Source organism: Setaria viridis, chromosome 5 (genome assembly GCF_005286985.2).
Source record: "Setaria viridis chromosome 5, Setaria_viridis_v4.0, whole genome shotgun sequence".
In the NCBI taxonomy this organism is placed as follows: domain Eukaryota; kingdom Viridiplantae; phylum Streptophyta; class Magnoliopsida; order Poales; family Poaceae; genus Setaria; species Setaria viridis.
Genome location: NC_048267.2, coordinates 11,117,901 through 11,186,379, shown reverse-complemented (window position 1 = coordinate 11,186,379; position 68,479 = coordinate 11,117,901). Strand labels below are relative to the sequence as shown.

Genomic DNA, 68,479 nt, shown 5'->3' with positions numbered 1-68,479 from the left:
ACGGCAGCGGAAGCGCTGTGGAGTGGTGCGTTGGGCTGTGCACTGCTAGCGGCTGGCGCCGCCGGCCGGCGGGGGGAGAAGACGCCGGGGCGGGGCGTGTCGGTGTCGGGATCTCGGGGGAGTGCTCCGGTCCAAGGCTCCGCAAGCAGTCAAGCAAAGCACGGCAGGCGCGGGGGCCCGCCCGTACGCGCGCCCGCCACATCTCGTGATCGCCCCCGCCGCGTGGAGCGCCGTCGTACGCCGGCCTGCCTCCCTGGCTCCCTCATCCCTCACCCCCGGCTTTTTATTGTGGTCGCCGTCATCGTAACCGACAGCTTCTTTTGCTGTTATCGCCGCCGCAACCGAGTGGCGACTGGCGACAAAGCGTAACGTATGCGAAGCGTGTGGTGGCGCCGCCGTCGCTGGCGCCAACGCTGGTGTTTATCAGCCATCCGATCGCAGGGCCGGCTGAAGAACGGCCGACGACTCCGAACCTAGGGCGCCTACTTGCTCCCGTCATCAAATTTTGGCGCTTATGCCACGGCCGTTCCGGACCTTTGCCGTTGGAGCACGTCGTGCCCTCGAGCACCCCATCAATGCTCGGCCGCGGTTTTGCTGCGGGGCTGTTTGGGCCGCGAAACCGCGCGCCAAGCTTGCATCGACAGTATGAAGTCTCCGGGGTATTCGTTCACACAGATCAGTCCCCTTTTTTGCTGCAGCTCGCTCGGTCGCAGCTGTCTTGGACCAGCTGCCTGGATCTATGGACGCCCATCCTACTTCAAACCACTACCTACATGAACGAAACAAACCCGTCGAATGTTTAAAAACCTCCAACTTGAGCATTGTGTGATAAAGTTTTCATGCTTCCAGACCAAATTTGGTGAGAAATGGATGGCACATGCCAGGACAGGATCAGGCACAAGCTTCGGTTTTGCTCGCGAGACCATGGGACTTCCCACGGGATGGAATGGATGCGGGGATGCCATACCATACGGGATCGGGGTTGGAGCCCCTTGGTCTTATCCCCCCGAAACTTTCCCAACACGACTACAGTAGTCGTGCTGCCGAAAGGAAAAGATCAGGGGCAGGTGGTCCGGCTCCGACGGCCCCGCTGGCCTGGCGCCCCCGCCCACGTAGCATCCGCGCGTGGCTGGCCATGCGCGGGGGCGTGGGTTCCGGCATGGGCGCCGCGCCGACGTGGCGCCTGCAACCCGGGGGACCAGCTCAGCTCTGGGTTGGGATGCATGTTTTGGAGCTTGCGGCCGCTGTCCGCTTCCTCCGGCCGCTACAGTGCGCCCAGCTGTTTGCTGATCCCAACCTAATCAGCACCAACAATCGTTTAGGAGTGTACTTACACGACATTAGCAGCTGATGAGTACACTCTTATTCCAGAAGCTTCCAGACCGAGCAAGGATAGTAAATAGGACTACTACTTACCTGTTTCGGTACGTGAGTGAATGGGAGGAATGAAACGAATATCGCGAGGCAAAGAATGATGGAGACCAAGATTATACCTAGCTAATCGCATTGTACAGCGATTCCTACTCCCAACCAAGCAAGGATATACTGGAAATAAAAAACCAAGATTATCCACAAGCGCTAGATCGCGGCCTGCTATTCGCCGCTTCCAGCGGGCCCGATTAACAACCGCTATTTATTTGGGAGTTGCACCGAACACGGCATTAGAAGCTGAGTACTATTGTTCTATAGGTTTCCATGGTAGCCTTCGTCTCGTGAATTAGACTCCATATGTGCAATTAGTTTGGTAATTAGACTAGATTTAATATGTGCAATTAGTTTTGTAATTAAACTATATTTAATACTTCTAATTAGTATCAAACATCCGATGTGACATGTGCTAAAGTTTAACGGGGTATCCATAACAAACACCCCTATGGCTCTGTTTGCACTTTATTTAGTGCGTCAAAGTTTCCATGGTAGGGAAAGAATGACTAAGAAGTAAATATATTGCAGTGCAATGAAAAATGAAAACGAGTGTTATAATCGGCACAATTTAGATCCTGTTTGGATATGAGGTGCTAAAATTTCAGCATCCCACTTTCATTGCTCTTTTAGCACTTGGGTATCCAAAGAGATGTGCTAAAGTTTAGCACACCTTTTTTCATTAGTATACCCCAAAGGGTGCTAATAATGCTAAAAGTGGTCACCTCTTCACTTTTTCCCACCATTGCCCCCTCACTCTTCTCCGTTGCAATTTAAGAGGAGTAAATGAGTGGCAATATTATCATTTCCCACTAAAGATGCTAAACTTTAACACAATATCTAAACAATGCAAAGTGCTTAACTTTAGCGTGCTAAACTTTAGCACCGTGCTAAATGCAAGTTTATCGCTTGCTGTCAAACATGACCTTAGTGATCACAACAACTACTCGCAACAAGAATACCCTGTTGAAAAGGCCAGCATTATCCACAAGTTGGATACGTTTTATTTACCGCATCCCAAAACGAGTATACCGCCAAAAAAAAAAAGCCAGCGACAGGACAGGCGTGCCTAGATTGGGGGGTGCCGAGCCCAACTCACAGTTCCCGTTCCGACGAACCCACAGCGCCGTGCAACGTGCATGCCTGCCTCTCCTCCCTCCGAGCCCAGCTGCCCTGCATGTGTCCAAAACAGGGGCGCCAAGCCCCTGCCCCAGGTTTCTAGAACCTACCCCGAATATCTGAGCCCCGCGGCTGCCCGCTGCCTGACGGACCCCCGACCCCGAGTCCCGGCACCCCTAGCCGGATGGGCCAGCCAGCGTCTTCATGCTGGGGGCACCCCCACCCAGCATCATCTTAGGGGCACCACGCCTCCCGACGTGTCCCGAAGCGGGCGCCCCCGGCCTCCACCTCGCCCTCCGCATGCCTGACACCTTCCCTCCCCGCCCACCACGCGTCCGCCCATCACGCGATCTTTTCGTCCCCCAACCGGGTCCAAGGGTTTCTCACTGACCGTGGGTCATACCCTATTTGGGTAACGGAACGGGGACGGCGTTACCTCGGAGGCTCCGCGCGTCGTGCTTAACCCTGGTTAGCTAACTGCGGGCAGCTCGCCTCCCGATGCCGCGACCGTGGTTAGCGGGCAGTTTATAAGCGCGCGCCGCGTTCGTTCTCCAACCCACGCACTGTCCGCGTCTCCCCTCCACCCACAGAGATAAGCCGAGTCCACGAGATCCCTCCATAGACCACACCCTGGTGAGCCTAGCGGCGGAGGGAAAGGAAGCAGAGCACCCACCCCCCGGCCCGATCCTAGCGAGAGAGCAGCAGCAGCAGCAGCAGCCATGATGATGATGGGCGAAGGCGTGAGCGTCCCGCCGTGGTCCCACCACCTCCCCGTGAGCGGCGGCGGCGGCGGCGGCGGCGGCGACGAGATGACGCCGTACCTGCTCGCCGCGCTGCGCCAGTACCTGCCGTACAACGACGCCGGCGCGGCGGCCGACGACGAGGAGGAGGCGGCCGCGGCGGCGATGGCGGCGGGCGTCGACGGCTACGGCAGCGACGAGTTCCGCATGTACGAGTTCAAGGTCCGGCGGTGCTCGCGCGCCCGGAGCCACGACTGGACCGAGTGCCCCTTCGCGCACCCGGGGGAGAAGGCGCGCCGCCGGGACCCGCGCAAGTACCACTACTCCGGCACCGCCTGCCCGGACTTCCGCAAGGGCGGGTGCAAGCGCGGGGACGCCTGCGAGTTCGCGCACGGAGTCTTCGAGTGCTGGCTCCACCCGGCGCGATACCGCACCCAGCCCTGCAAGGACGGCACCGCCTGCCGCCGTCGGGTGTGCTTCTTCGCCCACACACCGGACCAGCTCCGCGTCCTCCCGCCGCAGCAGTCCAGCCCGCGGGGGACGGCGGCCGCGGCCTCCCCGCTCGCCGAGTCCTACGACGGCTCCCCGCTCCGGCGCCAGGCGTTCGAGAGCTACCTCACCAAGAGCATCATGTCGTCCTCGCCCACCAGCACCCTCATGTCGCCGCCCAAGTCGCCGCCGTCGGAGTCCCCGCCATTGTCGCCGGACGGGGCCGCCGCCTACCGCCGCGGCTCCTGGCCCGGCGTCGGGTCCCCGGTGAACGAGGTCCTCGCCTCGCTCCGCCAGCTCCGCCTCAGCAAGGCCAACTCCTCCCCGTCCGGCGGGTGGGCTGGCTACCCGTCCTCCGCCGTCGCGTACGGGTCGCCCACGGCGGCCGGGCTCTACAGCCTGCCCTCCACCCCGACGACCATGGGCGGCGGCTTCATGGCCAACCTGGAGCCGCTTGATGTCTCCTTCGGCGGCGGCGAGGAGGAGCCCGTGCAGAGGGTGGAGTCCGGGCGTGCCCTTCGCGCCAAGGTGTTCGAGCATCTGAGCAGGGAAGGCGCCGTCTCTGTGGAACCAGCCACTGGTGGAATCGGAGGCCCCGACGTCGGGTGGGTCTCTGATCTCATCAACTGAGGCGGCAAGGTGGCATGGCAATGGCTTGGAGAAAGTTGGTGTGGTGGTAAGCCTTAACAGAGAAGGATGGCATCCAAAAAAAAATCAGTCTTCTTTTGTTGGTTCCAGTTTCTTCTGCTAATTCCCCTGTACATATCTATCACCTTGTGAATATTCTCGGTTGGTAGAGGGAGGATGCAAGGTGGTGGAAGGTGGGGTGGATTTGTTTTGGGGTTCTTGAGGTAGCAGAAAATATCCAGAAAAATAGAAAAAAAAGGAGTAGAAATGTAGTAGGAGGTGGTGGTGGTGGCAAGTCCTCTGTTGTGCATAGGGTGTCTGGAGGCAAGGCAAGCATGGTGGGCAGCTGATGGTGCATCAAGACGGACGGAAGACGGCCGGATTTCCAGCGGGCACCGCGGCGCGGGCAGTAGCTGCTTATTTCTACGATTCCGGAGCATGCTAGTTTGATGTTTGTTTAAAGTTCATCGTTTGTGCATTATGCATCGGCTAGTTGATCGATTTCAAACTTTGTTGATTACTACCCACATTTTGTTGATGTAATCCTTGTTTATTAAGACTCTCATTCCCTACAGCATATTTTGTACTATCTTGTTAAGTAGTAGCTGAAAATCTCATTCACCCGCTATTGGAGGTGAATTTCCCCATGTAATCTCTTGCTCGAGTAAATGGCAAATCCATGTTTATTACCCATATGATCTTGCTTTTTTTTTGTCGTATGCTCTCTTATGCCCGTCCAGTGCTTGTCTGCGTCATGCTGTCACTGTGTGCCTTGTGTGGTGACCTTGATCTGCCTCGGCCTGGAGGTATCCGGGGCGGAAGTGAATCTTGTGAAGAGTGCGAGTGCAGTGTTGATGGTTGGAACAGTGCCGGCGATGTGGCCGTGGAAACTTCCGCGAGCGCGACCCGCGGGCACGGGAGTCGCCGCCCGGTCACTTTCGTCTCCTCCCCGCGGCGGAGGAAGAAAGGCTCGCTCGCTGGTACGGCGGCGTGTCGTCGCTGTCGGTCGCCGCTGCACATGCGCCGCGCCACGCTGCCGCTTGCCGCTGGTTCTTGGTTGGGCCTTGGCCACACAGATGGCCTCCCCTAGGCGGCGCTCCGAGAACGCTGCGCGCCAAACAACGATGTGGTTCGTCGGTCTAAAATTTAGCAGAGTACAAACACATTGTTCTTTTTAACATTTTCTTGGCTAAAAGAAAGGAGTTTGGAGGTGTCCACGCGTAAAGCAGATCGTGTACATGCAGCCTGCGATCCCGTGTGCCCACCCTGCCGTGACGTCCGCGACCTGTAGAACAGCAGTGCGTGTACAGGAGTACGGCGATGGTGCGGGGCAGAGCTGTCGCCGTCGCCGGAGACGGGGAGGCGAGCGAGTGAGGGTGGGTCCTCCGGGCCGGCGATGGGGACGGAGCCGGGGTGATGGACGTCGCGTCGCCCAGATCTAACGAGGCAGCATTGGGCAAGATCGAAGGGAACAATAATGGCTAGTAACAACGAAGCGCAACGCTCCCCGGACCGGACGGACCAACTCCGATCGTCCGATTCGACGCGACGTCGTGATCGCGTCGACTTTTCTCCCTCCCGTTCTCCGGCACGCACGCCGGCCGCGCACAGCGCGTTCACTGTTGGGTGGCGTGGATGGCCATGAATCTTTGGCTCGGCCTGAGCAAGCAGTACGCGTAGGGAGGGGGCCTGGCCTGGTTGTTGCAGGCTATCAGGCTATTGCAAGGCCATGCGACCTGCTACCCGTTTCAGCTGGGGGCCTGTTTAGTTTCAAAGTTTCCAAATTGAGAGTGCCAAAGTTTGCATTTTACCATAAATGCGTAACTGTAGAATTTCATTTGTATTTGTAAATTATTATCCAAACATTGACTAATTAGGCTCAAAAATTCGTCTCGCAAAGTACAACAAAACTGTGCAATTAGTTTTTGATTGCGTCTACATTTAGTACTCCATGCATATGCCGCAAGTTTGATGTGATGAGGAATCTTCTTTTTGTATAGTGCCAAAGTTGAGAATTTGGGAGGAACTAAATAAAGCCTGGGACTGCTACCGGGTGAAATAGGAGTTCCTCTCACTCAATTTCTCAACCATTATTATCTAAAATCGGTGGCTTGATGGACTCCACTCTCTCTACATTATCTTCTTCTCCCCTCCTCCCACTCCCCACCAACCCCCTGACTCCCCTCGATCCCACCACCCCGTCGTGCCTCCACCCGTCCGGTGAGGGCGGGCGGCGCGCGGTGCGGAGCTGTGGCGGGACGCTAGCCCATCTACGCTGGCCACCTTTCATGCCCGTCCCGCCATCGTCCCCACCCCGACCCTGCCCAACCACCCTCCACCACTGGCCTACCGCCACAGGCCCTCCCTCTAGGTTTGCCGGTAAGTTCCCAACACTGAAAACCCCGAAACTCTAACCCTTGAACCCCTAAGCCCAAACCTCTAATCTTGCCGGAATTTGGTCAGAGAGCTGGAGAAGAAAGGGTGCACATGGGGGAAGAAAATTTTGCGTGAAGAGGGGCTCTATTTTACTGAGGTGAGCTATAGCTTCCCCTTTTATCAATTTCACTACAGCGGGGTTGTGGCTTTTGCTGTGCGTTGCCTGACTGGAGCGGGGAGCAGCCGAGCGCAGTAGGGTGGGGCTGCTTGGGTTGGGCTCGAGTGCCCCGCGTGTCCTTCTGTAGATTAGCCTGTCTGATTTTACAAGACGGTGGATGACGGACCTCTTCATTTATATTTTTTTCCTAGCTTTTTATCTACTCCAATTTTAATTTCCATCTCTTTCTTTCACTTTACTTTGGAAAAGGTAAAATAAGCATCTTGATCCTTTGAGGATCAAGTTCGTCCCTCAACTTCCAAATAGATCAATTAGGTCCCTTAATTTTGGTTTTTGTCAAATTCATCTTTGTACTGATACGGTGCACTTTGTTGGCATGAGACTAATGCGAAAATTCCTTTTTACCCTTGTTTCATGTTGGCTAAACATGATGTACTTATATTCTCTTGATATGTACACGAATTTTTTTTTTATTAACTAACACATAGTATGCTTTCTAAAAAATGTATGCACTAATACTCTTTAAAGTCATGCACGTGCTCGTACAAAATTAATATGAAAAATTTGTGTACTCAAACAAATATTTACTCGTACCAGTTCTTTTCTTTTGGTATATATACAACTCAATTTATGTACACATATTTTAAAATCAACATGTACTCACATACTTATAGTACAATATACATGCTCCATATATGTATTCATACTTTCTCAGTAAATATATATAAATATTTATATGCTCGTACTTGTTTGGATCATATATTATTATTGTACTTAACGAAAGGAATTGAGAATAGGAAAAAAGGGCTACAGGTAAAAATAACTTTTCGTATTAGTCTCGTGCCGAAATGAACCCACGTCAACAAGGATGAGGTTGACCAAAACAAATTCGAGGGACCAACACATTAATACCGGCGCTATCTTCCCTGGTCCTCCGATTTCGTGACCAGATGCAGACGGCAGCCATGCAAGGTGCAGAGGATATCATCCATCGCCACCAGTCCAGAGTCCAGAGCAGAAGGCGGCCTACCACTCTGCATCCCGATGCACCCGATCCACCGTTCCGTACGGCGAAAAAGCGAAGCCAAAGCCAAAGCGACCTTGGCGGTGGTGTGGATCAGTGGATGGATGGAGCAGAAAGCGATTCGAGGGGGAGAGGATAACCACGTACGTACTGTACGCCAGCAGCGCGTACGCGTGGAAGCGTCCGCGTCTTCCTTCCCTGCTGTATCGCGTTTACTGGGTCGCGTCCGCCTGTTGGCCGTAGTAAAAGAGCGCCGGCCGGTGACCGCTCTTGCTGCACCGACGTGACGCCGCCAATTGCGTTCGCGCGCGTTTTGGGCCTTGTTTAGGTACCCAACTCTGAACAATCAAAATTACTGTAGCCACACTTTAGCATTTCGTTTGTATTTATAAATTATTATCTAAATATTAACTAATTAGACTTAAAAGATTCGGCTCGCAAAGTACAACAAAACTGTACAATTAGTTTTTGATTTCGTCTACATTCAGTACTTCATGTACTGCAAGTTTGATGTGATGGGAAATCTTCTTTTTCATAGTGCCAAAGTTGGGATTTTGGGGGACTAAGCATGGCCTTGGTCGCCAGGGCTTTGCGCTCGCATCACGGGTTTTCCCCTCGGCCCGACGTGATTAGAGATGGAGACGGGCGCGTGATTGCCTGGCCTGGATCGTCCGGAGATTGAGCGGTGGAGCTCAACTGAACTGCACAAATAGGCAGATCTTCTTAGTACGTCGTCTAGAGATCGGCGGGCACTTTTTTTTTGAGGCCGTGCACGGCCTGCCGCTGGATATCCGACAAACTATACGGCCGGCGAAGAGAGATGGCGCGGCAGCGGATAGGCAGGACCGCGTCCAGGGGGAGGCGAGCCGGCGAGGCGTGCACCGGAATACCGGATCCGGTGAGTGAGTCACGGTGGTTATCGTTATCCGCATCGATCCACACAGATATTATCGCCCTGCAATGTGATATTATCGCCCACGTGCATTGCAGGGCGCACGTCGCCGTCACGTGAGAAAATCTCACCCCCCAGGTCCGCTGCTGGTGCTGGCCCCGCACCGCGACCTTTCCTTCTCGGGACAACAGGCCAAACCGGCAACCGCGCTTTTTCCGTGCCTCCCAGCGGTGCCTTGCCTCCTCCTCCGGCCGGGGAAAAAATTCGCAAAATCCTCTGCTCCCACCTGGCAATGGTGGTGGTTGCAGCATGCAGTGAATCGCTGCAGATGAAGAAAGACCCAAGAGCTCAAAGAACACGAGGTAAAACCAAAATCGGCGTCCAACTAGCAGTAATTTCTCCGGCAGGCTCCAGCATGCTTGAGTACACGTCCAGTTTCTTCATTTGCTCGTCGTTTTACTTTCCGCGCGCTGTTCGTTTCCTTCGGGAGTAAGATGGTAGACAATGCCAACAGAAGCAAAGCCGTAGCCTGTGGGAGGCTCGAGAGGTCGACGGCGACGGGGCGATGAGGCAAGCCTTGCTTCAGCAAAGGATTGAGTGGGTGGCGCCGGGCCGGCGGGTGGTTGGGGGAGTGTGAGAGCTCGGCCGGCGGTACCGCTCCGGCCTAGCGAAAGTGCTGGTACCTTCTCAAGCAGCAGAGCCCCAGGCGGTCGATCCGGCTCGCTAGCGGACAAACCAACCAACTAACAAACCCAACTTGCCGCGGCCGAACCGGGTTGGGCTGCCACGTAGGCGGCTGGAAATATCTCGCGCCAACGCTCCATGGATAGCCATGCGTAGGTGGCATGCAGGCCGAGCTCGGAGGATCACATCCACACACACATCCATCCATCCAGGCAGTGGTGGCTTGTCTTGTCCACTAGCGGGTGAACGTACGGAAAAGCGCCCTGTGTGTGTCGCTGTGGGTGCGTGCGTGTGTGGATAAGGCAGGCCTGGCCTGGTCTGCATGGGTTGGGACGTTTGATGGTGCTAGTGTTACTGCTCCCCGCTGAGTCACGTGACGCGGCCGCGTACGGCGTCCGTAACAGGGTGGGGGGGTGGTACCGTAGTGGACGCGGCCAGGTGCATGCATATGCATGGTGTGAAGCACCGAACACAGAAGGACAGGATACGCAGCGGCGGGCGACGCAAGAAGACGGGATATTAACGATGGGATATGTGGTCGTCGGAAGTGTAGATGTGGTCGTTAGCTTTAACGACCATAAAAATGTGGTCGTTGATGGTCGTTAAAGTTTCAGTCCGGTCGTTAACTTTTCGACGACTGGCCAATATGGGATCGTTATTACTAGCTTAGTAACAACCGCATTTTTAATAATAACGGCTGCATTTGTTTCGTTAATATTATAACAACACCTAGTATGAGATACTAACGACCAAACTTTTAGTAATAACAACCACATTTGTTGTCGTTAATAATATTTCACTACGGACTATAGAGCATTAACAACCAGTTTTACAATACGAATGATTACCTATACTATGTAAAAACATTACTGCTGCTTATACGGATGGGTGACCACGCATAACAACAATTACTTTTTATTTATTCAAACTCAATGTTTCATGACCTTCTTTAAGAAGCCAGTACACCAATTACAATGGCTTATTTTTACTAGCCAAACAACTTTTATTACATTACATATGGAAGCATCCAATGGCAAAAAAAATTTATTGACACCCACATATTGACGCCCTTTCCACAGAAACAGTTTCTAATTATGCTTCTACTGTTCTTCATCTTGAGCCCTGGAATACGCAAAGTTTGTGTACATAAGAAAATGAACTGACAGTCTTTTTTTTCGAACCCCACCTACAAGGCTCCAATTGTCCTTTTATTTGAAACAGTAAAACAGGATCACGTTCTAATCTGAGAATGATTATCATTCCAAGAATAATTGTAAATTTCCATTTCAACAGCAAGTTACAAGACCAGTAATGAGCTTTATTACGAAGAAACAGTGTTGCACTTCACCTTCCTGAAGCCTTAATTTGCATCCATAACTGAATAAGAAGTGACAGGCCTCCAATCTTGGAAAAAGCAGCACTACATCAAGGATAAGTTGCTCTGGAAAAATATATTTGAAGAAACATAACTAGTCTGCTTTTCTCTCCCTTGAAAGCTCACTGACATCCATAATATTGAAAAGGCAGAAGTTAATTTACATGTGAAGGTGAGCTGAAACTTTGCCGTCTCTTGTTGTTCTGTTTTATTTATCTTCTTAAACCTGAACAAAGATAGTACAAAGTGAGCAAAAGGAAGATAAGAATAAAAAAAACTGCTATGTAAACTTCCGCATACACACGTAAATGAGTAGACCAAATAACTTCAGACTGATACAATATATGAATCTTTATTAAGTATATTCAGGTACAATAATTCCAAAAAAATCAAAAATACCATCTAGATGTAGACGAGACAAAAGGTGCACACTTAATTCATTAATCCTCAAGATCAGGTGGGTCCACATGTTCGATCTACAGGAAAGTATATCAAATCTTCCGTTCAACTAATTTTCTATGTCAGTAAAATCCAAGAAAGTTGATATGGAAGAATACTGATTACCAGTGTACCGTCCCAAAAACAAAGTGTTGTGCCATCGATCAACATCGCAACTCCACATCCAGCGCAAGAGAGGTCATCGCCACCCCTCTTCTGATGTGCTTATGTTGCCGCATGCACGACACCGAGGCTGCTGATGTGCTTTGTGCCGTTGTGCTGCCAGCCGAAGTTGCCAATTTGTTCCCCGCAATGGGAGTGACAGCCAAATCGAGGTTGCAGCCTTTGCAAGTATATGGATCCTAGCGTAGCGGTGAGGAGGCTAGAAGAGTAGCTCCGGAACGGTGAACACAGCGAGCGGATCTACGAACGATGCTCTATTAGCCCGCGGTGGGATGGTGGCTACGGCGACATGCGCAGCGGCACAAGGATTAGCGGCAAGAGGGATATGGGAACCGCTATTGTTGTGTGGGACAATATGGATCAGGCAGCGATTGTGTAGAGGAGTTGATAGGATGGACAGGCTTACGAGAAAGGATCGGGAGAACATTGGAACCAGCGGCACACTACGGTGCTAATAAATGCGTTTTCTTGTTAGTCCAGGGCAACCAACCCAAAACAATGACGACTTATAGGCAAAATTAGCGACCGTCAGCTTTTTATCGTCGGTTCTAGCGATTTGCTACCGTGACAACTAAAAAATTGGATCGACGAACACAGTTTGTCTGTGGTCGTTAATGTCTGATCACTAAAGCTCAGTATTCTAGCAGTGGGAAAGCGTCAACCAACCAACGGATGCGCTCAGTATTCTATTAAGCCTAATTAATCCGTCATTAGCCAATATTTACTGTAGCACCATATTGTCAAATCATGGACTAATTAGGCTTAATAGATTCGTCTCACGATTTAGCCTAGAGGTTATGAAATTGGTTTTGTAATTAGCCTATGTTTAATACTCCTAATTAGTGTCCAAACATTCGATGTGACAGGAGCTAAAGTTTAGTCCGGGATTAGTCAGGTTGTAGCAGGCAGGAGTCAGCGATAATGTGCTCTCGAATTCTGGAGCTCATGTCCTGCTGTTGATGGTCAGATCTCGGATGAATGGCTGAACATCCCATGCTGTGGATGTGCATGTGCCGTCGATCGTGTTTGCTGTTCTGAAGACTGGAAAGAGCGCGATGTTAGGCAGCACAAGCCCCTTGATCGTGAGCCACGCCAAGTCATGTTTTATCTTTTACCTAGAGGGAGAGAATTAGAGAGTGTGGGCGAAAGAAGATGAACAAAGGGCCTGTTCGCTTCAGCTTATTCAGCCGACTTATCAGCTACGAAATAGTGTTTTCCTCTCACAACAAATCAGCCGTTTCAGCTTTTCAGCCGATTTATAAGCTGAAGCGAACAGGCCCAAAGTTATTTTGCGGAAGTTTAACACTGAATTTGTATCTGAGTATTGTAAAGCTGGCAACCTTTACCAAACTCTTTGCTTTCATACAAAGCTTTTTTTATCTCAAAAACTCTCAAGGGAGAACTTGTGCGATTTTTAATCATTTGCGCCTTTGCCCCACGGACGGTTCCAACCACATCGGTCAGCCAACTTCAGTTCATTGTGGGTTTGCCTTATCTTCTCTGCCCCTCCATCAAATCTCAATCTATGGTACGTCCCGTTCTTGGAACTACACCCGGCACCAAAAAGAGGTCGTCACATCGTCATCTTGTGGCGCCGCAATCGCACTACACCTGTGGAAGCAGACTTCTCCGCTAGCAGAGGAACGTCACATGTCGAGTACTCCAGCTTGTTACTACGGGAGGAGGGCTGTAGCCTGCTGCTAAGGGGGTGTTTGATCCATGGATTAATTTTTACTTTAGGTCACATCGAATGTTTGATACTAATTTAATTAGAAAGACTAATGTGAATTAATTATAAAATTAATTGCATAAGCCGTAGTTAATTCGCGAGAAAAATCTATTAAGCCTAATTAATCCATAATTAGCACATGATCCAATCATGAACTAATTAGGCTCAATAGATTCGTCTCGTGAATTAACCTTCATTTATACAATTGATTTTATAATTACCTTATATTTAATACCTCCATTTATACAATTAATTTTATAATTAACTTATATTTAATACTTCTCTAATTAGTATCTAAACATTCGATGTGACGGTACTTTCTTCAAACGCAGCCTAAAACAAGCAGGGGCGCGGCAGCGGCACTACGGCAGGCAATGAATTAGCATCTTGTATGCCTGTGTCGCACGACGAACACCGTGGATTTTCGGAATGGGCCTTCTTTTGTCTCCAGCCGAGCAAACCCAGGACAATTCTGGGAGGTCCCGGCTGGGCATAGGGAAGCCACATCAACTGGCTACTTCGGTCGGCGGCGCAACCTGGTGGGAGGCTAGGCCAGCAGGGTGGTCGGCTGCTCAGAAGGGACGGCGGCGGGAGCAAGGCGGCGGCACCAACACCGGCTACCTGATTCGGTGGTTCTGCGGCTTCCCGTGCCATCAACCCCCTCCTCTCTGCGCGCGTGCTTTTCTCAGCATCAACGAAAACTTTAGGTTGCGGTGGATGTTTTCGTTCCTACGTTTTGTAGAGGAAGCTGAAACTTTCCTCTGGAACGGGATAGTCCATTCCTTTGTTCCAAACGCTTATGGCGTCATCAAAACACAGGAAGAAGAATCCTTTGAAATTCCTTTGAAAATACTCCATTTCAAACGGGGCCTTATGCGCCAAAAACCACACGCTTATGGGCCCTATCGATGTCGCGGAATGGGCCATCTTGCTCCTACGGCCAGAAGCTCACGGGCTAAAATTGCACAAGGGCTGGAGGGGGCAGCCAAGTTTTCCTGGCCCAGGCCTTTACATGCAAAATTGCGGACGTGCCCGTAAGGAAGCAGAAGAAAGAGCCCGCCCAAATCTTGCAAAGAGAAATTTTTTATTTTTATATATTTATTTATGATTTTGCAGAAATAAATAGCGGAGGGAAAAACTAGCAAATATAGATGTAGGACGCCGATGAAACGGCTACCACCGTTGAACCGGCGGTAAGAAAGTTACCGCCGTTTCAACCGGCGGTATTTGGGCAGCGGCGCCATGTTAGCAGCCACATTAGCAAACGGGCGAGGAAACCGCTTACCGCTGTCTGAAACGGCGGGCGGCGCGCGGAATCCTGGCGGCCGTGGAGCCAACGGAGTTACCGCCGGATGAGACGGCCGTAGGGTGGAGGATCTTCAATCCAAAGTTAATGCAAATTCTTGGGCGGTTAACATCGCAGGTGACTTGATTTGTACCGAGCCATGGTGCAAGTACCCCTACCACCACAATAAAGATCGCCCACCATCACCGCCTTCCTATAGGGGTGGCTACTATGAGGCTAGGCCTTTCCAGCTCTCGCAAAGCCAGTTCTACTAGAAAGTAGAGATGGCTTTTTTTTTCCGGATATTTCAATTACGTAAGGTATGTTAGGTTTAGCAACGGCACATGTTTAGGATAGCATCCGTGCCGCACATGCCACTGCAATCTATAATTAATTGTTCAGTTTAGAGTCGTTGGTGTTCATATGTTGTGCACGAATTTTGTTTTTATATGTTGTAATTTCGCTGGAAACAGCTATGTATTCAATGGTCGGGAGTTAATTCAATTTCAATTATTTCCTCGAAGTGCTCTACCTCTCTCAAATTAGGAAGTTTTATATTGCAACTAATAGTGACATATTCGCATATTCGAATATTTAGTGCTTCCAATCTAACTTTATTTTTTTTAACTCAGAGAAAAAATTACACGAAATCAAAATAATAAAAAAATTGCTGGTTCAACCGGCTATAGGTGGCTCCACCTGCTGCCACCGGCGGAATGGTGGAAGGGGGAACCTACGGTAGCCATTTCAACTAGATACCGCGTTCAAACGGCGGTAAGTTGCCCCTCCGCTGCCACATCACCGCCACGTAACCAATCGCCATTTGAACTAGCAGTAATTCCTTTTAATTTTTTTAACCTACCGCCGTTTCAACTGGCAGTATAGGTCTAGTCTGCTAATTTTTTCTCAGATATTTATTTCTGCAAATTCGTAAAAGAAAAATAAAAAAATTCTTGCAAAGAGGATATTCGGGCCCGACCCATCAAAGCCCAGGTCATGTCACGATCAGGGCCGTCGGTTTGCGCGGGTCCACGATCCCTTTATCAGGGACTGGGTCCTTCCACCGATCCTCTGTCCTATCCTATCCTATCCTCCGTTCTTCATGCGCACAAAGTCGTAAACAATTCTACTGCCTTTTTGTCATCTTTGGATTTGGAGTTTTTTTTTAATAAGGCTTGGATTTGGAGTTTGGAGATCACAGACAGACAATGGCGATACTGATGGGCTCCAATCCACAGCAAAATCGAATGAGCGGGTGCCTGCAATGATGAGCACCAAAACCAAACAGTTACAAAAACTGCAGAACTACAGGGCTGTAGTCATTCGGGGTGCCGTAGCTGAAAGAATCACAATCACCCATAAAAAAAAGGTCTGTCTGTTAAAAAAAAATCACCCGCACCTCAGTAGCTGATTCTGGTGGTGATTTTGTGCTAAAAGTTGCTCTTTCTGTTGGGACCATCTCATGATTCCCTGGAACATGCAAAAAGATGCCTGAAGCCATGAACTCTCAGGAAAATAAATAAATGAATAAAGACTTCACCTATGCAGAAAGCCCGCTTTATGCAATGCAGTAGCATGGCTGCAGGGTAGAACGATGCAAATGGCAATCGATCGAATTGGAACCAGCAGTACCGTTTCTATCAAGTTGTGAAGCGGCGTGTGCGTGTTCATGTCTGAAGGAAAGGATATGCCCACGTCTTGGCGGTCAGAGTACGATGACGACAGTCGATAGAGTACCGGGTGCTCTCCGCCTTGGAGCAGCAGCGTCTGCCGCTCTGCCTAGCTGTGCCTGCGCCTGCCGGCCGGGCGAGGCGCAAAAACTGAAACCACAGGCACTTGGACCGTGCCACGGTCTCCCCAAACATGCATGCGCCACGCTGCCTTTAACCATATCTCCTCCCGAACAGTTTCATAGTACTATCTTCCCCTGATGACTGGTTTAGAGATCCTACCAGTTCCTCCTCCAACAAAAACAAAAGGGAATTGCAAAGGTTTGATTGATTGAATGCTAGTACTCTGTATCACTGTGTGATCATCATCTGTGAGTAAGACCTGAAAGTTGATCCACCGAGAGAGCCTGATTTTCTTTTGAACTAAAGCCGACCCTGAATTGTTGCTAGTAATTTGGTTACTGAACCGTTGTTGCTCTCGGCGTTCTGTTGAGTCCCTGTGGCTGTGTGCGTGATCGTGTGAGTGATACTCGTACGATCGACCAAAAGTTGATCCTGAACCTTATCGCGCTGCACCTGCGACTGCAAAAAAGGGTGCTGTGAAAGATGGCAGAAACTGCCCAGGCAGGCCGACAAGGGGGTAGAAAGCGGAATCATCTTCGAGATGGGAAACCACGCTGCAGGATCAGGTCAGTCCACACGTCTTTTCCCCGACACACCCTCTCTTCCCGAGGCTAAACGACGAGACCAATCTATTAAAGTGGTGTTTGGATAACCCGTGCTAAAGTTGAGCACATGTCACATCGGATATTTGGATGCTAATTAGGAGTATTAAACATAGGTTAATTACAAAACTAATTGCACAGATGGAGTCTAATTCGCGAGACGAATCTATTAAATCTAATTAATCCATGATTTGACAATGTAGTGCTACAGTAACCATTTGCTAATGATGGATTAATTAGGCTTAATAGATTCGTCTCGCGAAATAGCATAGGGGTTCTGCAATTAGTTTTATAATTAGCTCATGTTTAATCCTCCTAATTAGCATCCGAATATCCGATGTGACACTGCTAAAGTTTAGCACCTAGTATCCAAACACCCTCTAAGCCTAATTAGTTCATGATTTGATAATGTGTTGCTACAGTAAACATTTGTTAATGATGGATTAATTAGGCTTAATAGATTCGTCTCGCCGTTTAGCCTCCATCTATGTAATGGATTTTGTAAATAGTCTATGTTTAATACTCCTAATTAGTCTATGCTAAAAAGAAGAAAGGGAACCCAACACCCTCTCAGCTTCACTTTCACTGTCCCCCTGTCCGTCCCCCCTGTTTGTCCAAACACCACCATTTTTCAAAGACTCTGCTGCACTCCTGCAGTCTGCAGTAGAGAACGAGGGAGGCCAAACCCAATGCCAATGGATGGCTGCAACGAGACGAGCAAACGCAAGGACAGGTACAAGTACTACCTGCTCCCAGCACAACAGCCAGCCAGTCCTCTCCTAGTCTTGCTTGTCCTCTCTTCTTCCCTAGTCCTCTTCCTCTTGCTCCTGCGCATAGGGGCCTAGGAGGAGCACGCAGAGAGGGTTGGTGGAGGTGGGACGGGGTGGTGTGCCCATGGGGAGGACGCCGTGCTGCGACAGGGCGGCCGTGAAGCGGGGCCCCTGGTCGCCGGAGGAGGACGAGGCGCTGCGCAGCTACGTCCAGCGCCACGGCAGCGGCGGCAACTGGATCTCCATGCCTAAGAAAGCCGGTGAGAGCTTCTTCTGTTCCATCCCATCCTGTCGCGTATAGCGCCATGCACGCGGCGTCAACTGCTAATAATAATCTTGATTGGTGGATGCCGGCCGGCTTGCTGCAGGGCTCAAGAGGTGCGGCAAGAGCTGCAGGCTGCGCTGGCTCAACTACCTCCGCCCCGACATCCGCCACGGCGGCTTCACCGACGAGGAGGACGCCGTCATCGTCTCCCTCTACACCCAGCTCGGCAGCAAGTGAGTCGAACTAGCTCCTCCTCTCACCTCCCTCTCTCTCTATGCTTGATCGACGAGCAAGGCGCAAATGGAGCTTCTAGATCGTCTCTCGCCACGCTATGCCTTTGACCAACTCGCGCGCGCAAGCAGGTGGTCGCTGATCGCGTCGCAGCTGGAGGGGAGGACGGACAACGACGTCAAGAACTACTGGAACACCAAGCTCAAGAAGCGCCTCCTCGCAGCCGCCGCCACCGCCGACGTCGTCTCCACCCGCTCCCCGCCACCCGTCCTGCGGCTGGCCGCGGCGCCGGGCCCGACACCCGCGTCGTCGCTGTTCCCGTCGCTCGCCATCCCGACCGTGAAGACCGAGACGTACACCTGCGACGACTTCCTGGCGCCCACCGCGTTCCGGGACGACGACCCGTTCGCCGTGGCCGGCGGGAGCGCGGACGCCGCCGCCGCCGACGGCTCCACCTCGGCCTCCGCGGCGTCGTCGGCGTCCAACTGGTCGGCGGACAACGGCGCTGTGGGTGACGGCGAGGGGTCGTACTTGCTGGACTTCTGCACGGGCTCCGGCATCGGCGGCGCTGACGGCCACCTCCAGCTCCCCGGCGGCTACTACTACCCTCTCGACCCGACCTTGTCGCTGGTATAGCTTCGTCGGTTTCCAAACCACAGTAGCGGTAGGATCGGTAGCATGCGCATGTGATGTTCTTGGGATCACTGCTTCGATGATCAGACGCTGCGTGCATGCAAGTCGCGCCTTGTCGCCATGAGATCAACTCTAAAAATTTCAGTTGCCATCTGGAAACAGAAAACTGTTCATTGTGGTTCGAGATTTCAAACGCGGTCTAGCGAAATTGTGGAAATACATGTTCTCGTGATTACTAGCTTCTGTGCTCTGAACTATCGATCGCGTCAGTAAATTGTCCACATAACGAAGAGATAAGCTTCTGCAAAGTGTCCATCAAATGTAGTGCAGCTCGTCAGGTTTAGGATGCCTTGATGTATAATTGAAAAATCTTGCTCTTCCCTTGTGTCTGAATTGGTCTCTACTGTCTAGTTTGTGAATGATGGCTTGCAGAGATGTTCGGTTTCTTCCCAGCCAGGCATCATATGCATACCCAAATCTAGTGTTCTTTCTCCCAATCCCGGTGTTTGTGGAAATCTGGAAAGTGGAAACCGTGCTTACCAGAAGATTTTGTTCATACCTCGTGGTGGAGAAACCAAATGAACTGCACTACATTTGAATCTTTTTCTCGAAGAACCTCAATGCATCGAATCTTGTTCTACTACTCTTCTGTTCGATTGGGAACCGTGCTGCAAAAGGAATCATTGCTATCGCTGTGCTTGTTTAATTTTGTGATGCACATATAGCATCTTTGAATCGGTCGATGGCCGTGCCAGTTCTTTGCACGAAGTTTGCATGTTGGCCGGACGGTGCGACTAGGCTCCTGCCTAAAAGATCACGGTTCATCATCGGTATGAAGATTCGCTTTTCCTGCCTGATGATGAGATGATAAGATCACAAGGCGTCTCTCCCTCTGTCCTCTCCTTTTTTTTTTTTTTGAAAGGCTCTGTCCTCTCCTTGGGACGAAAAAGGTGGGAAACAGGAAATCAGGAGGGGAGGGGACAGGGATGGGCCCACCGGAGAACAAACCGGATGAATTGGGGTGGGGTCCGTGCAAAGGGACAGACGAACGAAGGCATGAAGCACATGAGGTTGATTACACAAGATCGAGACGAGGGGCTTATCCTAATTACCAGGCTTTGTCGTGATCGATCACGGAGTTATGTTTGCATCGATCAGCTGGCATCATAAGCAAATGGGAATTGTTACTCACGAAGGTCATGTTCTCATATTTGAGCTCTCGAGTTTTCCTACGGCAGGAATCCTGCCCCTGCATTACTGAATTCTTCACTCCATTGTTCAGAACAAGAACCTTCATTTTTTTTCCCAGCTTGTTCGGAGACTTCAAAACGGAGCCGGCAAAAAGAAAAGACGCAAAGTTCATCAATCATGAAACAAACTTTCATCGACTTGGCCAAATATCCATTCTGATCATATCCACTCGAACACATCACCCTGTTAAGCTAGACAGGTCACGTCGATCATGGATCACGCACGGCCCGGACGGGAAGGACAAAAACTGCCAAGAGAAGGAGGGAGGCGCCTCCTTTTGAATTACTACTAGCATAGTATTATTACTTAATTAAACTAGACTGCAACTCCGCAAGGGGCTGACCGGACTTGTTGTTGGGTCGACAGCGAGGTTCCACCGCCCGGGCTCTTGTCATGACGCCGGCTCTCTGAATATTCTAGCACGAGAAAGCGACGCGACATTTCTTTGGTAGAGAGCTGAGAGCCTTGTCCTTCGACTTATTGTACGTCGTCGACATGCATGTAGCTTTCGATCAAGTCAAAGAATCGCCGTACCAAGAGAAGAGGGATGATCATGGACGAGCCTGATTTGCAGCTTGGCGTTCTAGAGACTTGTCCTCCTAGTGTTCTACTTCTACCAGATCAAGGCCTTGCCTTGCTCGGTCCCAAACTGTAAGTTGTAACCGCCTGTGAACCTCTGCAGCAGAGTGTCGGAGCACGAATCACAAAGCAGATGAAAGAAGAGGATTAAAAAATTGATTGTACTCTAATAAGAGCTGTCCATAAATGTTGGAAGTTAGACTTCCTTCCTCTATACAATGTTGAACTGTTTGCACCCGCTATGTGTTAGTCGAAGTAAATCACGTCATGTGTTACTGTCAGTACCTTTTTATAAAACGTAGACATTTTCTTTTATTTTATTCGAACATTAGACTTCAGGCAACCTAGCTTTTCCCTATTCTTATGGTGCAGCTTAGGATAGACTTTGAGGGAATGTTTATAAATAAAAAAATAATAGTATGTGCGCCGTGTCTATCTCCCTAACTCCCTTCAACCATGCCGGCGGGGGATAAAAATGAAGGAAAAGAATCTGCCGCCCTCTTTCAGTCAATCTGAACATTCGGTGCGCAATACGTGCCCTACCGTTTCAACAATCAAACACAAGTAAATAGAAGGCAACAAGATAAATTCATCACGAAATTACAGCATTTTAATATAAAATTCTAAAGATAGAGCTCATTAACATATTAACATCTACTAATCTTGAGTTATTTCCAGAAGATCTAGGAAAACAAATAATTCAGAAGGTAGTACAATGAATGAAGGATCGGAATGGACGACTATAGGGGGTGAATGGGAGTCTTTAAAATTCTCTCCAAAAATAAGAGATATGTCCCAAATACAACCCAACACACATCTCTTTTAATCGCCAAGGCTACACATCTCAACTTGTGATATGCTAGCCTAGGAACGATTAAGGAAAACAATTTAAAGCGATGCGGAAGCAAAACACAAGTTAACAGCCGGGCACAAACTTGCACTAAGCTGCAACAGGAGATCAAAACAGTGAGAATTAAATTTCCTAGCTGCAGCTGAGAGCAAAAACCAACGCAAGAAGCAGTGGAGCAAATGGTTAAAAAATTAGAGTCTAGCAGACCAAGAACAAAAGCCCGAGCTCCCCTTTAGTTTCTCTGAATTCGACCTGCACAACTCCGATTCAAAAAAGCTTCCAACTGCAAGCTCCTCTCCACACAAAGGAACAGATCCAAAAAGAAGCCTCCTAAAAGATCAGAAACTCTGCATCGATTTGGGGAAAAACAAAGAACCCTAAGAAAAGAACCAATCTGAATAAAACATCAAATTCGAGAGATTTGAGGGACGAATTCGCTAGGGAATTACCACAGGCAAGCTCACTCATGCTCCAGCATGAATTCCCTGAAGGAAAATTTCCTCAACACGCACTTGAATCCGATGTATGGAAATTTCATCAAAATTCACCAAAAATGCAGAAAAAGAATAAAGTTTTTAAGAACAAGAAGGGAGACTAAGCAACCAGGATATGGATTAAGCAAATAAATCAAGATCTTGATACAAGGCTAGGAAGCCACCCTCATCCTCCCACTCTTGATTTCACATGAAGCCCGTGTCTAGCCTAACGAGAAGGAAAAACAAAAACTCCAAGAATTGACTCTCTCAAGCAGCCATCCTGTTACCTATATGGTCCATGGCTAAAGACTAAAATATCCCTATAACTACAACTAGGATACATACCCTCGTAGGGGCAAAATTATCCAGATTTTTGTAGACGCATTGGACAGACACGCCGCCTTCATGACTTTGCTTTGCCTCAACGCAAGGTTCGTGATGGCGCCACGTGCCCTCCTTCTCGAAGCTCCGGTGGCACCAGGCTCGCCCTCAGTTTTGAGGTCCAAACCGGGAAACCTGCCTGTACGGTGGTTTTGAGGCCCAAACCATCCAAACCGTCCATCTCCGCTTGCTGCCACGTGACCTCCTTGATGTCAACGCGTGTCCAGCCTCCGCCAAGCCTATGGCGCCTCTGTCCCGCTTGACTCGACCGACGTCGTCTCCATCTCGTCATGTTCTCTTGTTCTTCCGTGCACCATGTGGATCGCCCATGACTCCGCTCGGACTCCTCGGGACCCTCGGTCTAAGCCTACTTGTGTTCACCCTTCACCGTCCTTGGTCCAACAGCATGAACCTTTTGCTTGACCTTCACCGTACGCCGTCGGCCGCTATGTCGCATCCTACACCTTCACATCACAAGCTAAGAGCAACATCATTCCACACAACGTTGTCAATCACTCATCATCCAAGGGTGACCACCATTGGTCCTCAATTTCCCCCTTGATGAGTGCATTGACAACACCCAACATAAATTCATAGCTGAAAAGAAAAAAAGAAAGAGAAAAAAAAAGAAAGCTCATTCAAGTGATCCAAAAGCCAAGAGAAAAAGGCAAACACAAGATCACTCAAAATGAGAAGTCTCATTCCCCTAAGACAAGGGCGGCGGCTCGACACAACTAAGACAAAACCACATGATCCCTCAAGAAGAGGTAGAAAGGGCTCAACACCAATGATGTGAAGATCGAAAGCTCAAACCAAACACTGACTCCTCAAGAAGAGGTAAAAGCTCAACACGACCGACAAACGAGCACAAGAGCACATACAACTCACAAGCTCCTCCTGAGCACAAGCACTCCCCCCCTAAAAACATGCCACACAGAAATGCATGCACAAAAGAGAATGCAACCATCTTCTCCCCAAAATGAGTTTGTGTGAATCTCTCCCCCTTGTTGATAATGCAAACTCAAGTATAGCATGAGAGCACAAAATGCATGCCATGGTGTGCAGAATCTACCAAGCTTCTCAAATACATCACAAAGCACTCATAAAGGCAACAAGTAAGATAATGCATAAGCAGGTAGATCATAAAGGGCAATTGTATCGCCATCAAGAGATATTATGATATAAACAAAAGACGAAGCATTTGATCAAGTTTTAGTAGTTTGTAAAAGTATCACCACATGAGCAAGCACCTAGCCATGAATCACTCAAGCAAGAACAAACTAGGCCATCAGAGCTCATACAAGGAAGATATATTCTCAACAAAAGATCATTGCAAACACCCACATATGCATCACAAGTCATGTGAAAGCATGTTGAAACCAAGTGACTACTTCTTTTAGTTGACATCTTGTAACAACTAAGCAAGTAAGAATATCAACATTAAGCACAAAGACTTGGTGAATTACTAATTTTTTTTATTTTTCATCATTCACATTAAACAAGTTTCATGAAGTGCCTTTGCAGCACAAAGAAGCCATGCTCCCCCTTGGGTGCATCATGGGCTAAACATTTGCAACGATACCTGATCTTTGACCCAATTGAAAAGAACATGAATTCCAAGCAAAAGCTAAACATGAAACTAGCATTCAAGCAAGAACAATGCATAACCAAGCAACTACTCATGGGTGATAAGCATGTCAAGTTCATAACTTAAAATTAGCATGGGATTCAAAAATAATTATCTCATCATGTTTATTAGACAATGTCATCAAGAGCATAATTGCACATTGCTACATGATCACCAACCAAAGTAATAACTCGCAAGTAGCATAAGAGAGTACTCAGTGTATATAGGAGAAGCTCATCTAGTGCAATATGATACAAAAGCAACATGATACAGATGCTAAGGAACTAAGCTAAAATGATACCAAATGAACAACAAGCCATACCCAATGTGAAGTCTAAGGTAAAGCATGACATGATGTTCACGCGGATCATCCACCATGATTTATTACAAAGCTAGCATGACATGATATATATGAGAATCATATACGCTAATATGAAAAGATGGCTAGCCTACCATGGTATATACACAAGCATGATACAAGTATAATACAAGAGAACCTCCAAAACCCAACTTAGAACGGAAAACACACACCAATCTCCCCCCGCAAACGAGCAAAATTTGCTTGATCCAAGGGTTTGGTAAAAATATCAGCAAGTTGGTTTTGGGTAGCAACGTGACCAAGGTCAATGTCTCCTTTCTCAATCTGATCTCTCAGAAAATGGTATCTCACATCTATGTGTTTGGTTTTTGAGTGGAGAACAGGATTCTTGGCTACACTGATATCACTCGTACTATTACACAGGAGGGGTGCATGAGAAAAACTTAACCCAAAGTCTCTCAAAGTAGAGATCATCCACAACAGCTGGGAGCAGCAGCTAGTAGCGGCAACGTACTCGACTTCAGTGGTAGATTGGGCAACACTGGACTATTTGCGGGAAGACCAAGAAACCAAGGAAGAATAAAGAAACTGACAAGTATCAGAAGTAGACTTGCGATCCAACCGACACCCAACGAAATGCACATCGGAATAACTGTGAAGTGTAAGTGTGGAGGAGGCAGAGTACCAGAAACCATACTCAGGCATGAAACAAAGGTACCTTATGATCCTTGTCGGATTTGGTGACCGGCAATCCACCAGGGGGTTATCTAGGTGGTAGATTTGTAGGCGGGGGAGATCGTAAAATCAAGAACTCGAATAGTAACATAGGAGCACAAGATTTAGACAAGTTCGGGCATCCGGAGAGTAATACCCTACGTTCTTTGTTCTGGTGGGTTGTATTGTTGGTATGGTATGTGGAGAGTTGATGTACCCTCAGGGGGGGAGGGGGGAGGGGGGGGGGGGGCGTCCCCGGCCGCCTTATATAGGTCGACGACCTAGGGTTACAATCGGATGAGATGTAATCCTAGTCGGTTGTTACATGGAAAGCAATCTGAGTTGATTAACAACAAGTATTCCGTGATATCCTGGCAGAATCCGTGCGCCCGATCTTGGTTGGTGGGGACCCATGGGTACCCTTATCCCTCAAGCCCTTGAGCGATGTGGAGTCGAACAGGAACCTAATGGATGCACAATGAAGCTTGTAATGTACTTGGCTAAAGTTGTGGTGTCGTCATAATGATGGAGAGGCTGCGCAGTGCTCAAAAAAGGAAGAAAAATTGAAACTTCCACAGGCGTATGACCAAATCCGCATGGCTATGCGACTGTAGAGGTCCGAGATGTCTGGCATCCTGTAGATTGAAGGAAAGCACATGGAGGGCGTTGTAAGACGCACTCCATATGGAGTAGCCCCCGAGCATAGAAGCGATTAAAGTAATTGGTCTGATGGTCAAAACCTGATGTATTGTTTCCATCGTAAAAGGGGTCCAAATATAGCGTCCAGGCCCCGAGTGCGAGGACTGGAGAAGCCGTAGAGGCATGCTGACTTGTAATAGGCGCCCAGTTCCCGAGGGTGAGGACTGGCGGAGTCGTGGAGGTACGCCGACCTGAAGTAGGCATCCTAGCCACCGAGTGCAAGGACTGGCAGAGCCGAGGAGGCACGCCGACCTGAAGTAGGCCTCCAGCCCCCGAGCGCGAGGACTGGCGGAGCCGAGGAGGCACGCTGATCTAAAGTAGGCCTCCAGCCCTCGAGCGCGAGGACTAGCAGAGCCCAAGAAGCACGCCGACCTGAACTAGGCGTCCACACCCCGAGCGCGAGGACTGGCAGAGCCAAGGAGGCACGCCGACCTGAAGTAGGTGCTCAGCCCTCGAGTGCGAGGACTGGTGGAGCCAAGGAGGCACGCCGACCTGAAATAGGCACCCAGCCCCCAAGCGCAAGGACTGGAGGAGCCAAGGAGGCACGCCAAGTCGCCCTCCGCCCAACCTAGGTCGGCCGAACAGCGGGTGGCACGTCGAGTTGTCTGTGGTGCCCAGCCCCCGAGCCTGGGAGCCGGTGAGCCACAGAAGCACGCCAAGTTGTGCTCCGCTTGTTGGTGTTTAAACACGGTAACCTATCGAGGGGGGTGCCCGAGGTAGTGTTTTGGTTAGTGAGGCTCGTTGTGATTAGGAACTCGAAGGTAAATATAGACACACGATTTAGACAGGTTCTGACTGCTAGATTGCGTAATACCCTATGTCCTGTGTGTTGGTTGGATTGAATTTCTTTGGAGGGAGTCCCTATTGTTGGGATACGAGGTAGGCTACGCTAGCACAAAACAAAATTTTTCTACCGCGTAAACCAGGAAAACTGTCGTATATGGATCACGGGATTACCACTCGACGCACTAGTTCAAAAGATGTAGAATCGCGTCGGGGCAGCGAACTTGACCAGCGTAGTCGAACACGTAGTCGATCACGTCGATGTCGAGGAGCTCCTCAGCAGCTCGTCCACGTGCAGCAAGGTCGTCCTCGTGCCGCGGCTCGTCGTGGCTCATCGTGGCTCGTCGGTGGCTCGTCGACAGCTCGTCCAAGTGCTGCAGGTGCAACACCCCCAAGGTATCCACACGTGCAGGGAGGAAGCGTCGCAAGCCGGACTGCTAGGTCTGCGAGTTGCAACAGGGCGAGGGCATGGGAGGCGCGACAGATGTGTTTTTAGCCAAAGGGATCAAACCCTAGGGCGCCCCACCCCTCTATTTATGGAGGTTCCTGATGCACCTCTGGGTCCGAGGCACATTATTACTTCTAAACCTGATCCGAATTGGGCTTCCAGCCCCTTAAGTGTGTGACCCTATGGGTTCGGATACATATAGACATGGCCAGAGTACTCCTACTCGGCCCAATAGTCGGTAGCGGCCTCTAGCAAGATGTGCCAACTCCTATACGCACACGAAGATCATATCAGACGAACTGTCACAACATCACGTACATGCTATTCCCTTTGCCTTACGATATTTTTTCTAGCTTCAAGCCGACCGCTCTTTCTCGATCCTGTGATTCCGAATTCCTTTGTAGGTTAACTCTCAACCGTACGTAGCATGGCCATGCATTTTCGGATCCGATCACTCGAGGTGTCCAGAGATATCACTCTCAATCAGAGAGGGGCAAATCCCAACTTGATTGACCATGCCTCAGAGCATGCTTCTTGACAAACCCGAAAGCTACCTTTTTACCTACCCTGTTATGGTGTAGCGTTTGATAGCCCCTAAGTAAGACGATCCACATCTTCAGTACATGCGACAATCTCAGGTCTAAGCACAAAGCGTACATGTTGTGTAAAGAGAGAACTACTTCTCGTGTTGGGCCAGTCCTAGCATATGTCTCCACATACGCCTACATTATTAGTTTGACATCTCCATGTCCATGACTTGTGAAACATAGTCATCAACTAATATATGTACTGATCTAATATTCATATGTGTCCTCACATGAACTCCGACTAGGGACAACTTTAGAATAACCATACAAGTAAAGAGTTTCACATACAATTCACATACTTGCAAATCAATTCAAGTAGCCTTTAATGGATATTCAAGGAACACAATATAAAACATGGATACAAATGGAATATCATCATCTCTATATTTGCCTCTAGGGCATACCTCCAACATCTATCTCGCCTTATATTGCTAGGGGCAGGGTTACAGGTCGGTTGGTTACAAGAATACTAGTCGGATAAGAGTAGAGGTGTTCTACTCTTACTACAATGAGTACTTTTCTAATCCTCGACTATTTACAATCTTTCTATGTAGACTACACTGTCCTGTGCCATGTTGTTCATGTCAGATGCGTCTCGGTGTCCAGCCCTATATTTAATACTGTCCAAACTTTCTGGTGAGCCCATAGATGTATGTACGACAAGCCTCCGAGTACTTTTTAGTCAAATGCAGCAGTTCTAAGTACTTTTGCAGACTTTACCAACTAGTTTTGGTGCTCTTGAGTATTTCATCTGGTTGAATCTTCAAAGGTACCCAAAAACTGTCATGCGGCTAGAATGTGCTTAAGCCTCATTTAACTTAGTCTCATATCCTTCAATCTTGAATTTTATATGGAAACTCTGAAGGCGGGATCAAATCTCATGAGCCAAAGATAGATTCTCGACATGATCAAACTCAGCACGACACAGACGCGCAAGCAGAATATCCACCGCCTTGTTGTTGCCGTGATATTCATCTGTTGCTTCTTGAGTTCAACGAGTGGCAGGGATCACGTAGTTACCATCCTGAGTGATTTCCTAAACCAATGCTCCTCTACTATCGAGATGGGCTCCTATGTGAGTTTTCCAATATCGATAAACAGACCCATCAAAGTAGGGAGGCGCGGTTGAGGAAGAATGCTTAGTGGTTGCCATATTGGATCTCGAAACCGATTAGGGTATTGAGAACCTTAGCCGGCTCTGATACCAATTGAAGGACTGGAATGGGCGATCATAGGGGGTGAATGGGAGCATTTAAAATTCTCTCTGAAAGCAAGGCATATGTTCCAATTACAACCCAACACACCTCTCTTTTAATCGCCAAGGCTACGCATCTCAACTTGTGATATGCTAGCCCTAGGAACGATTAAGGAAAACAATTCAAAGCGATGCGGAAGCAAAACATAAGTTAACAACCAGGCACAAACTTGTACTAAGCTACTATACTACTATGCCTAATCCAAAATTAAGAACATAGTAGCACAGTCCTAGTGATCAAGCCAAAGCAATAAGTATAACTGGAGAGTAAGTAAACTGTCAGCTAGAGCAAACTGCAAGACACACAGGCTATTTCCTTGCAAACAGATAAACTCAGTTAACCACTGTCAAACTTTCTTTAGCAGATGATAAAGCCACATGAGCTACTAAATTGCACAGCTACTAATCAAAACAAGTGAGTGATCTGACAATTAAAAGGCTCATACTTTAAGTTCACTTGACATGTAGAGAATAGCTAGTTGTTCATCTAGATAGACAAGCAAATAGTTAAGACAGTGAGTTAAATGTTCAATGACGCAAGAAATCCATCTAGTAGCTAAAAGAGCACAAAGCAATGATTGCTTACTTTAGCTTGAAAATGACACTAGCAACCTGATGTCCAAAGCATTGTTGGCATGCGTCGTTGAACTGCATGAATTAAACAACTGAGAAGAGCACAAGCTGCAATAGGAGATCAAAACAGTGAGAATTAAATTCTGTAGCTGCAGCTGAGAGCAAAAACCAACGCAAGAAGCCGTGGAGCAAATGGTTGAAAAATCAGAGTCTAGTAAACCAAGAACAGAAGCCCGAGCTCCCCTTCAGTTTCTTAGAATTTGACCTGCACAACTCCAATTCAGAAAAGTTTCAAGACGCAAGCTCCTCTCCACACAAATGAACAGATCCAAAAAGAAGCCTCCTAAAAGATCAGAAACTCTGCATCGATTCAGGGAAAAATAAAGAACTCTAAGAAAAGAACCAGACTAAACAAAACATCAAATTCGAGAGATTTGAGGGAGGAATTTGCTAGGAAATTACCACAGGCAATCTCACTAATGCTCCAGCATGAATTCCCCGAAGGAAAATTTCCTCAACTTGCACTCGAATCCGACGAATGGAAATTCCCCCAAAATTCACCCGAAAATGCAGAAAAAGAAAAAATCTTTCAAGAACAGGAGGGGAGACTAAGCAACCAGGACATGGATTAAGCAAACAAATCAAAATCTTGATACAAGGCTAGGAAACCACCCTCATCCTCCCACTCTTGATTTCATATGAAGCCCATGTATAGTCTAACGAGAAGGAAAAACAAAAACTCCAAGAACTGACTCTCTCAAGCAGCCATCTTGTTGGCTATATGGTCCATGGCTAAAGACTAAAATACCCCTACAGCTACAACTAGGATACATACCCCCGTAGGGGCAAAATTATCCAGATTTTTGTAGACGTAAGCTTCGTGATGGCGCCACGCGCCCTCCTTCTCGAAGCTCTGACCGCACTGAGCTTGCCCCCAGTTTTGAGGCCCAAACCACCCAAAACGTCCATCTCTGCTTGGCCGCCACGCGACCTTCTTGATGTCGACGCGTGTCCGGCCTCCACCAAGCTTATGACGCCTCTGTGCCGCTTGACTCAACCGACGTCATCTCCATCCCGTCATGTTCTCTTGCTTTTCTATGCACCTTGTGGATCGCCCATGACTCCGCTTGGACTCCTCGGGTCCCTCGGTCCAAGCCTACTCGTGTTCACCCTTCACTACCCTTGGTCCATCGACATGAACCTTTTGCTTGACCTTCACCGCACGCCGTCGACTGCCATGTCGCACCTTACACCTACACACCACAAGCCAAGAGCAACATCATTCCACACAACATTGTCAATTACTCATCATCCAAGGGTGACCACCATTGGTCCTCAATAAGCAATCAAATCAGATTAATATATACAATTTGGACCATTAATATCTGTAATTTAGAAAGTTGAGTACAAAATACATATAAATTTGCCATTCCTGGCAGCTGCATGAAATTCAGATCTCACAAAATGTTGTGTGAAACAATCATAGCTTAACAAACAAGCAGAAACACAACATGAACTCTTCCTTGAAGACCTATTCTGTACTTTGATTGCAGCTCAATCAGGAGACACAACTCATACTTGATTGGATGGGCAGAAAAACTACTGTCACAAAAAATTGAAATAAGAGTTAGCACACAATTCATGAGGTATTGAGGAGTGTGTAGATTAAAAAAACCTTTAGCTCAGTTTTTAAAACATGTCTAAAGTACCAAGGCATTCACAAACAAAGTGATACCAATGATAGGCACCCTACTGATCTGCATTTTCAAGCACAGTCATATGAAGCTAAAAAATTAGATAGGACAAAGCAAGTGAAATAACCTGGAAATTCAAGAAGAAGTACTTCGATAGTTTTATTATTTTGGGAAAAGCAAGAATCATCAAACACTAATCAATCTATTTTCTACTTAAAGAGACACATTTGGTTTGGTTTGGGAAGGAGACACGTTGCTGCAACATTATTGCTGCACACGCATGAAGGATGATCCAACATTTATTTCTATGTTGGGACAAACAATAAAAGTATATTTTGGACCACAAGTACGTGATTGTAGATTGTAGAAATAGTTGCGACAAATAAGCAGGGAGGCTCAAAGCAACTTTGTAGCCAAAATGAACTAAGCAGACTCTGAAATCCCTGAAAAATGGTAGCAAGATGCAGGTGTAGCATCTTTGCTTAATTCGTGAGTAGTCTGGTAATTCTTTCTAGGATTCTAGACTAAACTCACTGACATAAGCAAATCCTGGAAGATGACGTTGGAGACGAGGTGAGGCCTTGTGTAGGGCAGTGTACCTTTCTTCCACATATTCCACCAGACACTGCCTTGACCATCAATAATTCCATTCTCACCAACACAGATCACGATTGCCATAACAAACTATCATTTCTATGAACAACCTAACTGATGATTTCCTTTATTATGAATAATGCCATTCTGTGAGTTTGCACAGATTATTTTGTTCATAGCTTTTTATAAAATGCATTTGTGAATGGAGATTGAGATTTCTGATATTTTTGCATCTTATTAATTTCTCCATAGCATGTTTCTTGGGAATATGACCGAAACAATAAGCATAACAAGTTTCCTAAAATTGAGGCATCGCTAAAAATCAGATATTAGAAATAAAAATAGGAGCTTTAGCAAGCAAGTAGTGGAGAGTTGTTTTTTTCCAAATTATGTCATCATGATAACTTGATGCTATTTCTAAATGCAAACATGTTAGCCACATAGGTTGGTGACAAAAATATAGTTGATAGATTACTATCAGCAGTTTCCAGTGGACTATCCAAGATATACACCGATCAGGAAAACAGAAAGGAACATCAGTAAAATTCAAGGAAATAACTACAATACCTCAACCTTTCCATCACGGGGAGGAGGTAAAGCAGAGGGCGATTGCAGCCACGAAGGAAGCCGGTAGCACCTATGCATCCAGGGAAGGACCCGGTGCTCAAATGCGACGCCAGACAGGGCCTTACAAATAAATGCGCACATATAAGGTTTGTCCCATGAATTAAGCTATCTAATTTGGCACATTTGTTGAAAGCATATGTTTTTTAAACTACCAAACAAAGTAACCATGGACAGTTGTTTGTCTACTTAGAGCCTTACTGTATTGATTGGATAAGACTTGAATCCATTTTGATGCTTGATAAAATTGGACCACTAATCAGAGTAATAGATTAATGCAATACATGATAATATTGGACCCTTAATCAAGAGTAATATAGAATTTGGGAATTACATCTATCGATTTGCATATATTGCTTTAGTTGCTCGCTCCTATTCGCCGCTGCTTGACGCTTCAAGCTTTTTCCCTACAGGCCGCTGCTCTAGGCCCGTGGCCTGCAACAAGCACCAGCGCACGCCTCTGTGAAGCCTCTCTGGCGCCAGACCTCATGGGCCTCACACGCCAGTGCCGCCATGTCGTGCTTCCTAACTTGGGGAGGCATCCCGGGCGGCACAAGAAGAGAAGCTGCGAGGGGGAGCTTGGGGCAAGGAGCCAAGCGTAGAAGAAGCCCCCACTGCAGCTGCCTCTCATCTCCGCGACACTATGCGGACCCACACCATGCCGCCGCTCGTCCTCGCGTCGCCATCGATCTAATTGTTGCCAGGAAGAAGGGGTCTCGAGGGGTAGGACCAGCCTGCCGCGATGCGTCCCCGCTGGCCTAGCCTGCCCGCCGTGCCGGTGCTGGCTGGCCCCTACCCCGACATACCGCACCACCGGGGCCGCAGCAATCTGCGCTAGGCCCGTGCCGCGCTGAGGCTGAGCTGCCAGGCCACCGCAGCATCGGGGCCGGCCGTCCCCCCACCCCATGCCCCATGCGGAAGATCTGAGGTATGAGTGTGTGGATGAGAATGGAAGAGAGGAAGGGAGGGGGAAAAGGAAGGGAGGACCTCAGCGTGGGCTTTGCAGACGGTGCGGCGCATGCGGGCATAGCCCCGAATCGAGACTTGGTACACCTGGATCCGGACCTCGTCTGCAGTGAGCAGCCGGAGCATGGCCTCGAGGTGCGCCTGCTTGGATGGTGACGCCGAGGGTCCGCCGCTCGTAGCCGGCCATCGCGCAACAGCTCCAACGCGGGGAGCAGCCCCGGCCTGCGGTGAGGTGTCAGCCACCGTCGCTCCCACTTCGAGCCGCACCCCGTGCTGGATCTGGATCCCGCGGAAGCGGGCGGGGTGGCTGCGGCGGTGGAGCAACAGGCGGGGCGGCGGAAGTGGAGAGCAAGGAGGGGCGGCGGAGGTAGGTGGAGAGGGAGAAGGGGAGAGGAGGTAGTGGCGGAGAGCAAGGAGGGGAAGTTAGGATTCGAGGCTGTGGGAGGGGATTTCTGAAAAGTGCCTCGCGCGGGGTATACATGAAAATGACATCATCATCAATTTTTTCGTTCTTCGTGTCGACATAAATTTTAATTCGAGGCTCTATACAAAAAAAATTCGAATGCGGTTACTGCGCGGGCTGTATGAGCTGGACTTCATTGCAATTCTTAGAATCTGAAGGTTTTTTTGCAAAAAAAGCCAAAGCCACGGCTGAGCGCCACGCGTCCCCTTTTCGCGTGGGTTGTGGGCGTGCGAGTAACGGGGAGGGGCTTTTAATCAAGCTGATTGTGACCCCTATTTTTTCACAAATTAACAATACAGCTGTCGCAAAAATTTCTCTTTCTTTGTCTTTTATTTTTGTTTCGATTCGGTAAAAATCTGTTCATAAGAAGCTGAAAACGAAGACGTTAATCAAGTCAATGATGTCGGTGATCTGGAACGTTCTTCCAAGCCGACAAGGAGCTCCGTTTGCCCGTACTTGTCCTGTAGAATAGATTTAAGTCAGCCGGAGCCTGCTGCTTGCCGTCTGACTTGGCCTCCGATCCGGAAATGATAAGACGCGAGGGCCAGATTTCTTAATCCGATCGCCGGATCCATTTTGCGGTGTCATTATGTGCCGGGATAACTGGTGGATCGGTCAGTAGCGTCTCGCGGCGTGCAACATGCTACTACTATATTTGCACAGATTCTAGGCCTGCTTCTATAGTGTATACAGTGCAGTACAGGACGCACACAAGTTGAGCTTTGTTAATGCGTGTGTTTATACTGTTTTTCCGGATGATGCTGGATGGATGCATCAGTGTAGGTGTAGTTTACATGCTAACGATATGGTGTGTTGCTTTCTGAAGCGTCATCAGCTCGGCTAGCTTGTTCCACTTGTGTGAGTGTGGTGTAGTTTTCTCAACGATGACTTGAGCCAATGATTGAATTTGTGTCTCAGAGAAGTAATGGTGAGAGGTAAGGGAAATGCTTCACTTACAACCTACTAGTAATAAACAAGTTTTTTTTGTCACTAGTAGAAGTGACTCGATACTAACGTAAGCAATTATGTCTTCTGGTCGTAAATGAGTTGTACAAATAATAGGTTGTATATACGTGTATTAAAACTTAAGAAAGCTTGAGGAGTCAAATACCTGGTAAGTTTCACTATCCATCAACAGAGAAGGCATATGCTTACATCTCTTCAGAGTTAATTCCACAAATCCCATCACGATACCATGTGGACCCAAAATCCCTTGACCAGGAAACGTAACGGCCCAGCTTACTCTTTTCAACAGGGCCTAAAAATGTCAATACAGCAGTCGCGCAAGCCCATAATCCAATTCGGCGGCCAGCCTGGAAGCCCGGTCCAACTCCATCTCAACCTACCTCGAAACGGCTCGCGGCCCCGCACGTGAGCGGCACGGGCAGCCAGTACAGCAGCCAGCAAGGCAGCAAGGCGAGTAGGCGACCCAAGGATTCGACCGTTGCGTTCTCCGCCCAAATCTTAAAAGCCCCCGTGTCCGAGTTCCCCCACATCCACCCAGATCGCACCCAAATTCCAAACTCGCCTCGGCGCTCCCCTCCCCCTCCGGCCTCAGCCCGCTCCGCTACCCCAGCCATGGCGATCGCCACCGAGTCGCGCGGCAGCGAGGACAAGGTACGCCGCTCCGCCTCCTCCCCCCATCCCCTCCCTCCCTGGTCGGATCCCGCTGCGGTTGTCGTGGGATGATTCGGGGGCGTCTCGTCGCGTGGTGGGTGGGTCGATTCGTGGGGTTCGGCGAGCGATCGATTCGCGTGCTGGTAGCTTGGGATGGTCGATTATCGTCGTGTTCGTGGTCAAATCGGTGGGGATTTAATCCCCGTTCCGTCAAATCTGTGGGGGATTTTCCGTCTCTCTTTTCCCCCCTTTTGTGGGTGCTGGAGGCTGTGGACGCGACAGGGTCAAGGAGACTTTTCTTATCTTCCTGGGTGTAGTATTCAGTGGGATGCTTATATTAAGCTATCGTTGCTTTTATTAGCTGTCTACTAGTCCATTTTTTTTAATTCCTTTTGCGGAGTGATGGTTAGGGTTTGACTTCCATTCGTGCAAGCGTTTGCCCCCCCGCCCCTGTGCTTGGTTGGTTACAGCGTCAATGAAGTGAATAAACCGCTAGTTTTTGGCCATGTATGTTTGAGGTCCATGGGAACCTTAGGTTAGAATTTCTCCGCTTCATTTTGTTCCTGGTCAGTTGGTCCGGTTGTCCCAAAGTTTCATTCCATTTGCGCGATTTCGCAAACGAGGATTCATGATTATTTCAGCTTCTACTGATGGTTTGCTAGTTTAAAATCTGCGCCCTCCTGAGTACCGTGAATCTGTGATAGTGGTTGCTAGCGTTGTATCTGAAACTCCTGCAGGCTGCAGTGCAGGAAGGATAACATTGCCTTTTGTTTCCTTTTGCAGGCTTCAGCCCACGCTAATGAGGAGAAGAGGTGGGTTCTGTCTGATTTTGAGGTTGGCAAACCACTTGGGAGGGGCAAGTTCGGACATGTCTACCTGGCCAGAGAAAAGAGGGTAAATAAGATGCTTAAGTTTTCTTCTGTTCAATTGGCACTGTAATCTAGTATCTGAATTAAGCAAATGATTTACTGCACTGAGATTTCTGTGAGTTGATCAGCTTAGTATTAACATGTTCAGAAACATAATATTTGCCATCATGAGTTTTATATGTAATACTTTGCAGTAGAAATTCTGATGCTGTGTAATAAAATATAAATCTAGCAAACATGGTTAATACAACTTTTCATTATGTCGCGTGTGTTTTTTCCTTCGAGACGGGAGAAACCATAAGTACTGTGGAAATTAATGGCCCTTAATTTGCCAACAGCTAACATGTCGAAAGTGAACACTGGAAATGTGTACTTTAGTATGCTCTACCCATTTATGTGCTTTGGTTGATCATCCTAGTGAGCAGCTAGGGGCTTACACTACTTTTTTTTCATGGAAACAGAGCAACCAGATCGTAGCTTTGAAAGTTCTTTTTAAGAGCCAACTCAAACAGTCCCAAGTGGAACATCAGCTGCGGCGTGAGGTTGAGATACAGTCTCATCTCCGTCACCCAAACATTCTTCGCCTGTATGGATACTTCTATGATCAGGTAAAAACATTTACAGTTCTAATATGGAATTACCCATCGCTGCATGTATATGCCAGATTGACCATCATTTGTGTGTCATACTGAATTGGCAGACTAGAGTGTATCTCATCTTGGAATATGCTGCCAAGGGAGAGCTGTACAAGGAGTTGACGAGGTGCAAACACTTCTCAGAGAGACGGTCAGCAACTGTAAGTTGATGCTCCACATATATACATGGTGAATTTATCTGCAGCCCTTTTTTACTTCAATGAAGTAGTAATGGAGATAACTATTTTTATAGTACATCGCGTCCCTCGCGAGAGCTTTGATCTACCTACACGGGAAGCATGTCATCCATAGGGACATTAAACCAGAGAACCTTTTGATTGGAGTCCAGGTAATTACATTTTGTTTTATTGGTCCTACTGATATGAGATGTATGCTTATGGATACTTAAGTTGTTGTATGTTTCCATTGAGCAGGGCGAGCTAAAAATTGCAGACTTCGGCTGGTCCGTCCACACCTTCAACCGAAGGAGGACAATGTGTGGAACACTAGACTACCTTCCGCCTGAAATGGGTACTTTTGCTAACCATTTGCTTGCTTTTATTCCTTATCTCTCTACGTGAAGGGTAGACGGGCTGGCCCTCTGGCCACCCATAAAACATTTATCAACTGAGTCATGGTTTTTAGTGGCCTAGCTTGATTTCCTTGGCTCTGAAAACCTGTTCTGGTTTGTTCAGTTGAGAAGACAGAGCATGATTATCATGTTGACATCTGGAGCTTGGGTATACTGTGCTATGAGTTTCTTTATGGGGTCCCACCTTTTGAAGCGAAAGAGCATTCAGAGACATATCGAAGGTAACTCCACAACTCTGAATCGAAGTATGCAGTGATTTTCTCACTAACTTGTCCATATGTGCTTCTCCCGTAATCCAGTGTTCCTGATTATTTCTTCTGACTTATGGTAAATAAACTTATATAATTGGTATCAACTTTGCCACCTTAACAGATGTTCCCTGTTGGAAAGTAAAATTTGAAGTTACACTTAAATGCTCATGTACCAAAGAGAGATCACAACAGCTCCACATGCTTTTAAGATCCATGATTTCTTCTACTCCCTCCGTCCCAATTTATAGGTTGTTTTGGCTTTTTTAGATGCATAGATATCATTATGCATCTAGACATATGGTATATCTAAGTGCATAACAAAGTCTATGAATCTACAAAAGCCAAAACAACCTATAATTTGGGATGGAGGGAGTATATATCATCAGCAGTTCTGCAGAACTCCATGAATTAATTGATCAAAGCATTTTTGTAGCATACTAGTCCTTGACACGTTTGCAACTTGGAGCAACTGCTGTTTCTGATTCTGTCATATTTACATGGATACAGGATAGTGAAGGTCGACCTGAAGTTCCCATTGAAACCGTTCGTGTCGCCTGCTGCCAAGGACCTAATTTCTCAGGTAAGAAGTTTCTGTCTCAACTTTTTACATATCTCGATGGCGACCACAAAATGGTTGTGTTCAGATTCAGAACCTCGCCAGTTTCTCACAATATTTTCTGTGCAGATGCTCGTAAAGAATTCCGCACACCGGCTCCCACTCCACAAAGTCCTTGAGCACCCGTGGATTGTCCAGAATGCCGACCCCTCCGGCGTGTACAGAGGGTAGAACACCGGTGGACCACTGCTGCTTCCTCCACTCTCCCCAATTCGAGGGGAGTGCGACTCCTTCCAATGGCTTCGGCCCTGCCACTAGGGCTTGTGTCACCCGATCTTTCCTCCCCTCACCCCGAGTTGTAGACATCTTGTAGCTCCGTGTAGCTCAGAAGAGAGATTCCAAGCGATGTTGATTAATGTGTGTATGTGCCATGGTGCCGTGATCTCATACGGCAAATTCCCTGTACTAATGTAGCAATTCCCTGTTGGACAACCTTCTTCTTACCCGTCTATATGAATATCGATTATAAACTTATTATCCTCCGGAAATTTAACTTCTGATGTGAGAGCCCACACGAGCCAAATCATGAACTGAGGATGATTGTTGTTTGTTGATGCAAGGATTTGTTGTGGACGATATCGTTCATGACCGGTAAGATTCATGTGGGGAGCTCGGGTTATATTTACTTGTGATGTTTTACCGTTACCTGACAAAAAAATTAATCCAGGAAGGCATGCAAGATGCAAAGCAATTAGCCCTTCCACGAACAAAACTGAGCTTACTACAGCGAAGCATATATTATTACGCAATGCTCACAGTAGATTCGATTCTATCGTAGTGTATCTCTACAACGCCAGCACTCAAAAAAAAAATCAGAAGAAAAGGTTAAAAAAAGATCATCTATAATTACATATGCTTAATATTCTTGTGCCCCCTCACACCGCCGGTGGTGCCGACCCATTGCACTTGGGCGAGTTCTTCACCGGCGAGCTCTCGCCTTCCAGGAGCTGCGTGTTGTGCAGGTGATGCTCGTGGTCGTCGTCGTGCTTCATGTTCTCAACGTCCTCGTGGCTCAGGAAGCAGGGCTGGTTCGTCGAGCACAGCACCCGCGCCCACATCCGGTCCGTGATCACCACCTTGTTCTGCTTCTCGGTGATCCTCTGCAAAAAAGATCGGTCCAGGTTTCAGGCCACCTGCATAGAGTGGTGTTCAGGAGCTGGGCTCAAGTTGGACAGAGGGCCCTGGACTTACGTAGAACGGGATGTAAGCGTGTCTGCCGTTGACCGGAGCGACGGTGAAGCCGGTGTACCCTGCCATGGCGCCATGGAGGGCGCTGTGAGCCAGCAGGGTGCAGTAGACGTTGTCGGATGCGTTTGATTTGACGGCACGGATCATGTAAGTCGGGTCGATGTATTTGAGAGTTATGGGGAAGTTGGGCTTCTTCTTGAAATGATCCTGCATGACAAAGAAAGGATAGGAATTCAGTATCGGAATGAGACCAGGCACACACCCAATGTTGTTCCAGCTCGAGAAAAGGACACAGAAACAAAGACAGCATTCAATTCTACGATGGGCTTGATTCCACATTGGGTTAATGAGGCAGAGAGCATGTCTGTCCCCACATTGACAAGGAAATGAAAATTTGGACCACGAATCTGACCTTTATCTTCTGGGATAGCCAAAGGCCAACATCCAGAAGCAGCTTATTTCCAGAAGCATCTTGAGTGTCCACGAAATTCATGCTTTTTGCGATGAGATCCTGCCCGGCACCCTCAGCCACAACAATGACCATGTGACCATTGTCCTTGAGCCGTCTCTCGATGAACTCAAGGAGCCCTCCCTTCCCTTCAAGGTAGAAGGGTGACTCCGGAATTAAACAGCAATCCTGTAACAAGTAGAATGAAGTGGTCAGCCATTTGACTCAATATTTATTCTCATATTGAATATGAGATAAATTAGCAGACTGATAAGAGCATACCACGTCGCGACTGGCTAGAGTAGCATACATTGCAATAAACCCTGCATCGATAGAATTTAAGCCCCTTAGTTACTTATAATCAAATGCTGCAAAGTATGCAGGAACTGACACAAGATGTCGCAGCAAGTTTGCATAGGAAGATTAACATACCACTGTTGCGACCCATTAGCTTCACAACACCAATGCCATTCTCTGCACTTTCAGCCTCGACATGAGCAGCATTGATAGCTCTCTGGGCCTCCTCCACAGCAGTGTCAAATCCAAATGACTTGTCAATCACCTGTGTAAGCAATTCAATACCAAGTTATAAGCAGGCATGAACAATGAATCGCTACTTTTTAAAGATCCAGGGCCACTAGAAAGAAGAAAGTACCGCAATGTCATTATCAATGGTCTTCGGGACACCAACAACAGAACATTTGAGGCCCCGTCTACGGACTTCCTGAAATCATGTTCCAAAAGTTTTGGAGTTACACAATGCATTCAGCATCTGACAAGCAATTAACAGAATCATCTGCATGCCTGTATTACCTCATAAATTACGGAAGCACCTTTCTGAGTACCATCACCTCCAATAATATAAACCTGATTAATACCGCGGTCCTGAAGACAATCCACAATTTTGGAAGTATCATGCCCTCCTCTTGAAGTTCCAAGGACAGTCCCGCCTCTCTTATGGATGTCATTCACCGATTTCGGTGTCAACGGAATAGTATTTTTAGAATAAAAACCCTTGTATCCACCCTACATATTACACACATAATTAGTCCAGAAAATAAAATAAGACAGATCAAAATATTGGTAAGTATTAATTTCATACTATATTACACAACATGTGGCTAGGTGGCAACAGGAAATGTTTATAATATTTGTTACCGTCAATAATTGAAACCTTACCTAAATCAACGAAATAAGCAGTTCAAAAAGGGAATAAATTAACTAGTAAACATTGTCACCATCGTAACAAAGCAGTTTGATGCACCTAAAAACTAATTAGGGGCATTGTAACTTCCACACAAGAAAGAATTAAAATGTTTTCACAAGATGACCACTCTAAAGCTCCTCACCTCTATGCCAACAACGCTGGTGACACCATACATATCATACAACCCGCAAACAAGCTCACGGACCACCGTGTTCAGCCCGGGGCAGAGGCCTCCGCAGGTGACAATGGCCGCGTTCACCTCATCAGACTGGAAATAAACCCTCTGCCGTGGCCCAGCACGCCGGAAGTGAGTGCCCCTCGCACTGGTCTTATGAACAACAATCTGCAATCAGTGATGCACGCAATTAGCCCCAAGCCACATCACCCTGGAGTCTTCACTTCATTGTTTGCCGCAAAAAAAGAAAGCCTCACCTTTTGCGTGACGGTGTCGTCTGGGTTGACGAAATACTGCCTGAGAGAACACGTGGTGGGAAGAAAGGTCAGCTTTGGAACATCCGTGTCGGGATGGATAAGAATCAAATTCGGATGGAAGCAGTAGAATGGAAGCCCGAAATGAGGAGAATTCTTACTTGACGACCGAATACGCCGGATTGTCTTGGAGGGGATTTGGGAAAGTCTGCAGATCGACAACACCAAAAATCAGCAATAAGTGAACATGAAAAGCTAAAAGTTCATATACTGTTTCAGTCTTTCAGCTGCTGATTCCCCCCATGCTACAAACACCATCTCGGACGAACTAATCACTTTTAGTATGAGACCAATATATGATAGCTCAAATCCAAACTAGAATCCGCAGGCCCTGAACCAAAGATAGACCAAAAGGAGCCAAGAAAAGGAGGCAAAAATCTCATTTTTCCCAAGGAAAAAAAATGGCACAGACCGAAAAGAGTCAAGAACTTTACAGTCCACGCCGGGAACTAACCGTCAGGAAACCAACAGACCCCAACGTGAGACACCAAGAACATGGGGGACTCTCGCACGCACCGGGAGCTCGGGCAGGTAATCCGTGAGGTGCGGCACATCCTCGAGGACGTACCCCGCGTCGCCGCCCGCCAGCTTCTTCTTCATCGCCCACTTCCCCGCCGGGGACGGCTTCGCGCCGTTCGAGGCCGCGGCGGCGGAGCCGCCGTGGAAGGGGTCCTTCAGGTCAAGCAGCTTCTTCTTCACCGGCGCCGCCAGGGGCGCAGGAGCGACGCCAACGGCTTCCATCGCAGGGGGCCCCGTGTCGGTGAACACAAAGCAGGGTTCTTGTCCGCCTGGTCTGCGATCAAAGGATTTCAGTCCGATCGCGCGGCTATCTAAACCTTTCTGCGAGTAATCTGTGGCTGTTCTTGGCGTCTGGGGAAGCCGCGCGAGCTTTATATATTGGGCTTGGGGCTGGATTAGCGGCCAGCGCCGCCGTTAAACGTCGCGTTTGACGACGGCGACGGAGGCGGACCGGAGAGGGGCAGGGGAGCGAACAGAAGGTTCGCGGGTTCGGAACAGGGGCTGCGGTTTCCGTTTATTTGCGGATCTGCCATTTCGTGCCGTGCCGTACGGTTTGGAGAGGAAGAAATGCTCCAGCGCCTATAGAAAGTGGAATATTCCCCAACACAAGTATGGCGTGCAATTCTTTTTTATAAAAAGTTTTACTTTCCTATTTTAATTTGGATTAGGATTGATTAGTGGATGATACGAAAGATGAAATGACATGACACAATACATAATAATTAATAAGATTTATTATGACGGTAAAAAGTGTAATGTTGTTTTTTTAGGAATATATGTGGACCTAGCAAATGTGGGATAGCTCGCACTGGGGTGGGAAAATAGGTAGAAAAAACAGGAAATATTTTTAACAGAATAGGTAGAAGAGCTATATGCCAAAAATTAGAAATCATTGATATAGTTATAAATATGATTAAGTGCGGTTTAGTACGGATAACCTAGCCAAAATGCATTGTATATTTTAAACACCATGCTAGATAATAAGTATATCAAACTAGACTTGAGCATAAAAATCATGGTTTGGCTTGGGCCGAGCGTTGTGCTGAAACTAATTTGTTGTCTCGAAAAAAATCGATCCAACCCAAACCTAATCTAAAATAATTAAATTTTTTTTCACTAAAAATTGATGGATGGTCTGGCCTGATGGGGTTAATTGGGCATGGATTTTAGTCCAAAAGGAAACGAGTTTTCATCGACCTAGACCAACCCGCATTATGCTCAAGTATAGATAAAAAAGCATTATAGTCGAGGTAATGAGCAATCGGACTGAATTGAGTTGTACTTTGGCCAGCTTTTACACTGTGAAATATGTTTACAATGATGTGTCCAACTTAGAGCTTCATAATCTTGCCACTTTTTTCTCCAACACTAACCTTGTCAATGTGAATATGAGAATTGTTTTCACGACCTACCTTGACATATCAAAGGCTTATGCAATGCAAGATATTTCGGCTGTGTGCTCGAACTTTATATAGCTTTTATTACTTTCACTTGGGAAGGAAAAAGATATTGCTTGGTCAATGTGGTTTGGTCTAAGGTACTTTTGCTCTCGCAAGGCTCATCGAGTACAAAAGCATGGGCATGTCGTGCCTAGGCGCCTAGTAGGCAATAGAACTGGCCGTCAGCTCATGTTTTTCTCTGGTCCCATTCCATTTCCATGCACGGATTCGAAGATTCGTGCCATGACGCTCTCCCATATCTCCATTTTCCCCTTCATTTCGCAAACCAGGGGCATAAATGGGAAGGCTGCTAACGCTTGTGCTTCGTGGAGGAAAAACTGTTGACTCGCGTGCTCCCCTGCGGTGGGAGCCACACCCCTGCACACCCACCAAGTTGGAAAGAGGAGGGCAAAACGGTCAGTACGGACTGTTGGCGTCAAAGAGAACGGCGGCATGGGTCGTAATTTTATACAAACACAGGTGCCATTCCAAGTGAATACTTTGGCATGAGGTGTCGTGTCACCTAGAAACATCATTCCGCAGAGGCTGAGGGAGACGGGGCACGGGATTCAACTAATCACAAAGGCAAGCGATCACAAGCCAGAAGAAATGTCAATGCTTTTAGCCCATGTTTAGTTCCCTCCGAAATTCCAACTTTAACACTATGCAAAAAGAAGATTTCCCATCACATTAAACTTGCGGTACATGCATGGAGTACTAAATATAGACGAAATTAAAAACTAATTGCACAGTTTTGTTGTACTTTGCGAGACGAATCTTTTGAGCCTAATTAATCAATATTTGGACAATAATTCACAAATACAAACGAAACGCTACAGTTGCGCATTTATGGCAAAATGCCAATTTTGCCACTCCCAAATTGGAAAGTAAACAAGGCCTTACTTCTTAATTAACACTGTTAATTGTGGAAGAAAATCAGTTTCTTCTTTTTCTTGACAGGAAAGAAAAAAGAGTTTCTAGAGCATGATGATTACACATTACTACTATAGCATTCTAGATTTTGTAGGAGGAGACGGCAAACGGTGACACACCGTATCACCACGACCACCAATCAGCTTTGACCTATTTTGCGCAAAATGAGATACTATAGCGTGAAGCTATTTTGCAAGCTGATGTTAAAATGAATTATGAGTCCGAGTGAAATTATTATTTTTAATTTTATCCACTTTTACTTCAACGGTAAAACTGTTTTGGGAGAAGACCCAAAGGGAACGGGAACATGGTGATTGTAACTCCAACTCCGGCCATTTCTTTCCATCCTCTCCTTTTTCTTTCCCCTCAACCTGCAATCCTCTCCACCGCCCATCCGCTCGCTGATTTCGACCTCCCAAGTCCAGCCACCTTGCAGCGTGTAGATTGGCACCATCAACTTTTGGTTGGAGGCTGCTGTTTTATTGGCCAAGCATGCTGTGGCTGTGGTAGGGCTCAGCTTAAACAAGGAGAGATTATTGCCGTTGCTTTCCGGGTGACGCGTGGCTGCTTGGCTCTGAGCAGCATGCCGCGTGACCATGGCCGTCACGGGGCTGCCTGCCTGGCCTTCATAATGCACTTCTTTTTTCTCCCTTCGAATACAATCACTCCGAGGCAGTCTTTGTATCTTATTTAGGAGATGTTTGGTTTCTCGAGCTAAAGTTTAGTCCGTATCATATCGAATATTCGAAGGCTAATTAGGAGAACTAAATATAAGTTAATTATAAAACTAATGGCACGTATAGAGGCTAAACAACGAGACGAATCTATTAATCCTAATTAATCCATCATTAGCGAATGTTTACTGTAGCAACACATCGTCTAATCATGGACTAATTAGGTTTAATAGATTCATCTCGCCATTTAGCCTCCATTTATGTAATGGGTTTTGTAAATAGTCTACGTTTAATAGTATCTAAACATTCGATATGACGGGGCTAAAGTTTAGGGGAGGAACCAAACATCTAAGGATAATGAAAACAATTATCAGTGTATAAAATAATGGATTAGAAAAACAGGTCCCCTCCTGGTTCCCAAGACGCTGGGAGACCCTACCGCTAGTGGTGATGGTTCCTTAATGTCTGCCAAAATGGAAAAATGGGGGTCACCTTTTTAAAAAAAATTTGTAGCGGAACACGCACTAGATTGATGATACTGAGGACATTGTTTTTGACGCATATTTGACCGTGATTACTGCTGCTAGTTCTGGTTCCCTGATTAAGATCTGCCGTATACTGTATCGTTGCCCCTTCCACAATCCACGCGGTTACGTTGTGGATTGCTATGCCCTTGTTTACTTCCCTCCAAACTCCCAACTTTAACACTATGCAAAAAGAAGATTCCCCATCACATCAAACTTGCGGTACATGCATGGAGTACTAAATGTAGACGAAATAAAAAACTAATTGCACAGTTTTGTTGTACTTTGCGAGACGAATCTTTTAAGTCTAATTAGTCAATATTTGGACAATAATTCACAAATACAAACGAAATGCTACAGTTGCGCATTTATAGCAAAATGCCAATTTTACCACTTCCAAATTGGAAAGTAAACAAGGCCTAGCTGCGCGGCCAACTATCTAGAACAACCTTCTTGAGCACCAAGGCATACACACATTACCATTTCTTTTTTTTTTTGAAAGCTCACATTACCATTTATTAACAGTACATGAGCAGTACAGGGAAAAAGTTATCTTCTTGCTCGTTATGGTTGCAAAATTTCCTCTTGCATGTGAGCTCAAGATTGAATATAATTACCGGGGCAGTCAACCAGTAAAATCATATTCCCCTGGTGAAAAGGGCGAGACATTATATCCATCACCACAGTTCAATTTTTCAGCCGATCTGTGCATACCTCCGGCTGCTACATGCACGTCGATCAAAGAGTATACGGACGAGAGGAGACTTGTGCCCTCTGCACTGCTCACATGACGTCCAGCATCGGAAGAAGCCACGGCCGACCACGCATGTTCTTCATTCGCCTCTCCATGTGATGGAGGCCCTTGAAAAAACGACGAGCACTCAAAGACCTTTTTTTCTTTGATTTTATCTAGAGACTATGTGCGATCCGTCTTGGCTTCCTCAACCGCCCACCAGGCCATCTGCTGCAAATTCTATGAAAACTTTCTTTGCTTCCTCCAACGAATATAAAAACAAAACTTTCTTCTTCTTTTCTTTGGTCCTGAGCAATCAAGAATAAAACTTTAAAGTAACAACCACTCATAACATAGCATCAGAGAACATTATAAAAAGAAGTAACGTATAGAATATTTGTTGATCTGTGGTCAAAACCAGCGGGCTTCTGATAAGCTCTCACATGGTTTTGTGATAAGCTAATCGCTTGCCAGGTGATAGGCTGCCTGCCCCTCGTTTTCGCCGGCCATGGGTGGTGTGTCATCATCCAGCAAGCGCAGGCAGGAGCAGGATTCCCTTGAAGATGCCCTGATGCTGCTCCTGACACTTGATTGGATATTCGGCAATCGGCTATCAGAGATTAGGTTTGGGATGACTAGTTTAATAGCAGCTTATGCACTAATACGTACTACTAATATTCTTCTTTGCCGACCAAATCCAAGCCCATCTTGCTAGGACTTTGCCGGCTCGCCTTTGTGTGTTAGTGTTGTTCATGTATGTGTTGCTGTTAACCTTTAGGTGAATATATTCGAGGCTAAACCACACCTACCTATGTCATTTCATATAAAGAAACTTCATGAGCTTTTTGTGGTGAGTTTTCCTACATGAAAAATTCCGGCACAAAAATCATGTGCAGCTGCATGTAGTTGATCGTCATAAAATACCACAAAAAGGACCATTCATGATGGTCTCCTTATCTGAAATTGACTACTTGTATTATACATCACCTCCAAAAACTTGGCGTTAATTGCCGTCCACTTCTTGCCGAGGGTTTGCTCATGATTCACGAAAACTACGACATATGACAATGGCAACAGAGAGCAAAGAAGAATTTCTCTATGAAAAGGGAAAGAAGATCGAAGAGGATTAATCCAAAGATCCTTCTATTAGGAAATAAATTAAGCTTTTAGCTAGAGGCGAAGTCAAGCTTTGCCAATTCCCTGGCTTACCTCATTCCAACTGGAGTCGGCCGGAGCCAATCAGATGGAGAGAGTACGTTAGCGATCAAATTACACGCCAAATCAAGTGGAAGGAGCATAAACCAACTTGAAAAGTACTTCCTCCGTCCCAAATTATACTATTCGTTTTGAATTTTCTAGGTGCATAACTTTTGCTACGTATCTAGACATAGCATATATCTAGATACGTAGTAAAGTCTATGTATCTAAAAAAGCTAAAACGAATAGTAATTTGGGACGGAGGAAGTAACATGCATTATTTATGATTAAGCAGTGATGTTGCATTAGGTTTCACACTTCTACTTCTTAATACTCCATTGGTGAAACCCACACTTCTACTTCTTAATACTCCATTGGTGAAACCAAGCACGACATTTGATGGCTACCTTTACCTATATGTTTCGTCTGATCTCTATCCATTGGTGACAGTTAAGGTTTGATATATGCATAAACTACCTAATAAACTACCTAATGATGAAGGAAGCGAAAACTACATCCACCTGTAGCACCTTGCATAATCTGTGTTTAAACTATCCCTAGTCATCGAATAGCATTTGTGCAACATAGAAAAACATCTAATTGCTACCTTTTGACGTAGCACCTTGCATATTGTTTAGCTTTCATTCTTCCTTCTGAAAGATTAGCTTTCATTCTTCGAGTTGGCTCCATCAAATGAACTGTTGCTCAAAAGCGAAACTTTGCGATAATTAAAGCAACGTTCTTTTTATGAGCATAGTTAAATCAATTTTGGTGCCGTCCTTCGAAATCAACATTTTTTTTTGGAAGCGATGTATACTGTGTCTTATAGGATGCTAATATTGAGATGCATGCACTACTCAATTACACCGAAAAACCTAAACTTATTGTTAGCACTAACAAATAGGATAACGCCCGGTTCTTCAGGGTCGTTAAATCTAGCGCTGGTCTTTCTCATTCTATAACTGACTGCACGTTAGCCGTTATTGTAGGACGCCCAACAGTGCCCTCCACATGTATAAACTGACTGAGAGATGATCAATGAAGATTCTCGATTGCCTCTCCATCTCTTTCATGGTATTATCTTAACACTTATGATCCGCATCTTCCGCTGCTCCTCCTTCCCTCCAATGGCACACAACCCCTCATCCTCCTCCTCCAGTACCTCTGTTGTGCACCACGACATCAATCCCTTCCACGTCGCCACCCCTATGCCTGTTGCCGCTTCCACCGTTCAACTCATCAACATCCGCTCCCATGTGCTGGAGACTTTGGACCTCCATGACTCCAATTACTCGGCTTGGAGCTCCTTCTTTGAGCTCACTTTCTGCAAGTTCGGCATCTTCGATCACGTTGACACCCAAACTCGCCTCTACGATGCTGAATGGACGTAGATCAACCACTGCATCGTGTCTTGAATCTACCTCACCGTCTCCAAGACGATCCGCGACATGGTGTTCCAACTCCGCACCACGGTGTACTCTCTCTAGCTCAACGTTCGTGGTCTCTTCCTCAACAACGCCACACAGCAAGTCGTCTACGCCTTCCAGGACTTCCACAGCCTTCACAAAGGGGACCGCTCCGTCGGTGATTACTGCTGCCGCCTCAAGCGCCTGGCGGACAACCTCACCAATGTCAGCCATCCCATCACCGATCAAGACCTCGTCGTCAACACCATGCACGGCCTCAGCTCCAAGTTCAACAACGCCCTCGACGTCATCGGTGCCATGAACCCGATTCCGTCGTTCCTGTGGGTGCACTCCTACCTTCTTCAAGAGGAGAGACGCATGGATCGTACCCACGAGATGGAAGACGCCAACGCCATCCTCGCCACAGGCTCGAACTCCTCCAGCACGGCGACTGCTTTTGTCGCCATGGGCTCCTCCACCGAGGTACCCTTCAAGCCGCCCTCCTCGACGACGACCACACCATCGGCCTTCTCCCTCACCAAAGGCGGCAACGACCTCAAGAAGAGGCACAAACAGTCTGACGGCAAGAACCGCTCCAACGCTGGCCCCACACTGCCAAATCTGACGGCGCCGCCTCAAGCTAATTGGGGATCGGCGTACAACCCTTGGACTGGTGTTGTCCAAGCTTGGCCGATGCCGCCAGCCAACTGGCGTGGCCCCAACACCGGCGTTCTTGGCAACCGCCCGGATGCTCCGTCGCATGCCATGATGGTGTCCACCCCTGGACAGACCCAGCAAATCAGCTTTGGTGCGCTGGCCAACCTCTTCATCGAGCTCCATGGCCAGTTGTTGTCCACCGCCACCTACAATGGCAGTGGTGACTGGTTCCTCGACACCGGTGCATCCACACACATGGCTACACACCCTAGTTTTCCCCGTGCCTCCCCTTACCTCCTGATTCAGCTTATGTGATCGTTGGCAATGGCGAGCCCCTCGCCGTCACTCACACTGGCGCAGTTTCTTACCCCACCTCCACTACTCCCCTACATCTCAAGAATGTTCTTGTTTGCCCTTCGCTTATTAAGAATCTTGTATATGTTCGTGCTCTTACACATGATAATCTTATCATTGTTGAATTTGATGCATTTGGATTCTCCATTAAGGATCTTCGCACGAGGACAGTGCTCCTCCGCTGTGACTCCACCGGTGAGTTGTACCCTCTACGCCACCACCACCACCAATCACCACAGCCTCCTCATCGCCACTTCATCCAAGTTGTGGCATGCCCGTCTCAGTCACCTTATCAACAATTCTTTGTCAAGTTTACTTTGATCTTTTCCTTTCTCTTGCTCTCGTCTAGATGATCACTCATGTAATGTCTGTCGGCTTGGCAAACATGTGTGACTTCCATTCGCTAGATCAAATAATGTAGCAAGCAGACCCTTTGAGCTCTTACACTGTGATGTGTGGACGTCTCCAGTTATTAGCAATTCTGGTTACAAATTTAATCTTGTTATACTTGATGATCGCACTCACTATGTTTGGACATTTCCCTTGAGTAACAAGTCTGATGTTCTTCCCACCATAATTTGCTTTCACGCATACGTCCGCACACAATTTGGTCAGTTCATTACCAGCTTGCAAACCAATAATGGCAGATAATTTGATAACCATGCGTTGCGATCATTCCTCTCCTCCCATGGGATGATTCTACGGTTCACTTATCCATATACGTCGCAACAAAATGGGCAGGCTGAGCATGTACTCCGCACACTCAATGACAGCGTTCATGCCCTCCTGTTCCACGCTGACGTGCCCATGACGTTCTGGCCCGACGCACTAAGCACTGCCACCTACACCCTCACCCCTGCCGGCCACGCAACGACAACACTCCGTGTGCACTTCTCCATGGGCATCAACCCAGCTACGATCACCTGCGCGTGTTCGGTTGTTTTTGCTATCCAAACTTGGCGGCAACCGCCCCACACAAGCTCTCACCACAATCTGCGGCGTGCATCTTCCTGGGATACCCGGTGGACACCAAAGGCTATCGTTGTTACAATCCTAAAATTAACCGCGTAATTGTCTCCCGCCATATCTACTTCAATGAAGAAATCATCCCCTTCAGGTCCAGGACTTCACCCACTACCGTGACACGGCCGGAGCCACCTCCAAGTGTGGAGTTGCTGCTAGCACCTTGCCGCCTGGCGGCGTCTCGCACGCCACCATCACCACGATGCTCGTCACCGACGCGGGGCAACGCTACCTTGCCGCCAGGCTATGTGGCGGCCACGACGCCAGGCATCTCTACCTCGCCACAACGCTCTGTGATGGCAACGCCTTCAGCTGCAACACCTCCCTCGCCGGTCGTCTATGACGACACACCAGCTCCGCAACCACTTGCATCTCCTCAACAGTCGCCACCCGCGCCCCCATCGCAAGAGTTTGCGACCGTTGCGTCTACTACCCCTGCACCACCGGAACCTCCTTCGCCACCACTAGCTCCGCTGCCCCATCCAATGGTTACACGTGCCCGGGATGGGATCACCAAACCCAACTCACGCTACGCTGCCGTCGCTGAGCTATCAACTGTGCCTACCTCGGTGTGCGTGGTGCTTCGTGACGACGCCTAGCGCGACACCATGCAGGAGGAATATGACGCTTTTCTACGCATTGACACATGGCGACTTGTACCTCGACCGCGCGAAGCCCACATCATCACTAGAAAATGGGTGTTCAAGAACAAGCTGCACGCCGACGGCTCCCTTGAGCACCGCAAGGCACGCTGGGTGCTCCGTGAATTCAACCAGTGGCCAGGAGTCGACTTTGACCAGACATTCTCCCCCGTCGTCAAACCGGCCACCATACGCACGGTCCTCACCCTTGCGGCATCAAATGGTTGGCCAGTTCACCAATTGGATGTGAAGAATGAATTCTTGCATGGCGAGCTCCAGGAACGGGTATACTGTCAGTAGCCCACAGGGTTCGTCGACAGTTCATACCCTGATCACGTGTGCCTCCTCTCCAAGTGGTTGGACGGTCTTCATCAAGCTCCACGAGCATGGTACCAGCGATTCACGACGCATCTACGCTCCCTTGGCTTCGCCACGACGGCCTCCGACACATCCTTGTTCGTGCTACGGAGTGGCAACGACACTGCCTGGCTCCTGCTCTACGTCGACGGCATCGTGCTAATGGCGTGCACCTCCGCCCTACTGCAAAACATCATCCACGACCTGCGACATGCCTTCACCATGAAGGATCTAGGTCCCCTACACTACTTCCTCAGCATCCAGGTTCAATGCACGGCAGATGGATTCTTCCTACACCAGTAGCAATACACAGAGGATGTCCTCGATCGAGCCAGCATGAGCAACTACAAGCCGGCTGCAACCCCGGTGGACACCAAGGCCAAACTCTCAGCTACGGTAGGGCGTTCCGATGGAAGATAAGACGTTCTACTGCAGCATCGCAGGCGCATTAAAGTACCTGACACTCACACGGCCGGAACTCACCTATGCAGTACAATAGGCGTGCTTGCACATCCACGCTCCACGGGACGCCCACTGGAACATGATCAAGCGCATTTTGTGTTACGTTCGCGGGACCACACGTCATGGCGTCCATCTTCGAGCTTCCTCATCGATAGCATTGACGGCCTACACGGACACCGACTGGGCGGGCTGCCTCAACACGCGCCGCTCCACTTCTGGTTTCTGCGTCTTCCTCGGTGATGCCATCGTGTCTTGGTCCTCCAAGCAACATGCTATCGTCTAGCTTTCTTCAACAAAAGCAGAATACCGTGACGTCGCAAATGCTGCTGTTGAGTGTTGCTGGTTATGCAATCTCCTCGTGAGCTTCATGTCGTTGTGGACAAGGCGAGCATCATCTTCTGCGACAACATCTCCGTCGTTTATCTCTCAGACAATCCAGTTCACCAAACGGACTAAGCATGTGAAGTTGGACATCCACTTCATTCGGGAACGAACAACGCTGGGACAACTACGCGTTCTACATGTGCCAACACAATATCAGTTTGTAGATATTATGATCAAGGGCTTACCAACTTTCCTGTTCGATTAATTCAGAAACAGTCTTTGCATCAGATTAGCTGATGCACTGACTGAGGGGGGGGGGGTGTTAGCACTAACAAATAGGATAGTGTCCGATTTTTCAGGGTTTTTAGATCTAGCGCTGGTCTTTCTCATTCTGTAACTAACTGCACGTTGGCCCGTCATTGTAGGATGCCTAACAGTGCCCTGCACATGTATAAACTGACTGAGAGATGATCAATGAAGGTTGTCGATTACCTATCCATCTCTTTCACTTATGAAGAAAGACGAACGATTCACCTTTACCTCCACAATTAACTTTGTGATCTTGGTTTCAGTTGGTTGGATGTTGCTTTGGTACTGGAATTAGGTGATGGGCCCACTATTTTTTTGAAAAAAAAGTCACTTCTTTTTACACTTTTTAATTTTTTATAAAGGAAATATTTCCGGCCTCTGCGACCGCACGCAACCAAGTTCTTACATCATCCTCAGCTTAGAAGTCGAACACAAAAAAAGGGAAACGAGTACACATAGAGCATGAATAATTCAAAAGCATAGTCTATTATTGCTTCTCCATCCATTCTTGACGAATATATCCAAAGTGAAGGTCTCTAGTGCTTTGCTTGCCGAACAGATGGTCTCTCTTGTGTCCTCATGCTGCAACAAGGACCAAAATCGCAGCCAATATACTTCTCTAAAAATGACCTGCATAAATGAATTGAAACGTTTTTTTCTCAAACGCCAAATCGTTACGTATACACCAAATAGCCCACGTAAGAACTGCCACCCCCACAAAGATTAAAGTTTTATCTTTTTTTGCAATGCATGTTAACCAATTTCCAAGCATATGTCTTATTGATCTAGGTGGGGTTAACCCAGTTTACGTAAAGTATTGTGTAAAAACAATTTATGGATAGCGAACGGTGATAAGCTTGAGCAGTTATCAGCTCGTGAAGTTGTGATACCTTGACCCTTGGCGTCCAAAGAGAGGGACAGGAAGCGATCGCGAGCATCGATCCTGAAAAAAAAGTGAAACCATGGGGGGGGGGGGGGGGGGGGGGGGGGGGGGGGTGTTCTTGGCGCCGCGGAAAAACGCCGGCGCCTCCCGTTCTCCGGCAGGCAGTTTAGAGTTAATGGCAGGCGAGGTCGACGCAGGCGCCAACCACCAGTGCACCGTGCCGAGCTGGAGGCGAGGAGCCAACGAAGACCAGCACATCCGCCATCCGCCAGCCAGGCCAGGACCACCGCGTCGTTTCCTTCCTCCGACGTTGCTTCCCAGCGTCCGCCCGCCCCTTCCCGCCGTCCCGAGCTCGCTCCCTCCCAGTCAAAAACGGCGACTCGGGAAAACAAGAGGCACGCCAATGGTGTCGCCATCTGTGTGTGGAAGACTGGAAGGCTCCAATTCCATGGGCCACCGGATCGTGGCCGCTCCCTCAAGTCAAGGGTGGGTTCCAGCCGTCCCTTCGAATCTTTTACCGTCTCATTCTCATCCAACTTTTACCAGCAGCCTCTATTTCGGGCCCACCCCACAATCCCAGTGAAACTCACCACTGAAAATATCCACTCTCATATAGCATGTCGATATAGTGCTCACCACTGAAACCACCTCAATCGATTCGATTAACCTTTGGTGCGCTTAATTCCCATCGCTTCGATTAAAAGACAGAAAATCCGAGAGTAAACAATGTCGATATAGTGCTCAGAAGCTCAAGCACTTTTGGACTGGCCGGAAACCTGAGAAAACTTCCACCGTATAAACAAACAGAGCGAGGCAGGCGATGAACAATACAACCTGTTTAGAACACAAATGGTGCAGAATTTCACCATCCTATAGAATCATTATTCATGCGCTTCAACATTCTCGTCAAAGATTTTACGACAAGAGAAAGGTATTTTGTACACTCTTTGGGCCTTGTAAATGAAAGAAGTGCCCCGGTATCGGTTAAATTTACAAACACATGACTGGCCTATCACCAGCAAGAACCACCAACTCAAGTGGATGAATGTTTCCGCAAAGGAAAGGGGGAGTGAAAGAGTAATTGAAAAGTGAGCAAAGTTTTCAACGAACAAAATTGTACTGAGGTTCCTTATTTTTTCTGATGAAACTTTGACCAAGAATGATGGCCTAGGCGTGAAACATATGGGCTGTTAAACTTGTCCAGCAGGCAGAGAAAAAGAAGGCCCACGTATTCATTTCGAGCTGAACTTGCCACTGACGGACTCATAAGTTGGCATATTCAGAACTGCACAATGAAAGCCGCAGAATCAGAAAACTGCAGTTGATATTGCACTATCTAAAGGTGACTTAGTTATAAGGAAATGCACTCACCGTTTCCATGGGATGCCATTGTTAATGGTGATGAGATGATTTTTTCAGCAACTGCTGTTACGTCTTTCAGAGTAACACCATCAACAGCTTTGAGAAGGTGCTCAACAGGTTTCCTGCAAGGTTTTTATGAAGCCAAGATTAGGTGGACCTGTGAAAGTATGATACAGAGATATCATAATAGGAAAGCATAATGATTCGGTTTATTTTTCACTGACTACGCATAATAATTTGCACAAACTTAACTGATTATGTAAGTGGAGTTTATTGTCTTCTCAACTGCATTACAAGTTTATGACCATGCTCTCTAGGATAACTCATTACAGGTCTTGCAAGGAATCATTTTCCCAATAGTCTACGTAATTTCAGCTAGTACCCTTATACTGCAGGATTGAATGCAAAAAGATCGACCATGTGCAAACACCTGCTTTCCTCTACTCACTAATATAAACCAAGTAGGGTCAATGGGCAATGTCCGATCACCTTCCCCATTAAGAGCCACATCAAAATTAAGATAGTGTTTGGTTCGTGCTAAGGTCACGTAAACGCATAGTGAATCAGATTACAGTGTATTTGGCGACGCAATGGGTGATTACCCTCTTTGTTTGGTTGCACTCTGGTAACATAATCAGATTACGGTGTGGGTGTTGTATCTGATTACGGTGGAGGAGGGATAACAAGCTTGTATAGATATTATTTAGGTAAGGGATTCGATTCCACTGTCAATTGATTACAAACCACCACAACCAAACATATGTAATGGGATTCATTACCTTCAGTAATCAGATTACGTTACATTTGAGCCAACCAAACACCATCTAAGAGTAACCCTTAAGTGCTCTATGGTATCTGATATAGTTTTAGAATTGTAGTTTGTGCTAAACTTATAGTTAGCACATACTAGTTAATCCTACAAGAAGGCCAGCTTCAAGATAAAAATTGCACAGTACATCCGAAATTCTGAACGTCCCTGAACTTAGTTTCTAAAATATTAGAGCCAATCGTTTGGTTTATGCTCTTTCTCTGAAGCTATATCGTAACAGCATTCTGTTGCGACCTTGAAGGAAATAGAGTCATAGGTAACTGGTGCAACTTTATGGTTTTATCACAGCACTATAACAGTTACAACACGTACCTTTCACCAAATGCCAGTAATTGGCGCCCCATGTCTTCTGTTAGTGATGCCTGTAAGTTTCAATTATTAGAGTGTTAGTGATGCCCAAGTTTCAATTATTAGATATTTAAAGTGAATCATCAGTGCAGTTGAAGGAATATATAACATTCATACACACCTTCGATTCCAGGTTCGCTAATATTGCAGATTTAGCTGATGCTTTAGCACGATCCAGTTGGCTTTGCTCAACTGCAACAAGAAAAAAAATTGAAGTTTCAGGCAAGCAAGTAATCTACAAATAGGAGCCGAGATTGGATAGTTAGGATACCTTGTCCAGGAGTTGCAAGGGAAATGAGCTCTCTGGCTGCCAGGTCAATAGCTTTAGGAACAAATGATGCATCCTGATTATGACAACACTTTCATCATGAACTGTACTTAAAATACAAGCTATGGAACACTCATGTTTCTTTCTGTAACAACGGTTTTAACTCCTCCAATGTCAGCTAATAACTTGAGGATGGTTTTGAGTTATTGAATAGAAAAACATAATCTATAGATACCAATATCCAATTGACTATTCCATCAACAGCATGATAGTTACATAAAACAGCCACATTATGCATGACTAACTAATTAGCTTATGCAAGTGAATATAATACTTACAGTAGATGTATGAATTCCGAAGATGCCAGTGTTACTGTGAACATCCTTGAAAGCAGAGATTGACTTGATTTGGTCAAATTCATTAACAAGATGATCTGCACGAGCCACAAAGCATGCATCAAATTCAGGCACTAATATGATCCCACTAACTATATAGAAGGCAAGCCAAATATAGATAGATCCTGACTCTTTGGATTCATGGGATTACTTTACAATTCTTGGCATCATAGTAACAATCTTGGATAGTTACTGCATGATTGAATAGTAATTATTAAATAAAGCAGAAGTGGAACTACATATTTAACAATTTAGGTTGCTTTGCCCTATAATATATTGATAAAGAATAACCAAACCCATGGTTGGAGGTTTCAATCTAGTACGTCCTTGGACAAATCCCACTTGAAATATCATCCAGTCAGAGAATGAATAGATTCAATACTTCAGTCTCGTAAAAGTAATGTTTACAACCAATTAACCTCTCCAAAGACCTATAATTACTCAAAATGTATATGGTATCTGGCATGCATCCTAAAGGATGAAAACATAAACATATGTTATACTTACTTAGACGCGAATGCAATCCCTTTCCCTGCCTTCCCCAAGAAAAGGTGCCACCACCACCCAGAAGTGTCTAAAAAATTGCAGAACCCTTGGTGAATCAAACCAGAAAACTAGAAAAAATTCAAATCAAAGTGTCTTGTTCAGAAAAATCATGAATCTCTGAACAATTCGGTACCTGAAGAACTGATACAGTGACAAAATCTTTTTCTTTGAGCCAACCACTAGGGACCTCAAATGCCAAAGCAACATCTGTGTTCTATTTTGCAAGAAAAAACCAAAGTAAGAACAGAAGAATCTAGATGATGAAAGAGGTTCCATAAATGGCTTGAGTGGACAAAATCATAATGCCTACCGATGAATCTGCAGTTCGTCTATATTCTCCACCAACATAGGTAGATTTTGGCCTTGTGGTTCCAGCAACACTGGGAATGTCAGACAGGAGTGGTTCAGCAATAGATACCAATTCATCATGATCAACACCTGATGCGGCTAGAACAATTCGGGGAGCAGTGTAGTTCTCCTGATACCATGCAATGAAATGTACAGATAGCTTGTCAATAAGGATACTTGGACGTATAGAATACCAAACAAAATTTGGAGATGAAACTCACAGCTATGAACTGTTCTAGGACATCTGTATTCAATCTGCTAATTGAAGATTCTGGCGCAATCAGAGGGTTTGCCAAAGCACCAGAATAGCCAGTAGAATGAAGGGCCTCCAAAAGCAATTTTTCAGGGTTACTTGAGGCTTTTGCAAGCTCTGCCTTGAGTTTCAAAATCTGTAAAGTAAACAAGTCAGCTGAGAACATAATCCATTAATCTAGATGGCAGATGTGGAAGGGGATGATATAAGATGGAATACCTGTTCCTTGACTTCCCAATCAAGAAAAGCAGGGTTGCGTACACAATCAATAAGCACCTCAACCATTTCAGGCATGTATGTCTTCAGGGCTCCATAAGTGTAGCTCATCATCTCACGACTAGCAGATGCCTTGGCACTGCCACCTATTGCCTCAATTTCACGCACAACACGCAATTCACTCCTGTTGGTAGTGGTTGAAAAGGCCAGTGTCTTCAACAGCTGACTGGCACCTGTTGTTTCAGGTGCTTCATAAACAGAACCACAATCAACATAAACTCCAACAGAACAAGATGGTCCCTGCAGAGGAAATAAAAAGCAACCTATCATCACCAGCTGCCCACAATGACATGGATGAAACGAGTAGCCATATATAAAAATAAAGAGCACATACTGCAGATGTCTCGGAGGCTATTTTTACACCATTGGAAAGTGTTGTGATTTTTGTCTTGCCAGGCTCCACGAGATTAGGTAGCGGAGGAGGAATAGTCACTCCTGGAAGTTCAAAATCTGGAGGAGGTAATGCATTTGAGCGTGCACCAGTCAACCAAGTCCAGAAGCCACCTGATGAGCTCTGTGCAACACTTGTGCTGGCAGACCTAATTGCAATATTCATCATTTGAGCATCTGCCCTGTGCCTCTGCAATCAAAAGGAAACAATCAAGATTACATTTCAGTTTTGAAAGGCCTAACGCTCATGTGACCGCTTTAAATTCAAATGAACACCCCAAGAAAATCAGGCTATATCTTTGTTTTGCCAATTATTGTAGTAAAAGTCAGTACTGCAGAGAAAAATTCTCGTATAGGGAATGATGAAGTTTAATACATTGGATCCTCACATACAAAGACTATCCCATCGTGTAATGTGGTTCTACTATCTTTAAAACCCAAAGTATCATCAGTGCTAATGGATGATTGGATGAAACACTCATCAACACACTGCCTGTTAAGTGTTAACTAATATAAAACATCAAGACTTCAAGAGAGTTTCAAGCACATGTACTGTACAGATACAGCATTAGCATGAGGTCATGAGAAGTAAACACCATGGCTTGAGAAGATTACATCATTTTTCAGTCAGGACTCAAGGAAAATACAGATAAAGAATGACCCACAAGAGACATAACTAGGCTTAGTTCACTTGAGGCATCCTAAATACATAAGAAAAGGCCACTGTAAATCAGGAACCAAGCATTAAAATGGAACAGAGTCTGGGATGGATTTAAAGAGTGTCATGTCTATACATTAACACTAATTCAGGGATCAAACAAATAGCATACTAGCATATCCCTATGGTTTCCGCACGCCAAAAAAAAACACATCTTACATGATTTTGCAACAAGGTAATAACAATCAGCCAGACCTATCTGAACTCATTCTACAGGAGTTTTGATGCCTTTGCAAACGGCCACAGAAGCACAGATTCCACTAGTTCCCCACATTCAGAACAATCTACAGACCACCCATCATCACATCTCAAAGCAACACGTTCCCAACTCAACAGGACAGGGCAAACATTCAAACACACGATCGTCGCTTGCAGCGCCAGAAATGCCCCTCAACCCCTACGCTCACGCATCAAGTCCGCGCGTGTTCGCCCGACCGACAGGTTCCCAATAAGGATCCACCGCCTCGCAACGCGACCACAAGCGGCGGCGTTGCGGATCGGGCGAATCGCGGCGCGGAGCGCGCCCAGATCTACCGGAAATGGAAGGAGGTGGGGTAGGGGTAGGGGTAGGGGTAGGGTTCCAGGCGGGCTGCGGCTAACCTTGAGGGCACGGAGGCCCGAGACGGCGCGGTACATGGTCGCCGGCGTCTGCTGCGGAGTGGCTCGACGGGGTCGTCACCGGCGGCGCGGAGGGGGAGGTGGGCTGGTGGCGGAGATGTGAGAAGGATGGGATGGCGACAGGCCGTGAGACAAGTGGAAGGCGACGACGAATCGAGCTCGAGAAGAGTGTGTGCATATCGCGAGAATTAAAGGCCGCGTATGTGTGCCCGGCCCACTCAGTTTGGGCCTCGAACCGTGAGTTAACTAGGCCCAACTCTCTCTGTATTGTAGTTCTCTTGGGCCAACATCCACATCGTTGGCGGCACGACGCCACGACGAGGGTCAAGTAGGCCCAACAACTCTCTCTGTTGTTCTCCGACCACCAACCGGGGCCGGTGTGCTAAAAAAAAAAAAAAACGGTGCCGGTGGCGACGGGAGGCGGCGAGGGTCGGCGTTTGGCTAGGATGGTCGCGATTCACTCCGCGAGGCGACTGGTGCTGATCGTCGCCGGGATTAGTTTGAGGTGTGCAATGGCCCCGCAGGCTACAGCGTACAGCCCCCGGGCCGGGCCTGGCGCCGAGCAGGTGAGTTGTTTGATCGATTGCCGATTAGGGATTTCGTGGCCTGGTTTTGGGCATCCGCTCTCAGTCTATCGACTTGCCGCAACTTGCTATCTCGTTAATCTCGTTGCATTTTAAGTTGTGTTTGTCGGAGATTGTTCCATCAGCGCAGTAGGTTGCTCTCCATTGTACAGAAGTGAGGAGTGGCTTCGGGGGGTTCTATTTCAGCTGTTGAGGAATGAAAATGGGTCAAAATCATCACGGTAGGCATGCGTACAGCTTCGATCACCTGCTCGATGTACGCATTCGATCACCTGCTCGATGAAATGCCTATGTCAGTTCATAAATGAATTTTTTTATTTTTTTATTTTTTTACGATTTTACATAAATAAATAATCGAACGAAAAATTTGCAGAAATAGACCTATGCCACCGTACGAAACGGCAGTAGGTTCATTTCCGCTGGTTGGTTTGGTGGCAAGACGGCTGCCGCGGTCACCAGGCTCATTTCGCCACTTGAAACGACGGTAGGCCACCTACCGCCATTTCGTATGGCGGTAGGCACCTACCACCGTTTGAAGTGGTGGCACTCTCCTAGGTTTTGATTTAGCCAGGTTTAGCCGGCCGGGTTTTGGATGTTATAGCCAGTTCAAACGGCTATAACTCTGTTTTAATTTTACTTAGTTATTTTTCGTGTATTTTGTATGATATTTTTAAAAGTGAAATATGTAGTTCCATTGCAATATGTAACTTCGTAATTTGAGAGAGGTAGGCCATTAGATACATAGCTATTTGCAGCGAGATTATAACGGATGCAAATGAAATTCCTGCGAAACATACGAACAACAACAACTCTAGGGTGAACAACTAATTATACATTGCAGTGGCATGTGCGGCACGGATGCTATCCTAAACCAGTACCGTTGCTAAACCTAGCATGCCTTAGGTAATTGAAATAGTCGGGGAAAGAGCCATGTCTACTTCCTAGTAGAACTGGCTCTGCGAGGACTGCGACGGCCCAGCTCCATAGTAGCCAGCACCCTTGGAGGATAGCGGAGACGGGGGGCGATCCTTATTGTGGTGGTAGGGGCACTTGCACCATGGATCGGTGCAAATCAAGGTACTTGCGATGCCAACCGCCCAAGGATTCGCAGCAACTTCGGACTGAACATCCTCGACCTTACGCTCCAGGTCAAAGATCTTGCACTTCAGGTAGTGTATGTACTTCTAGGTTGGCTCGGGAAGTGGTGGATCGACCCACTTGGCGTAGCGACAGTTACCTTCATCGAGATAGCTCTGAACGTGATGTTAGTTTGAAGGATGAGAAACTTAGGAAGAGTAATGAAGTAATAACTTTACTCACCAACCCATACGGGCATCGAAAGAAAGGGCGACTTCCATCACCGTAGCCATTATAGAGCTGGACGACACAAGCCACGCCATGGTGACACATTGGCCACGTATGCTGGCGGTCGTCATAAAGCCTAAGGCAGTTTGGAAGGGCGTAGTTAGCCCTGTCCTCCAGAGGAAACTCGTCGAGGGGTGCCTCGTACTCCGTTGGGCCAAAAGAACCTGGCCAAGTGATGGTTGGAATAAGAGCACCCCCTCCTCTTCCCCTCCTCCCACGACCTCTCCCTCTTGCGGATGCCATAGTTCTTACCTATGCTTAGTGGCGTCGAAGGGTATAGGAGTGTTACTCATGCTCAGTGACGTGGAAGGATTTGGGATAGAGGGGGTTCAATATAAGGAGTGCTGAGATGAAGATGCACTACGCCCCCATGTGCTCAGTACGCCGTCATGTTCAATCATCCTGAGAAATGGTACATATAGCCTTTGCAGGTGCATGAACGTAGGTGTAAGTGTGGAGTTCTATCCGCCTGAGAAGGCTTCACATTCAGGGTCCTTGCAGTCTACAGTGTAGCCTTTTCAGTGAGGGTTCACGTCAACAGTGTAGAGTGTAGGCTTTTCAATGAGGGTTCATGTCAATAGTGTAGAGTGTAGGCTTTTCAATGAGGTGTCACGTCAACAATGGAAACCATTGTTTGAGTAGTGTAATTGGAATAGTGTGGAATCTGAGTACTCGATGAAAGGAGACAAAATGTTATAACAGTACGAGCAACAATACAAGTAATAGTACAATGGCATCCGAGGCACCCAACATGACAAATCTAAAAAAACACCTTCATTAGGATAGAATGCCTTGGGTAATGTAAATCGGTAGAGGACAAGTAACGGTTTACCGGGTGAAACGGGGAAGTTTCCCCTTGCTCGATGTTTTGGAGGAATATTCTGTCTCCTGCTGCTTCATCTTCTTCTATCGTTCTTCTTCCTGGAGGAGCTGCGCCTGACGAGCTTCGAACTCTTCCTCCTGCCATTTGAGTGCTGCCTCTCGCGCACCTAACTCGTTGCATCATCTCCGTAGTTGATCCTCCTTGCCCTTCAGACGAATTTGTCGTTGGCGGACGCGCCGTTCTTCCTCGAGCTAAGCAGCACATGCCGCGTCTCAAGCTACTTCCATCCTTCCATAGTATTGGGCTTTGGTCTCCAGCTGCACTGGCCAAAGGGGCTCCCCCCTATAGGCCTAGCGTCGATCCATTCCATGAATGTGCATGCCTACATGTTCATTCGTTAGTAGTTAAAGGAATCGATACATGTACAAAACGTATGTGAAGTTTATGAATGGATGGACTGACCACGAAATTATTGTCAATGTCGGGACACTTGAAGAACCTACACCCCTGGGTCTGTTATCCTTGCATACCTGCAACCACGTACGGAAGCTGCAGTGGCATTTGGGGCGCTCATTCCATGGTGGAACCCCATTTCGCTCTTGCCTCCACGACGACATTTCTAGGAGGGAGACGCAACCTCACTGCAAATGGTGGATTCGGGTTGGGTGGTGTTAGTAGTGCGTTTGAATGTTGGCTTAACGTCTCATATGTAGAACGCTACTAAGATAGTCCATGGACCATATCCATAATTTCAATGGAAAAGGACATGTATGGACATCATAGCCTGCACCGGCTTAGATATTAAAGTCTCTGCACCGGCCTAGTTGGGATAGGCGGGACCCGACCTAGGTGAAGTGAGGTAGGGTACGGCGGATTCCTATGGACCTATCTTTAGCACGCTCACCATTGCTTTGTAGAGAGGATAGAAGAGAGGGCGAGCACGTACGCTGTCATAGTAAAAAGTCTACGGAGTACTCTACACTGTACCAATTCAAGGAGCGTCAGCATCGTTTACGCTTTGGTGTTGCAAGCATCGAAACGTACACAGCACACACTAGATAGCATCGTAACCTGCACCAGCCTACATAAAGTACGCTACAGAATCGTACACATGATAGCCTGCACCAGCCTAAAAAAGAAAGGAAATCCTACACACTAAATGTGTCCACGCTTGAAACGAGGCTCACCGCGACCGTGACCACACCTCGCTGCCCGCTGCGCTGCTCCGGTCTGGTATTGGTCGTACGTGAAGGGCTCCGATGGGGCAACCTCGCGAGGTGGACGTCCTGTCCTGGTGCGGCCACAGGTGGTGTCGCAAAGTCTTGGGTTGCGCCTTGTGTAAGAGGCACCGGGGCGTCACCCAACTGAGAAGGCCCGAGCACGTCAGCGTTGGATCTCAAAAGATCGTTCACCCATTGATGGACGCTCGACCTCTGTCCCTCCTCGACGGAGTCCGGTGTAGCCCCTCCATGGTCTGTGAACCCTGTTATAGAACCAAGAAAATAGTATTGTAAGTTTCATTGCGTATGTAAAATGGAATACAAAACATACATTCATGACGCACCGTAGTGGCGTAGCTCTGTGCCCGGTGAAGCTGAAGACAACCCCGTTCCACTGTAAGCTTCGTACATCTGCAAGGCTGTGTTACAAAATTATAAGTTAGTACGAGAAATTGGACAACATTTCGTGAAAGGAAAATGAGGAACTAACGAACATGTACCTATCAGGGTCATGTACTACGGAACAATGGACGTGCTGGGGGGCATACCAACACAGTGTTGGTACCGGTGGGACAAACGACGGCCGGGGGGAGGGTGCATGTGCCTGTGGTGCAGTACAGGGGCCGGGGGTGCGGTGGATGAACGTGTGGCTAAGAAGACGTACCGAGCTAATGAGTAGGAGCTGGAGAGGACGAACAGGGTTAGGCAGCCCGTGGTGGAAGCACGACGTCCGCGCGACTATCACGGCAGCTGATGGCCCTCAGGAACCTACTGCAGATGCCCAAGGCCCTCCTATACAACATCTCGTGGTCCCTCATACTCATGAGGTTGCAGTGCTCGACGTCGTACCTCATCGTCGTCTCTACCTCTGCAATAACGTCATACTTTTGGCAAGGAAAGAGTTCAAGTTAGGCACACCACAGCATGCAGTTTGAGTAACAATTGATGCAGAAGCTTACCGCGACGTCGAAGTTGACGTCCCTCGAACGCAGGTACGTCTGCATCACAGGTGCGGTCTCCATCAGTGGCTGCCTTGGAACGTACGTGACCCGCGTCCTGGTCCTCAGCAAGAACCACCGAATGTATGCTGCGAAAGCGTCGTCCTCGTGCGGACGGTCCTCGTCCACAACCTCCTCCGAAGCGGCTGCCCACATCTCGATCCACGGAACCATCCTCAGACCCCACTGGGCCCCAGGCCCACCACCATCCTGACGGGTAGCTCTAACATAACCATCATGGAGCGGGTTAGAGCAGCGAAAAATCTTTATTACAAGGAGAATGAAAGGATGGGTGTACCTGTGAATGGCGGCCGGGACGATGTGAGTAACAGGGAGAGGGGAGTGCTGGTACCGGCCAAACTGGCTCATCACACAGTGCACCGTGTAATCCTCGACGTGGATGTCCTAGACCAGTGGCCTCGTCGTCCTCCAGTACTCCATGTCCTGATGGTACAACGAAGAGAGGCCATGCGGAGCACAAGCGTGCACCTCGTCTACGGTGTAGGGTCACCACCTCATGTCGGTGTTGACAAGAGCGTCGAACTGACTGACAAAGTTAGGGTACAACTTCTTCATCTACACCCCAACCCACGATCCCTAGAACAAATAAATTCACGACAAGGTTAACAAATCGAAACATGAAAGCATGCATCATATGAATATAGTAATTGTAGGTGAACTATCGTACCTTCCTCAAGCACCACAACGACCCCATCATGGGTCTGTCGACGTCGTCGTGGTTGAAAGGCAGCTCCGGGTAGGGGGGCCATGTCAATCCGTGGCCTCCCGATCGGGAAGCGCTCGTACGACCACAGCTGAAGCAGCAGCGAGTAGCCAACAAAGATGGACTCCATCGAGTCTACCTTGCAGCAGCCCGTGCAAAGGCCCCTGTAGGTCGCCGCCAATACAGCTAAACCCCAGCTGTATTGCGGAACATCATCGAGCGGGGCCTTTGCAATGGCCCTTGTGTAAGGAAGTAGGTGCTTAGGCATCGAGTTGCCCTGGGACGTGCAGAACATGATCCACACGAAGAGCCACAACAGGTACGCCTCCAAGTGCCGCGCAACTGTGGCATCGTCGGTGTCGTCTCTCATGAACTCGGCCTACACAACAATAAAAGTTAGTTGACAAATTCACAAAAAGTTAGAGAAAACCACGTGGATGTCAGGTAACTAAGTACTCACACTGAACTGCATGAGCCTAGCCTTCGTGGGCTCATGTGTCAAGCTGAAGGTCCGGTATAGCTGGGCCCGATCGTTCCGCTAAACGTCGGCAAACCGGCCCAACAGCTCGTCACGCCAGCTAATTGGCACGTCCACCGCGGCAACGGCACTCCCGGCACAAGAAAGGCCAAGTAGCAAGGAGACGTCCTCAAGTGTCGGGGCCATATCACCCACTGTGAGGTAGAAAGTGTGACTCTCAGGCCTCCACCGGTCCATAAGAGCTGCTAACAGTGACATGTCGAAGTGGAAGCATGTCGACTTCTCCCCGGGCCACACACCGCCATCGACCATGTCTCCCTCAACCAACCTTGCTAGAGGGAGGAGGCCCGCAACGCGTAACCTGTGGCACGCATAACATTTATTAGTTCAAACAACGCAATATTAGAACTTAGCATCTATTTAAGTGAGTACGACATACCTCAGAATCCAACGGGCATTGATCGGCATCGTCGAAAGCGGGACACGTGCCCGAAGCGTGCCCAGCCTCGAACCCCGTACAGCTGACATGAACGACCTGTGAAGGCCGTCCAAGGTAGGGTCGAGCAACTCAGGGCAAAAAAATATAAGTACACACTCGAAATAATAACTGAGGCAAAACGTAAATGAAATAAAATAAACTACACATGAGATATTGCAAAGGAATCATTAATGAAATAGTACACAATATGCAAATTTTACAATGTCTTACTACTACAACTTAGGTTACATATGACATTACATATGACAAGCTTCGCCTAAATTACGAGTACACAAACATACAACACAATGACTTGATAAAGATACAACACAACTAGTTCACAAGTTTACAACACATGAATCACACAAGCATGTCATTGTTGCTACATGCATGACAACCCTGACCATGCGCTGCAATATTTCTGTCACCGCTTGATGGTCCAGCTTGGCTACTCCCACCTCCATATGTCGTTACCTTGCAGTTCTTGTAGGTGTGACCGGGTTCATGGCACTTGGAGCAAAGGTGAACATTAGAATCTGCTTCAAATTGATCCATTTTGTTCCGGATACGTCTATTCTTGCGTCGCCTGACCCCTTGGAATATTTTTGGATCAGGGTCAGGAATGTAGCGCGCGGCATTACTAGGATTGTTTACATAATTTCCTAGTAAACGATATCCATAAACCTCATTCCTCCAAGTGTACCATATAGTTTCATTTAGGAAGTAGCGGGGCACGAACCGACAAGGCTGAAGTCCCCCTGCCTCGATGCATGCAGCAATGACATGGGTGCAAGGCCTGTGCAGCAACCGTGACTTGTGGCAAGAGCAAACACACCCTTCATGGCTGATGATGCACTCCTCTGTGTGCTTCTCGCGCCTCCCGCCCATTTGACCTTTGTCCCTGCAAACAACCTCGAACCGACGTTCCACGGCTCCCACTTCATTGACACGATGCTTATAAGCCTTCTTAATCGCCTCCTCCATGTACTATGTCATCTTGTACCCATATTTTGTGATTGTCGCGCATTGAGTTATCAGCCAACTGGTACCTTTCCTTGAAGTACTTCATGGTGCGGTATAGGAAGAATTCCATGATACCAACAAGGAGCAGTCCCCGAACAACGCGCAGGACCCAGTTGTAAACCTTAGCTAGGTTTGTAGTCATTATACCCCACCGAGCACCTCCCTCATCAAAGAGTAATGCCCACTTTTCCTTCGGCTCATGCTCAATGCACTGTGAGAAGCTCTTGATGGACCTTCCCCATCTTCGCCTGACACTCGGACCATCGAGTCTGACATCCTCCATAGAGACAGGGTGGTCAGCCTCGCTGTTCACCGGCTTCTTGCCTAACTCTTCGGACTGTTTCTTTGTA

The 68,479-nt window shown here is 47.6% G+C and overlaps 5 protein-coding genes across 5 annotated transcripts; 3 read left to right on the top strand and 2 right to left on the bottom strand.

The window, feature by feature from the left end:
* The first annotated feature begins 3,084 nt into the window (after window positions 1–3,084).
* LOC117858036 (zinc finger CCCH domain-containing protein 2) lies at window positions 3,085–5,090 on the top strand. Its single transcript, XM_034741011.1, has one exon. The coding sequence runs from the start codon at window positions 3,261–3,263 to the stop codon at window positions 4,398–4,400; it is 1,140 nt and encodes a 379-aa protein (XP_034596902.1). The 5' UTR covers window positions 3,085–3,260; the 3' UTR covers window positions 4,401–5,090.
* A 12,473-nt stretch (window positions 5,091–17,563) lies between these two features.
* LOC117855487 (transcription factor RAX1) lies at window positions 17,564–19,098 on the top strand. Its single transcript, XM_034737852.2, has 3 exons — window positions 17,564–17,986; window positions 18,095–18,224; window positions 18,354–19,098. The coding sequence occupies exons 1-3, from the start codon at window positions 17,851–17,853 to the stop codon at window positions 18,856–18,858; spliced, it is 771 nt and encodes a 256-aa protein (XP_034593743.1). The 5' UTR covers window positions 17,564–17,850; the 3' UTR covers window positions 18,859–19,098.
* Window positions 19,099–35,197: 16,099 nt separating this feature from the next.
* On the top strand, window positions 35,198–38,792 carry LOC117857532 (serine/threonine-protein kinase Aurora-2). Its single transcript, XM_034740244.2, has 9 exons — window positions 35,198–35,355; window positions 36,139–36,249; window positions 36,686–36,832; window positions 36,925–37,020; window positions 37,113–37,208; window positions 37,294–37,390; window positions 37,555–37,672; window positions 38,210–38,282; window positions 38,388–38,792. The coding sequence occupies exons 1-9, from the start codon at window positions 35,317–35,319 to the stop codon at window positions 38,487–38,489; spliced, it is 879 nt and encodes a 292-aa protein (XP_034596135.1). The 5' UTR covers window positions 35,198–35,316; the 3' UTR covers window positions 38,490–38,792.
* Window positions 38,793–39,016: 224 nt separating this feature from the next.
* Window positions 39,017–42,524, bottom strand: LOC117857531 (ATP-dependent 6-phosphofructokinase 6). The gene is made up of 11 exons (XM_034740243.1): window positions 42,167–42,524; window positions 41,752–41,798; window positions 41,594–41,633; window positions 41,304–41,504; window positions 40,768–40,980; window positions 40,610–40,678; window positions 40,387–40,516; window positions 40,237–40,277; window positions 39,919–40,143; window positions 39,510–39,713; window positions 39,017–39,418 (listed from the first exon to the last, which is right to left on the bottom strand). The coding sequence occupies exons 1-11, from the start codon at window positions 42,389–42,391 to the stop codon at window positions 39,194–39,196; spliced, it is 1,620 nt and encodes a 539-aa protein (XP_034596134.1). The 5' UTR covers window positions 42,392–42,524; the 3' UTR covers window positions 39,017–39,193.
* A 12,398-nt stretch (window positions 42,525–54,922) lies between these two features.
* LOC117857817 (mitochondrial-processing peptidase subunit alpha) lies at window positions 54,923–60,591 on the bottom strand. Its single transcript, XM_034740690.1, has 13 exons — window positions 60,419–60,591; window positions 59,045–59,290; window positions 58,654–58,950; window positions 58,403–58,570; window positions 58,144–58,311; window positions 57,967–58,047; window positions 57,795–57,861; window positions 57,231–57,325; window positions 56,896–56,968; window positions 56,746–56,816; window positions 56,589–56,638; window positions 55,457–55,569; window positions 54,923–55,370 (listed from the first exon to the last, which is right to left on the bottom strand). Exons 1-13 carry the CDS (start codon window positions 60,452–60,454, stop codon window positions 55,318–55,320), a joined length of 1,518 nt encoding a protein of 505 aa, XP_034596581.1. The 5' UTR covers window positions 60,455–60,591; the 3' UTR covers window positions 54,923–55,317.
* Window positions 60,592–68,479: the final 7,888 nt, after the last annotated feature.

What these genes read in the sequence shown, in the direction of transcription:
- LOC117858036 (XM_034741011.1), top strand. Translation starts at nt 3,261, where the DNA reads ATGATGATGATGGGCGAAGGCGTGAGCGTCCCGCCGTGGTCCCACCAC.
- LOC117855487 (XM_034737852.2), top strand. Translation starts at nt 17,851, where the DNA reads ATGGGGAGGACGCCGTGCTGCGACAGGGCGGCCGTGAAGCGGGGCCCC. An exon ending in CTCCATGCCTAAGAAAGCCG is followed by an intron (nt 17,987 to 18,094) that starts GTGAGAGCTTCT and finishes GGCTTGCTGCAG; the next exon opens with GGCTCAAGAGGTGCGGCAAG. An exon ending in TACACCCAGCTCGGCAGCAA is followed by an intron (nt 18,225 to 18,353) that starts GTGAGTCGAACT and finishes GCGCGCAAGCAG; the next exon opens with GTGGTCGCTGATCGCGTCGC.
- LOC117857532 (XM_034740244.2), top strand. Translation starts at nt 35,317, where the DNA reads ATGGCGATCGCCACCGAGTCGCGCGGCAGCGAGGACAAG. An exon ending in ATGGATACTTCTATGATCAG is followed by an intron (nt 36,833 to 36,924) that starts GTAAAAACATTT and finishes CTGAATTGGCAG; the next exon opens with ACTAGAGTGTATCTCATCTT. An exon ending in CCAAGGACCTAATTTCTCAG is followed by an intron (nt 38,283 to 38,387) that starts GTAAGAAGTTTC and finishes TTTTCTGTGCAG; the next exon opens with ATGCTCGTAAAGAATTCCGC.
- LOC117857531 (XM_034740243.1), bottom strand. Translation starts at nt 42,391, where the DNA reads ATGGAAGCCGTTGGCGTCGCTCCTGCGCCCCTGGCGGCGCCGGTGAAG. An exon ending in GCTAATGGGTCGCAACAGTG is followed by an intron (nt 40,278 to 40,386) that starts GTATGTTAATCT and finishes CTATCGATGCAG; the next exon opens with GGTTTATTGCAATGTATGCT. An exon ending in ACGCTTACATCCCGTTCTAC is followed by an intron (nt 39,419 to 39,509) that starts GTAAGTCCAGGG and finishes TCTTTTTTGCAG; the next exon opens with AGGATCACCGAGAAGCAGAA.
- LOC117857817 (XM_034740690.1), bottom strand. Translation starts at nt 60,454, where the DNA reads ATGTACCGCGCCGTCTCGGGCCTCCGTGCCCTCAAG. An exon ending in TCCTAGAACAGTTCATAGCT is followed by an intron (nt 58,312 to 58,402) that starts GTGAGTTTCATC and finishes GCATGGTATCAG; the next exon opens with GAGAACTACACTGCTCCCCG. An exon ending in TTACTGGCATTTGGTGAAAG is followed by an intron (nt 55,570 to 56,588) that starts GTACGTGTTGTA and finishes AAAACCTTGCAG; the next exon opens with GAAACCTGTTGAGCACCTTC.